This window comes from Dermacentor albipictus, chromosome 1, assembly GCF_038994185.2.
Source record: "Dermacentor albipictus isolate Rhodes 1998 colony chromosome 1, USDA_Dalb.pri_finalv2, whole genome shotgun sequence".
In the NCBI taxonomy this organism is placed as follows: Eukaryota; Metazoa; Arthropoda; class Arachnida; order Ixodida; family Ixodidae; genus Dermacentor; species Dermacentor albipictus.
In genome coordinates, this window is record NC_091821.1 from 28,044,863 (window position 1) to 28,116,951 (window position 72,089).

Genomic DNA, 72,089 nt, shown 5'->3' on the forward strand with positions numbered 1-72,089 from the left:
AGGAGGAGGAAATAAAGAGAGAAGGCAGGGATGTTGTCGAGAAATGCGTCCGGTTGGCTACCCTACTCTAAGGGACGGCAAAGAGGGAATCGAAAGAGGAGATAGGGAGAGGGAGGGGGAGGAAAGCCGCGGTGAGCTGGCGCACGCACGCTGTTGTGACTTCGGGGTGGAGGACGAAAGGCGGACTCGTTCCGCAGACGAAGAAGAAACAAGAGAGCGTAAATTTTATTTTCAAATCAATAAGATTTGAGTACGGCGTTTTTTTAGTGGGTCTGGGCACCCGCCGCGGACGCGGTTCCGAGACCTTGTCTCGATGCGGCTTCCTCGAACTTGATACAATATTTACAGATAGTGGATGATAGCGTACAGGTAGCAGTAAGAGCGCGTCAGACCGACTGGGCGGCTAGAAGCGACTCTCTCTCCTCACAATGGGCCGATTCTCCCTTAAATCCCTTCGGCGGCCCCTCGTTGGCAGGAGCAGAGGGATGACGTCGCCCTCGTCGATTCCTTGATTCGTCGCGGAGATGGCTGGGCGCCGCGGATATGGCTGGGCGCTTCTTGAAGTCGCCTCCCGTGTCGAATACTTGATTCGTCGCGGAGAAGTGGGAGCTCCCGTCGCCTCGTGGTAGCCACATGGTGCATGTAGTATGACAGCTCCCGTCGCCTCGTGGTTGTCACGTGGTACTCGTAGTATGGCACAACAGCGCGGAAGGTCTGAGCAAGTCAAAGGCCTTCACATAGGCTATGGAATCGCCCTCAAGAAAGACAAAAGTGCCTTCACAGCTTTGTGGGCCGGCGAGTGATGGGGACGGTCTTCAAGTAACACTTGCATGAACAGCGTTATAATCATTTATACTTTCGTTTAATACTATTTTTGGTTCTGATAATGGGGGGGGGGGGCGCTGCATATATCAAGGGCAATGTTCGTTATATATTGCTATAATGAGCGCGGCAAAAGATGATAGAGGAACAAAGAGACACGCAACACGAGCGATAAAGTAATGTAATACCAACAAGCCCCCCCCCCCCCCCCCCATCTATCCTATTTCATTACATATATATTTAAGAAGGAGGAATGTAGCAAACTGACCTTTATTTCTAATGGAATTGATATCTTCTACCTAGATAATAAATGTGTAGCTGAAGGTTCACATTGTTTGCAACATTGCCTTTGGAAGCGTTTTTACTCTTGAAAAAACCTGCAGTGTTTCCTCCAGCGGAGACTTTATTCATGACGTGCGAAGTCGACGTGAATTATACTTGTCTCAACATTATTGCTTTTCTTTTCGAGTAGGCTTATGAGATAACTGTTTAATTATTTATACCACTTATCAGTGATGGAAACATCGGCACTTACATACCCAGGTCACGAAACTCACTCAGACTCACCAAAATGAGAGCCAGCCAGGCACACTCTGACTCAGAGTAAGTAGCGGAGAAGCGAAGAAAGCCTCACTCGGACTCAAACTCGTAAAAATCAGATCCAGCGAGACTCGCCCATCGAGGTGACTCGGTGACTTTGGCATTGTGCTTCTGGAACGAGGTCGCGGTTTCGTTTCCGGCAGCGGTATGCAAAAACGCTTGTGTGTATTGCTTTGGGTGCCCAATAAGGACCCTCAGATGGTCAAAATAGATACCGGCATAGCGCGCTTCAAAGTCAGAACGTGGTTTTGGCACGTAAAAACCCAGAATTCATTCTTTTTTCAATGCAGCCGGACTTACTTGGACTCATACTAACCAACAGATCGGACCAAACCAGGCTCACTCGAACTCAAGGGTTCACGGACTGAGACTTAAAGTCGGACTCACGCAATCACAGTCTCTCATACTCAAGGGCAGCTGGACTGACAATGACGTTTGCATTGGACGTAGCATAGGGAAAGGCGGTGACGTACGTCTGCAGTATGCTTTCCATAGTTTTCTCTTCTTTTTTTTTTGTCAGGCTCCTTCGACAAAGAGCCATATATGCGCGGTCAGCCCGATCACCAGCAATTCAAAAGAAATGAATGAGAGCTTGCTATGAACTATGAATATGCGCACCGTGGCGTGGTGCCCATGCCTCAGTGCCTTAACTGCGTGTCGATGCTGCTGATTTGCCGCTCAGAGAGACGTTCGATGGCAGATGGCTCTATACATAAAGTGATTGCAGTTATACGAGCAGGCTTGATACGAAAATTCGTGCAACGACCACAAGCCCCGAAGTATATGTCACCTTATAGTTACCACAGAAAGCCAAGACGCGGCCATTGCAGTGGTGGACACGTATAAGAGCATGCAGGCGAAAAGGACGACGTCATGAAACAGTCGTATATTTGCATCAGACTTCAAGTCTGTGATAAAAGGCACGGAAAGTAAACTTTTTCCCTATTACCACCTTATCTGCCTTTGATTGTTATGAGCAGTTGCCGCAGCATCGGAATATTGGCAAAAGCGAGAAACAAAGAACCTGCGTCGCTTTGTTTTTACTGCGGCTGCAGGCGTCACAGTGTCTGTGCCCGGGCATGAACACCGGCGACAAAACCGACACAGCGCACGTCGTTTCTCGGTACTTTGCCAGGGCATGTCCGACGCTGAGAAGCAAGCTTATTTTTCTCCGTATATGCAGCAGATGCAACATGTAAGCTCAATTGGTGCTACTAAAATAGGTGGTTTTGCATCGCTTAATTTGGTCACACTAAAGTTTCTAATGGGCACTCTGAATGCTGGAAACCATACTTTCACAAACGGAGGTAATAACTGTTCTTGGAAATCCAGCGTCCACTAAACGATTAGTCTGAATTAAAGGCTGGCTTTGACATATGTGAACAACGATTACCATATTGCTGCGTTCAGTGCAGTAGTTGCTATTGCCCTCTTTATAATTTTACATTGGCCAGAATTATAGCTCAGGATTGGTTTCACAGGTCTATAGGTCCATACTACCCGCAAGGATAACGTTCACCAAAGGTTAGACGAATGTCAAGGTACTGCAGTTGCTTACTTTTTGCAACTTCGAACGTGAAGGCCAGGCCCATACCGCATCCTTTAAAAACATTTAACGTACTGTCCACAGCCGCAGAACGAACATCACCATAGAGAAGAACCAAGAAGTCATCAATGCGTAACGTAAAACGCCACAGGAAAGCTCTCCGAGGTGACGCTGTATAGTTGTCTGTTAAGAAATCGCCGAACAATCTAACTGCAACCCACGAACCTATACAAATACATACCTGATTTTTGTACAAAAACATTACAATGCCATGAAACGAACGTAGAACCCAAATAAAAAGACAACAGTTCCAGAAAAGCTTCTACAGAAATACCGCGCCAATCTATGAAGGCTTGTTCGATATTGTAATAAATTATGCACTCTTTTATACACTTCATAACCTGAGCATACGGTAGAAGATAGTGCAGGTTTTCTATGTCTATGCTGAAGGCACTGTCAATGTTCGTCAGTTTACTTTCCAAGTATTTGCAAACCGAATTAAAATTTGCGACTCAGAATGGATCAGCAATTAGGCGCTCAAGGTTTTTCTGCAGACACCTCGACACATTGAACTGCCAGCTTACCTTTTCAGACATTATGGCCCGGAATGGCATTTAGAACGGTCCGAAGTTGGGCATGTTCGTCACTGATGTTGTGACGTCCTACGATGATGAGGAGGCATGAAGCAACGACAAAACGCATAATTCGGTTCTTTAAAGTTAGTTTTGCCGCAATACAGTCAAGTTATGCGGAGAAGCATATTAAGAAATGAAATAGCCACTGTCACGGGGCATAGTATGCGTTCCTTAATTATGCACGCATGCGCCCGCCACCTCCTGTCACAGTACCAGCACCGACGCGTCTAATAGTCGTACTGTCAGCCATTCAAAGCTGTTTCTGACTTTTGCTGCGGCGATTTAAGCCCCTCGTTTTGGGACTATAAGTGTGGTTCTGGCTGTAAAAAAGTAATACTTTGTTTATAGCCACTTCACGGAGGTACTCCGTATGAAGAAATCGTAGGCGTCACTGCTGCAATTCGTTTCTTTTACCCTATCGGAGCCACCCAAGTGATGCATGGACAGGGCTTGTGCCATGCTCCCTGACCGTGATTCCTATCTATTCGCGCCCTCCTAAGAGACACGGGCACGGCCCCAGTACAGTTACTAGACGTCTCGGTGCTCGCACTAAGACAGGAGGTGGCTAGGGCGCTCGTGAATAAATAAGGAACGCATACAATGTCCCTCAACAGTGACCCCTTTTCATTTTTGAAGTTCTCCACTGCAACACATTCCGTATGCTTCACCGCATAGCACAACTGTATTGCGGCGAGGGTTAATCTACAGAAACAAATTATGCAATAAGTCTATCCTTGCCGAAGCAGGAGCGTTGCGTTTAATACAGCAACTTTAGTTTTTTTTTTTTTTGCGTTTCTGTTCAGTTTCGAAGGCACTACATACTAAAGTCGGAGCGTGCGTACACTGTGATGAGGGCGCAGTTCGCTAGCCCCATTCGAGTACCCCAAGGATCATTCTCACAGCAAGAATCATTCGTCAATTCGCATTCCAAACATTGGTCAGCAATAAAAAGCTTGACCTTATTCATATTGCGGCGAATTACGACGAATACAAGTGACAACTGGCTGGGGGTAAATTGTCGTCTGCTGAAGTGCGAATTCGGCGCGTATCTCGCAGAGTGCGCTAGAGACAAAGCACCTTTCAGAGTCGCCAGTTGCTAAATGTCCATGCACTTAGCAGAACGCGAAACTAGGGCAGCGTTTTGCATAATTTCTGCTTCGGTGCCAAAGCGGCTCAGCTGGAGATGCCAAAACTTCCGAGTATTTCTGAGAAGTTCTGAGCACCAGGTTTTCCACAACGTTTGTTCTGCATAACCTCCGAGATTGCAATGCTGATAGCCTACGAGCGTGCCACACCAGAAGTAAAAGTCTAGTTCATTCCACTTAAATAAAGTTAGGTTGCAAGAACATTTTTAGTCGAGAGCGAACTCTACATTCGTTTGTATCAGAACAAAAATACATTTAAAAAAAATCACAAAAAAAATTATGACGTCATAGCGGCCATTTGTGAACGTTGTTTGTTATGATTAATTTTATTTTTAAATAATTTATTATTATTGCTGTTTCATGTAATCTACCTTAAATTTATTTATATGCTGCTTATGATGAAGGAAGTTGATAGTTACCGTACATTTTTGGCTTGACTTCGGTCCTTCGGTCATCTCTTGGCAACTGTGACAACCGGTGAAAACGATTCATTCGCGAGCGTGTGCACGGTTGCAGCATTTTGTGTTGTTACGACTGTCAGTATGGTTCGAAAACTTAAGTATCACGAGCAGAAGCTCTTAAAGAAAGTTGACTTTATATCGTGGGAAGTCGACAACAACCTCCATGAAGTAAAGATAATGAGGAAGTACTATGTCCAGAAGCGCGAAGATTACACAAAGTAAGTTTTGCCTGCCTGTTAATCGTGGCGGCGACCTCCGCGGGTTCAAGCATGGTGCATTCGCGCGCTGCACATGGTCCTATGCCACTTACTCTTCGTGTAATATTTGTGCAGGTACAATAAGCTGTCACGGGCTATACGGGATCTGGCGCGGAAGATCAAGGAGCTGGATCCGAAGGACCCATTTCGTGCAAAGGCAACCACCGACTTGCTGAACAAGCTGTAAGTTGTCAGCATCTTCCTGTTTCTCTGGTATTGCCGGTCTCACATGCCAGCAATTGCGCCGATCTATGGGGCTCGTGTGATGTTGAAACGTTCAAGGATATAAAGACAAGTAGCCTTGCTGCTGGTCTATACAGATTGCCTGAGCAACAGTGACCTGAATATGACACCCCACTTTCGTTTGTTCTCGCCTTCAAGGCTTCAGAAAGCAGTGGTATTTTGTTAACAACGCCGATCCGATGGTAAGCTGGTAGTGTTAGTTTCTGCTGCTGTGTTGTGTGAAGCCAGCGCTATACCAAATTGAAGTGCATAGCTCCAACAGTCTAGCTGCAAAGTTATTTACGGACTGCGTTGTCTGGGGCCGCCATCCGTATAATACTTTCTGTAGCATCGCAATTATATATTTTGCAGAAGTTGCAGAGTTCTTAAATTGTGACATGCACTACTAAATGACAAAAAAAAAAGTAGACATGTCACAGAAACAATAACACTAGCACCAGAGTCGCAGGTCATGCTTACAAGTAATTATGATGAATTCCTTATTAGGTTCTGAAATTTGAAAAATAATGGCAATTTCTATAGCGTTTCACCAGTATCTTCTCCACTACTTGCAACATCAGATAAGACCACTGTTGTTGATGTTACGCTGTACTTTGTTCAACTTGGCTAAGGGTGTTTTATCCCCATCTAGTCATTGGTATTTTAAGGAGAGAGAGGAAAAAGTGTAAATGAAAGGCAGGGAGGTTATTAAGGACTAAGCTCAGTTGGCTACCCTGCACTGAGGAAAGGGGGAAAGGTAAGTAATAGATTAAGATAAGAAGAGAAAGTCCACTTTTGATATCGCCAATGTAGTGACAGTTCTCTGCTCTATATCACAGATGGTCACTCAATCCAGTAGCCTTCAGAAATCGCAGCAGTGCTTTTGTGGCCTTTTGTAGCTTTGATATATGAGGCCATGGTCCCACGATCTTGTACAGTGGGAAAGGTTTTCCATCTGGCTAATTTAAAGATATGCGCAGGCCATGCCTTCCATTTTCAAAGGATGGGCAGTAGCACAAATGTTTCATAGTCGTCTCAACACCACAGGCATTGACGCTATCAGCCATTACAATAAAAAATAAATAAGCACTGGTGAATGCAACACCCAGGCATAACCAACACAGCTCTGTTTCGTCACTTCGGGAAAGACCAAGTAACAGCTGCAGTTGCATAAAAGGGCCAAGAGAAAGCAACCATTTGTGAGTAAATTCAGATGTGTGCGATTTCTGCAATTTGTCATACGGTATGCTAGCTTGCTTAAGGGCAGGGCTGCATCAGTCCTCGATAAGGGTATAGAAACCAGGTTCATTCCTTCACGTGCTTTCCTAGCAGCTTCATTGGCAAGGTCGTTGCTGTAGGTACTGCAGTGACCCAGCAGCCACTAAAACAATGTTGTGTCCTTTCACGATCACACGGTGGTGCGTTTGTCGTATCTGCAACGTGAGTTGTTCGCAGAAGAAACGACGAAGAGTTGACAAAAGACATTCTGGACCACCTTTGAGTTGCAGAATATTGCCCACCGATTAGCCGGTTGGCGGTTAATATAATCAACAGCGCCTTGGAGGGAAACAATTTCTGAGCAGGATGATGTTGTGAAGTGAGAAATCTTGTAGCTGATGCTGATTGATTGTGATAGGATAACCACTGCACTAGTGGAGCTTGTCTTAGTGGAAGAACCATCCATGTATATGTGGACTCGGTCAAACTGGAAAGAATGTAAACAACCTAGAATTGCATGCTTCAAGAAGAGCGTAGGTAGATCAGTCTTCTTTCTGGTTCCTGGCGTAGAAAGGCGCACTTCAGGTTGTCACATCTTGAGAAGGGTCACATTTTCGTCCTTCGTTTCCATTTTTTGTCCTTCATCTCCACTGGGCTCAAATCCCGATGCCGCCAGGAAGCCACTGTTTTGTTCAAATTGTTAGAGATGTACCATGGCCCATCGATTGATTGTTTATAAAGGTGTTTCATCTCAAAAGAGGGCCCCATAGACCTTTGCTAAGGTCTCTGGGCGCCCCTTGTCCCACTACAGTTTTTGTGAAATAGACGAGCATCTGCCACTTCTGTGGGAGGCAAACATGTGCTGCTTCCAGGTACCTACCGGTAAAATAGGTACAAGCACGCTCCCGGCTTGGTGCGCGGCAACTGCGGGAGTTCCAGATGCTTGGAAGTAAACCCACCTCATGGCAAGTTGGCGGCGTAGGACTACCAGACTCCTTTTTGAGAATTGTGTAGTGTTTTGTTTGTCTTGATTCTCGCACAATGAAGATAGCGGTCTGTATGACTCTCTCCCAAGCAACGCACCCCTGGAAAGCCGGACGCCTGGCCGGGGGGGGGTTGCTTGTACTTGTCTTGCAAACCAGTGGGTGACCGGCAATGGGGATCGAACCATGCACCTCCTGCAGCCAAGCTAGATGTCCAATCCATAGGGCCACGACTTGGCCACTCTCCAGGAATAGTCGTCTTGAAGAAAAGAAACGACATCATAAAGTGGCTAGTATTAGCAGGGTTATTTGTGCAACAATAGTGCCTTGCTCTCTCAAGTCCTTTGTGATCTGCAGAGCCTAGCAATATGTGCTATTAGCCACCACGATGGCTTTTTTGTTCTTTTTCTTTTTTCTTTTCACAATACTGCCGGCTTCCATTTGGAAGCCCAGACAGGAGTGGTACAAACGTCGCGTGATTTCGAACTCTTCTTCCTCAAGGGGACAAAAAGACATTCTAATAGGCAAGACAAACATATTCTAATACACAAGTACAATTAAATACGATGACACCATCACATTTGCTGCCAATAGGAAAGGCGTGATAAAAGAGACATCAGAATGTGTAGCACAAGCAAAAGGAAGCAATGAATGTATGACATCACAAGTACGTCTGTACTGCAGATAAGAAGGAATCAGGAGTGGTTGAATTGACCACACTTTGATATGATGTTGTGCTGCTAATTGCAAGATCAAATCGCGGCCCTGGCGTTTGCATTTCCATGGGAGCAAAATGCAAAAACGCCTGTGTCCCATGCATTGGGGGCACATTATGTATCCTCTAGTGGTCAAAATTAATCCAGAGTGCCTCATAATGGCGTGCCTCATAATAAAATCATGGTTTTGGCACATAAAACCCCAGAATTCAATATGTGCTATCTACCATAGATTCACCACACAAATGTATACCAATATTTTTTTTACCTTGGTTGTACTTATGCCATGCCACTTTGGGTTTGAGTGAATTCTTGGGTTCTACATCCCGAAGTCACAATTTGATTTTGATGCATACCATAGTGGGGGACTGTGGAATAATTTTGGCCACCAGGGGATATTTAATGAGCCCTCAATGCACAGGACACTGGCATTTTTGCATTTTTTACCCAACGAAATGCAACCGCCATTCCTGGGATTTTATCCCGCGATCTTGTGCTTAGCAGCACAACACCATAGCCGCTGCGCCACCACGGCGGGTACTTAAGGTTTTTTCGTCCTAATGTCTTTATTCATGGTGTCACCACTTTCCACTTTGTCCTGCATGTTTGTGTAATTAATAATAATAATATTTGGGGTTTTACGTGCCAAAACCACTTTCTGATTATGAGGCACACCGTAGTGGAGGACTCCGGAAATCTTGACCACCTGGGGTTCTTTAACGTGCACCTAAATCTAAGCACACGGGTGTTTTCGCATTTCGCCCCCATCGAAATGCGGCCGCCGTGGCCGGGATTCGATCCCGCGACCTCGTGCTCGGCAGCCCAACACCATAGCCACTGAGCAACCACGGCGGGTATGTTTGTGTAATTGATTTGTAAGATCATACAACTCGTTGAATGTAAGAAGGCTTTCATATCCTGCACACACACAGTCGTCTTTCAGATTGTAGTGCCATTAAAGATAAAAAATGGCAGCACCCATGGCGTCAGCCTCAATGCTTTATATGGATTTTCTGCACATAATGAGCTTGCTGCATGCAAAAAGGAAAAAAAGAGCTGACTTTTATTTGCGAGCTGTGCACACAGTGTACTAGAGAATGATTGGCAAAATGATTTACAGCTCAATGTCTTTATGCAATATGCTCAAGAGCATTTTCAAAAGCATCAATGAGAGCCAACAGCAGTTGCTAGCACTGCCTTCACTAACACTTAGAGACCTGGTGAGGGTTGCTTGCAGTCAGGCACTCTATTTATGTGCCTATAGTAGCCCTCTCCTGAGGTTCCTACAGTTTGACCATTGTGTCTGTTGCTGTCCTTGACACTGAAAATCAGTTTTGCCTTTGCAATTGTGCCAGTGTCTCTGTAACGAGGTAGAAGGCATTAGGCTGCAATTTCCCCACGAGTATCACATGCGCTTCACCATGCATCCTGGCTTCTTGTATGGCCTGAATAACAGCTCGATGTACAGGGTCCACCTCATTGTTGCACATAGACTTTGTAGAAAACCAAGCCCTTCACAGGAGTAGGATCTTGAGCCACTCTTGCTTGCTTTTAAAATTGCCTACCTACATTTTATCACACTTTGCGCATCTTTGGAAAACACCACCACATGTGTTTATCGAAGGGTTGGGTGCTTTCTATGCCCAAATGCTAACTCCATTGCCTCCAGGTAGGTACAAGACTGACGAGGAAGATGTGATGGGTCTTATTGCAGTTCTACAGAAGGTGGTCATCAGAAACATACATTCTTTCTTGCAAATTTTACATTGCGGGCACTTCACAACACACAACCTTTAACTCTTCGTGCTGTGCCGCTGCAAAAATAGTCAACTTGATCAGCAGTTTTTGACATGCTGCCATACAACTATTTTGAAGCTTTTTGATGACCCCCACCACCTACTGTAGATATTTGGAGACTGATGTCTCTCTTTTAGGTGCATTTGTTGATGTGCTATCCTTTAGAAGAGTAGTTCTGAGGAATAAAGTATTTTCTCAGAAGTGTCATCAGACAGCGCGTGTTTCACTTTACAAAACAAATGGTTCAGGTAGTATTCTGTGAACATAGATATTTAATTGCATAAACAGCGAGGACTGTAGCTTATGCCAGACCGCCTGATTTTCTGCTCTAATTGCTGCACCTGACTGCCGACGTCTCAAACTGTGGCACTGTATCCAGTCCGTACACGACCACACAGTGGACATTTCATACACATTTCATGGCTGACATCCATTTCGTGCCCTTACTCTGTTTTGCTCAAGGTACTCTGAGTAGATCTTACAGAAGGGCCAACACAAAAGAGCATGTGACAAGTATTGGGTTGAACATACATTACGTCACCCAGAACCTAGAAGTGATAAGTTAGTACATAGTACATGTCTTCTCTATCCCTAATATGCTGTTCAGACTGCACACTCATTGATGTAAAATATACATTGGCAAACTGTTGGAATATAAGTCAGCCCCCAGTTTGTATAACAATGAAGATAAGTTTTTAGATATATTCTGTAACAGATAATGCACTTTTTTACGTAATAGTTCTGCGGAAACCCGCGAGGTGGAGAGAGGTAATTGACAAAGGGGAAATGAGACACCCACCCAAACGTAGCTAAGTGCTACAGAGGAAACCCATACGGGTTCCTCAAAAGAAAAGCTTCGCAGTTGAAGAAAAATTTCTCCTGGTCCGGGACTCGAACCCGGGACCACCGCCTTTCCAAGCAGCTGCTCTACCATCTGAGCTAGCCAGGCAACTAGCAGATGGCAGGTGAATTTATCAGCAACTCAGAAGCAAAGACCGGAGTTTTTTTATGTAATAGTTCTGCGTGAACCCGCAAGGTGGAGAGAGGTAATTGATGAATGGGAAATGAGACATCCACCCAAATGTAGCTGTTTTCTCTTTTCTTCATTTTTCTTTAAGAAGGACGAATTTCAAGAGTGGAAAGGCATCACAAAGTTGGAACAAAATAAGTTCTACAAATATTTGCATTGTGATGGCATTGAAGAGATGGAAAGCTTGTTTGAATGGTGTAAGACTCGCAGCAAAAAGTTCCGTTAGAATATCTTCAGTAGCCATATTTGTAGAGCAGCCACAAGCAGAAGCAGTGAAAGAAATTTTGGTGCGGCTGGTTAATTCTTTAAGAGCAGAAGATATGTGCCTAAAGTCGGAGTCATTGGAAGATGTTTTGGTTTCTGCACAAAAATATGTAGACCTATATCAGTGCATTTTTCTTTTGAATAAAGTTTTCGCACAATAGTTGGCATTAGGGATGCAGAACTTACGGAAATGTTGAGTAGGAGGGAAAAAACTTTTTTTTTGTTCTTTAGGAAATCTTGAGAAAAATTGGAACTTCAGTAAAAATAGCTCATGTTTATTATTCCAGCAATAAAAAATAATTATCTTTAAATACATGAGATAGTTACATAGAGAACAAGAAGAAAATGGAATGTATACCTTGTTCTCTACTATGAAACATTGCTAATCTATTAACTTGGAGAAAGGTCACTCGGTGTCCGAGTCGCTCTCGCTGGACACACTTGCATTAGAATCGATTGCGGCTGCTTCCTCACTCATATTGTACATGTACGAGTTTTCCAGCACATTTACTTGGGAGTCTGTTGCAAAGCTTATTACGAACATTTCCAGACGAAGACCAGTTTCGTTCATGACTGGCAGATGGCAAAGGTATCTGCAGCAGCCTAGAAGCTATAGGTGTCAGCAGCTGATGCAAAGGGCTTGAGTGGATGCTTCCACGTGCTTTGCGTAGTACCAGACGCCAGTCCTGGACCAAAATCCAAAGGGAATCCCGTGTTCCTGTAATTGTTTCAAATTGGCACATTTTTAAAACCTAAACTGAACGAATATGATGAAGCCACTTAATCATTGTGCTGCTGCCTTCCCGTTATCGTCATCGCTTTCGAATCTTGTGCTGCACTTTATTTCTAACTTCATCTAAACACTTCATAGATTTTTTTTTTTTTTTTTTTTTTTTCCTTACTCACCGTGGTTGCTCAGTGGCTATGGTGTTGGGCTGCTGAGCATGGGTGGGAGGTCGCGGGATCGAGTCCCGGTCACAGTGGGCGCATTTCGGTGGGGGCGAAATGCGAAAACACCCGTGGTACCTAGATCTAAGTGCACATTAAAGAACCCCAGGTGGTCAAAATTTCCGGAGTCCTCCACTATGGCGTGACTCATAATCAGAAAGTGGTTTTGGCACGTGAAACCCGATAATTTAATTTTTTTCTTCTTCTTCTTTTCTCTCTCTCTCTCTCTCTCTCTCTCTTTTCTTTTTTTTTCTTTTTTTTTTTTTTGCCAGCCCCTACATCTTTAGTTGGCTGTAGCATGTAGGTGCTAACATGTATCTTTGAAAATGTAGGGTGCTAAAATGTTTACTCAAAAGTGGAGAGAGCCTGAATTTACTTATGCTACAAAATACAGATACTTGAACTGTTCAGTTGGCATCATTAAAATGAAGCTAAATGAAGCAATAATAGTTGATTGTTTCATGTGACACTATTATTGCACATGAGCGTTACCCTTGCATGTCATCAATTCATATTTAATTGAGCTAGAAGAGCTTCCAGCAGCAATGTTTTAAGGAATTGTGAAAGCCAATAGCTACTTTGAATTTCCATTCCCACCTAATTTAATAGCCCAAGTTCTAGCATTGTGCATTGCAGTGGTTCTTTTTTAGTTTTAAAAGTGAAATGAAATGGCTAGTGATGTGTACTAGAGTTGTCACCTATACCTTTGCTATAATTGCTGTACCACTATTTGGCAAATGTACTATGGATGTTTGTATCGCAATGGAAGACACAAGCATAATGAACAGAGGATGTAATTTTAAAGGGAAGCTATCTTTGTCTCTTTCTCTTACTTTCCCACTGCTGCTGCTGCTGTGGCTGCTGCTATCTGGCGCAAGCACCATATCGGGGGGGTAGGGGGGGTCAGAGTGTGTATACATGACAGGAGTGAGGCAGAGAGGAAAGGCCACACGAGAAAGAGAAACTCCTTTGGACCCCACCGCCTTGAATCTCTACAATGCCCTCTGGAGCTCCCGGGGCATCACCACTTTAGCCTCTTGACAGCTGTAATCATCCGTGACCACCCTCAAAAGCATTGCAGAAATGGCAGCACTTCCCTTTCTATTAACATGGGAGTCCAGAGGGAGACCTAGATAGAACTGTAGAGAGGAGGGAGAAGGGGAAGTTCCCATACAGGGTGGGGGAGGTGAAGTGAGAAGGCAAGGAAACCCTACTACTATAGACACGACAGCAGTTGCAGGGAAACTGGATAAACTTATGTTCAAGGTCCGGTACAGTACGTTTCTGCTATTACTGAAAAATGAGCACCATGCTAATATGTCAAGCAGACAAATTACGCAGGGCGTGCAGAAGCAGAGCTGCATTAATTAAAGTGCACCGCGACACTACAGAAGTGGTCAACCGTCAAATCAACACTTCTGTGCCCACTGCAGTAGCTTTGCGGATATGGTATTGCTAGAGGCCGTGGATTTTTCCCAACTGTGGCAGATGCATTTCAACAGGGTGAAATAGAAAACGCATGCTGACTTAGATTTTGGGACACGTTAATGTACACCACAGTGTCAAAATTAATTCGGAGTCCGCCACTACAGTGTGCCTCATAATCTAATTGGGGTTTTGGCACATATAGCCCCATAATCCAATTCAAGTTTAATACTTCTGCCACGATGTGATGTGCCATGTGATGCGATGACAATGTTCAACCCTCTCAGAGGTTATGAAATATGGCGCACAACAATGCCTCAAGCAAGCACTTCTCCCTGTACGTTCTGCGTGCTATGCAGACAAACAGCAGTGGTGCACACGAGGTAATGTTTAACATCAACTCGCCACTCTCGTGTTAGACTAAGCATTGAAGAAATTAAGCTTTGCTGTGAATATCGCCACTATTTATCATCGATCAAAGCAACCAGCACAGAAAGCTTTGCTTACATCGATTTCCAAAGTGCGTGGGATCTGCATATATACTTTATTTTCTTTCTTTTTATCTGTATATTTGTCAAACTACTGCAGTAGAAAGCCTGATGCCAAAATGTGTCTCTAACAAATATACTGTGTATGGCGGGTACCTTCACAATGACCAAGAACTGGACCACACTTCGTCTAGGCTCCAGGATTAATGGGCTGAACCAGGCCAAGTCGCGCCAGCCACCAATTTTTCGGGGCGTGTGAGAAAAGAATGGCTTGTTCTGTGCACTAGTCTAAAAATACTCTCATTCTGCCTTTATATATATGTTTTTATTTCACTACAGGCATGATAAGCACATTGATGTCGCCGCTTGAGACTTGCCGAGTCACATTTATCTTAGCTAAGTCTCTGGAGTCATTTAAGCTCCGACCTAAAGTTTTCTTAAGGTACGTTGATAATTGATTCTGTGTCATAGACAAGGACATACGTTTCCTTGATTGCCTAAATAGCATTGAACCTTCCATCAAGTTCACCAGGGAAGAATAGAAGGATAGGTGCATCCTCTTTGACGCACTTGTGATGCATGCTCCCACAGGCCTCTCCTTCAGCCCCTACCGAAAGTCATCCCATTCTGGTTGGTACTTGGACTTCGAGTCAGTTCACCCGATGTCTCACCAATGCTCAGTGGTTCGTTCACTAGTTGAATGGGCACAACACACTTGCGCCATTGGACATCAGACCACCTGTGCTTAGTACCATGGAAGCAGACCTGACAAAGAATGGGTACCCCAAGCATTTTATTTGAACTACAACCAAGCTTGGGAAGACTAATCAGCTAACAGCCAAGCAAGGGATGAATGCTCCAGCATGAAGACAGAAGCACGCCGTGGTCTCATATATGTCGTGCAAGTGAAGCCCTTGCCCTTGTTTTTAGGCAGCACAGTGAACAGATTGTGCATGTCCTAGCAAGCAAGCTGAAATGTGACCTGATGAACATGAAAGATCCGAAGCTTCCTCGGCATCGTCTGGGATGTTTCTTGCACTGATTGCAAATTGGTATAATGATGATGAAAACTTTAACTTTGGGGAAGGGAGTAAAGGGCAGAAGCCCTTAGTCCAGGGCCTCTATGATGTCTTCGGGGATGGCCTAGGCCCGGTGGATGATCGCCCGCCATGCCTCAGGAGTCCTACCGTGAAGAGTCATCTCCCACTGCTCCATGGTGAGGATGGATATGGGTGGGTAGGAAGAGAAGATGGGGGTGGAACATAAATTGGTATATGTATCAGTGAGAGCAGAATATTTTGCAGGCGTCTCAAGCAGCGCAAAAATGATGTAGCCAAAGGTCACGCACTGACGAATGCTGTCGCCGAGCATGCCCAGAAAGCAGATCACAAGATAAATGGGGACAATGCGTGTATCGTTGCCACGTAGAAGCACCTGACGACAAGGCTTAATCTTGAATCTGTATTGATTCAAACCAGAAGTAATACACTGAGCAGGTCATCTGGCACACTCAGGGACATGTGCTCCCAAACTTTTCATTTTTATTTTAATTATATTCAGTGTCCTGTTTCTTTCCTAATGAGATCAAGTAAAATGTTTGGCTGGTAAGTCATGTCTCCTGCTCAGATTGCTGGCAGCCTACGTTCTGTCAAACGATCAGAGCGATGAACTGAACTCTCCTCAAGTAAACTACTACATTTTTGTATTAATCCAATTAAATCTAGAAAACGCTTGCTAGCAAAGAAATGGACAATTCAAACTTATCCAAAAGAATCAAAATTTTGAGGCTCACAGTTGTGTTCAAGTGACTGTGCAATGACTACATTTGCAGAAAAAGGTGAAAAGATGAAAGCGGTCTTTGTGACAGCGAACTCCTGACACAAACTGCTTATCAGGGTGACGTTCCAAAGGAAAATCAAAATTTACTGCTCATAATAATTAAGGGACGAGAAGCTGAGCCTTTTTTTGTGCGATGTGTATCATCACATTGTTGCATGCTGCTAAATTGATGCAGTGACACACCTGCGACACCTTTATGCATGTGTTGACTGCAGGCTTAACATTGTAAATGAAAAGAAGTGGTGTGAAGTCATTAAGAGCTTCTGAGAGTACTACAATGCTGCCGCAGAAAAGTGGAGCTGTGCCGTGTAGCAAAGTATTCCTCGTGACTTGTAGCATACCAGCAAATCATTCTGGTAACACATTGAGATTGTGAATCTAAACATGGAGATAGAACTGCCAGCAGCATTTGACACATTAATTCAGCTGTTTACTGCAGGTTTATTGCTGAAGCGTGACACTGCCTTGCTGGCAAAGTAATGTCACCAGGCGTACGCCATTGAAGAAATTGTTAAGTCCCTAGTTTTCTGGAGGATACGTTGTCAAGACTGTCCTGTCTTTTCATGCACTAAGCCACACTTACTCGCTACTGTATTCAGTGCAAACATTGAAAAAGCATTCCCATTGTTTTGCTCCATAAATCGAAGAGCATGTGCTGTAATAACGGATTCCAACATTGGTAAACATGTATTTATGAACTGAACTCTCTTCAAGTAAACTACTACATTGCCGTGTAGCATTTATAGATTGCAGTAAATTGTGAAGGCAATAAACCCTTGTGGTATTGCTCTTTATTTTTCCTTTTTGCATAATGGGTTTGCTTTAGCGATGGATACAAAACTAAAAAGGTGGATAATGCTAGAAAGGCCAAAAAGCATTGTGAATATCATTGCACCATGAAAGAAAGCTTTCAGAAACTCTGATTTTTGCTATTTTTGTCTATCTGGTGCTACTGTAACTGAACAGCTTTATGTCAATTATGCTTGGAAATGCTTGCACCTTTGTCTTAAACATTGGCCATAAATGAAAGGGAATTGAACTCCCCCTTTTATGATAGCCAGTCCTTGAGGGTTTTTTTTTTTTTTTCCAATGTGGTTTCCTTCCACAGCTCATATGCATGCAGCTGCAGCTCTGTCCCACTTCCATAAGCACTGCATGATACAGTTACATACACACAATATCAGAATGATAGAAGCAGGCATGGTTTTGTCCCCTAAACAAGAAATGATATCTTCAAATTGGCATAGAAATTCAGGCAGAGATTACCTCAGTTGACTTACTGTGGTCAAACATACTAGTGAAACAGGTTTAGATGTGTACCCTTTGTGTATGCCTTAACTGCGTACAAGTGCATTCGACTTTTTGACAAGTTATTTTTTTGCTAGCTTTGGGGGCTTTTGCACCTTAACCCCTTAAGCATTTTGGACCAGCCTAGCTCGTCCACCACAATCTTCCCATTTTCTATATGATTTGGATGCACGGAGGGCGTCCACTTAGTTTTTCTTATAGTGCATAAATGGCTGCACAGTATCAGCACTGCATGTGCTCCTTGTGTTTTACTACATAGATGACAGCACTTTTTAAGGGCTCAAAGGCTGCATTTGTTTGGCCTTCTTGTTCTACTACATAGATGGCAGCACTTTGTTGGCACTCAAATGCCACATTTTTGAAATTGCACTCTTTGGGCATGTTTTAGCAAGAGGCTTTGAAGGATGGTAACAGCACTGTGGCAAAGCTCCGTGCCCTTCCATGCTTTATGAAATTTCACACACTTCGTGACCTGCCTTAGCAGCGGCAACATGGGTGAAATACTTTCTTTGGTCTCGAACATTCCATCTCAGAATAGTTGATTTTGAAGCATTGTAAAATAAACCATTTTCCTCATTAAAGATTATACCGTTTATGGCAATGACAAATACATATGTATTGCTTAGCAAAGAGATAAAATAAGGTTTGCATGTGTAATGTAAGAAGCAAATTATTTAATAATGCTCTTGAAGTGCTTTGGAAAAAGGGAAATTTGAACGTAATTATGCCATAAAGAAAAGCAAAATAAGCTCACTTTTGGCCAGAGTAATAAAGTGCTTAAAAGGTTAACTTTCTGTGCAATTAGAGCGCTACAAAGAGCTTTTGCTGAAAAGTGCATTGCTTTGCTCCACATGTTAGGGTATCATCAGCTACACACTGTGTAGAGCCAGTTATTGACCACCTGGCATTTCAGCTTGCATGTTTCTTACGTGCTTCTTCCCCTTTTCCCCTTTTAACTCACTTAAGGATTGTTAAGTAATAAAGTGCTTAAAAGGTTAACTTTCTATGCAATTAGAGCGCAAAGAGTTTTTGCTGAAAAGTGCATTGCATTGCTCCACGTGTTAGGGTATCATCAGCTACACACTGCGTAGAGCCAATTATTGACCACCTGGCATTTCAGCTTGCATGTCTCTTACGTGCTTCTTCCCCTTTTCCCCTTCTAACTCACTTGAGGATTGTTGTCTCCATTCTCTTGCTGTGCGACTTTTCTCGGAACACTTGTGTTAGAGGCTGTGTCTCATGTTCCCTCCTGCTGCTTCTCCTGAATGCTGCTGTGATTAGGAATAAAGGATAGACTAGTTGGCATGACATTTTATCTAGCTGCTTCAATCAGAATTTGAGTGATATGTGCTAATGAGCTGTTTACTTAAACGGATTGACAATCGGCCAGAATTTATTGTGAGACATTGATGGAAGTGAAATGACCATTTTTATAGTGATAGAATCCAGCATGCTGTTCACGATTTAACTAGGAATTATAATTTTAAATTGGCAAAGAAAGTCTCAAAAACCAGGAAGTGGCAAGGCCTGGTAGTGAAATCTTGGTACTTCAGATGTAGTCTGTGAGATTACTGTATGTAAGTCGGCTGTTATTAAATACAATATTATTATTGCTTAATATTGCAGTTGCTATATTGTTTTGACACTTGCGCACACATGGTTATGGCAACACACTGAACTGCGTATCACATGTAAAAGCGTTGTTTCATTTTCGATCCGATTGGTTTTGTTTTGACTGGTTAAATACCAAAGCATTTGGACAGGAAACCATGAAAACACGTAGCTAATATCGCAGAAATAGTTTAACCATTCGGAAAACATTAATCGCAGGAACATCGACTTGATAAACAAAATGATATTGTCTCACAGTTATGGCCACACTTGTAGTCTGCCTCCCTCCAATGCCGGCATATAATCGCTATCGCACTCACGTATGACTGTTTTGGGCATGCTTCCAGTCAACGACTACATCCTCAGTGCAGATCGAAAAATTCTAATAAAAAATGTTCCACAGCGTTTTCTGTGTTACCACTTCATGATTAGACACTGTACAACTTGAATTCTACAGCATTAATGAGAGGGTAGCAGTAGTCGTAATAAAGCTGAATAGGAGGTACGGAATAAAGGTAGTGCAAACCTATGCTTCAACCTCCAGTCACGGTGATAAAGAAATAGAACAATTGTATGAAGATGTTGAATCAGCGATGCGAAAAGTGGAAACTCAGTGTACAGTAGTCATGGGCGACTTCAATGCAAAAGTGGGGAAAAAGCAGGCTGGTGAACAAGCAATTGACAACTACGGCACCGATTCTAGGAACGCTAGAGGAGAGATGTTGGTAGAATTCGCAGAAAGGAAGAAGGCTGCAGATAATGAACACCTTCTTCAGGAAACATAGCAACAGAAAGTGGACCTGCAAAAGCCCTAATGGTGAAACAAGAAATTAGATTTCATACTTTTTGCTGATTCCAGCATAGTGAAGGATGTTTAAGTGTTAGGTAGAGTAAAGTGCAGTGATCACAGGTTGCTGAGGTCTAGGATTCACCTCAATTTGAAGAGAGAAAGGGTAAAATTGATCAAGGAACAGGCCAACCTTTATGCAGTAAGGGTAAAAGCAGACCAATTCAGGTTGGCACTTGTAAACAAGTATGCAGCCTTAGAACACAGCGATGTAGATGACATAAGGCAATGAATGAAACCATAACTAGGCTGGCTTCAGAAGCAGCAATTGAAGTGGGTGGTAAGGCACCAAGGCAACCAGTAGGTAAGCTCTCCCAAGTAACAAAGCACCTAATAAAGAAACGACAAAGAATGAAAGGGTCCAACTCAAGAGACCAGGTAGAATTCGCGGAACTGTCAAAACTGATTAATAAGGTGAAAATAAGTGATATTCAAAGCTATAACGTGAGAAAGACTGAAGAAGCCATCAAAAATGGACGCAGCCTGAAATCAGTGAGAAGGAAACTTGGCATAGGACAAACCAAGATGTGTGCACTGAAAGATAAGCAGGGTAATATCATCAGCAATCTCGAAGATATAGTAAAAGCAGCGGAAGAGTTCTATACTGACTTGTACAGTACCCAGAGGAGTCTGGATGCCTCAATTAGAAAGAGTAATGAACAGGATACAGAAACTTGTCCTATAACTAGCGATGAGGTGAGAAGGGCCTTGCAAGACATGAAACAAGGAAGAGCGGTAGGAAAAGATGGAATAACAGTTGATCTAATCAAAGATTGGGGAGACATAATGCTTGGAAAACTGGCGGCTCTTTATACGAAGTGTCTGTCGACTGCAAGCGTCCCAGAAAAATGGAAGAATGCAAACATTATACTAATCCACAAAAAGAGAGACGTTAAAGAATTGAAAAAAATAGGCCCATTAGCTTACTCCCAGTATTTATTATATAATATGTTTGCCAAAATGATCTCCAATAGAATAAAGGTAACTGTGGACTTTAGTCAACGAAGGAAACAGGCTGGTTTCAGGAAGGGATACTCTACAATGTATCACATCCATGTCATTAATCAGGTAATCGAAAAATCTGCAGAGTACAATCAGCCTTTCTGTGTGGCTTTCATAGATTACGAAAAGGCATTTGATTCAGTCAAGATACCAGGAGTCATAGACGCATTGCGCTAGCAAGGAGTACAGAACGCTTACATAAATATCTTGGAAAGTATCTTCAGAAATTCCACAGCTACCTTAATTCTCCACGAGAAGTGGGAAGATACTTATAAAGAAAGGGGTCAGACAGGGAGTCACAATCTCGCCAATGCTACTCACTGCGTGCTTAGAAGTATTCAAGCTATTAAACTGGTAAGGCTTAGGAGTAAGGATCAACGGCGAGTATCTCGGCAACCTTCGATTTTCAGATGACATTGTCCTGTTCAGCAACACTGGGGACGAGTTACAACAAATGATTGAGCACCTTAACAGAGAGAGTGTAAAAGTGGGGGTTGAAGATTAATATGCAGAAGACAAAGATAATGATGAATAGCCGGGCAAGGGAATAAGAGTTCAGGATCGCCAGTCAGCCTTTAGAGTCTGTGAAGGAGTATGTTTACCTAGGTCAATTACTCACAGGGGACCCTGATCATAAGAAGGAAATTTACAGAAGAATAAAAATCGGCTGGCGCTCATTCGGCAGACATTGTCAGATCCTGACTGGAAGCTTACCATTATTATTAAAAAGAAAGGTGTGCAATCAATGCATTCTACTGGTGCTGACATATGGGGCGAAAACATGGAGTCTGACAAAGGGCTCAAAAACAAGATAAGGACCGTGCAAAGAGCGATGGAATGAAGAATGTTAAGCATAACGTTGAGAGACAGGAAGAGAGCAAACAGGGATAACCAATATTCTAATTGACATTAAGAGAAATGGAGCTGAGTAGGTCATCTAATGCGTAGGGTAGATAACCGGTGGACCATTAGGGTTACAGAATGGGTGCTAAGAGAAGGGAAGCGCAGTCGAGGATGGCAGAAGACTAGGTGGGGTGATCAAATTAAGAAATTTACAGGTGCTAGCAGGAATCAGTTGGCGCAGGACATGGGTAATTTGAGATCGCATATTATTATTATTATAATTATTATTATTATTAGACACTCTGACCAGTAAGTTTTCCATTGCATTAAAAAAAAATGTGCCATGCAAATTGGTTGTCAATCCCTTTAACTAAACTTGACTAAAGTGGCTTTTAATTGCTCTGTTTGGAGGACATGTTGCAGCTGTGGCATTGAAGTCGGTCATTGCTGGAGTGATATCCACTAGCCATAAATCCCCTAATTTTGGAAACCTAATTCCACTAAGCAGAAATCCTGAGACAAGCACCTGTTTGAGATATCCATCCATGAAACATGCAGTAAAATGAATTGGTGTCCCATGCAACGATTTCTTAAAAGCCTTCCTTGTGCACTGAGAGACAAAATATCTAGGGTGTCTAGTTCATATTGTGATGCAATTTTGAAACGGACATCTTGAAACTGGTGCTACACTCCATCTCACAAGTCGTTTGCAACACTGTTGAAGCTGCAAGACTCGGCCAGTAAGAAATCCGAATGCTTCTCTAGATACGTTCATCCAGGCCGCGTCATCTACTCACTACTGTAATTCGTGGTATACGACACGCATGGCAGAAGGATCCTAACATGCCACATATTGCAGTAACATATCATGTGTGTACAAAAAAAAAAAAAAACTCACACCGCAAATAATCGGACAGTTACACTCGGAACTGTATTCCACTGTGCATAGATATTACCTGTGTATGCCTCTTACCTTTGGCAGTGTGCAAACAACTTGGGAGGTGGAATATAGTCTCAGGATATCTACTCGATGGACATTCTTTCAGTAGTGACTGGCTTCAATTGTATGATTCCATTATGAGCCCTGAAGTTGCGACATAATTAGAATGTCAATTAGGAATGTTGTTCAAGCTATGCTGAACAAAAATCGCTCCTTGGTATCAGCTGCTTATGATGTGTTGCCAAAAAGTAAGGTTGGATTCATCTTTTGTTTTATCTGAGCTGAAACAGGGGATTCACAAAAGCTCACATCACTTTATTTTTATGTCTATTCATGTATGTGTCTTTCACATTGCTACGCGGTCTTTCTGAACTATTTTTGAAAAGGCAAAATTCATGTCTTACACAAACCACTGTACACATACAGAGAATAAACATGCACACACATAGGCCCACAACATTTTACTATTTAATGATGTTATCGAGTGTGTAATTTGTGCAACAACCAGTTTGTCCAATATAACTGTGGCCAAATGACGGGAAAATAGTGCACCACTCCTTCAACACCATCAGCCAACCTGTTTGCAGGTTTTCTCACAGCCACAATTTGTTTGAATGTTTGGAATCATAAGCTTGCACAGTTTTGAAAGTTTCTTTTTAATGAATAAAGGAATGCACACTTTTGCACACTCAGCTATCTTTCTTAAAATTGTGGGTGACAGTGTACACAAGGAAGGACTCTTGCTCAGCTCCCAATGGACACATCCCTTGAAGCGGTGTGTCTATGTGACCTTTGTGTGGTGTGGCATCGTTTTGCAAACTATAATTGGCTTCATCTATTAGCACAGCTTAGGGATATTGGTCACATGTTCAAGCGGGATTTTCACAACTTACAGTTGCAAAAATGCTCTTCGGTTGGCTGCATTTAACAGAATGCTTTGCAGGTATGACGTGCTCTCACCGTTCACTTAGTTGCTTGTACATTATAAATAATATATCTTGAAATTGGGACTATTGTTGCTAGTAGAACGTTTCTGCAAGGCACTTCTGGCAGCTAAAGACAGAATTAGCAAAATACAGATTTGCTGCAGTCTTGTGAGTTCAAAATGTCTTGAGCTGTTTTTCTGAGACACATATTCATCCTATTTCCATGAATCCATGTCAAGTTGGCAAATTGACTGTAATTACTCTGACTTTGAGTCATGCACTTCGTGTTTCATAACAGTTTTGCGGGTAAATTTACGTATCGCACCTTGAGTTTCTGCATGGCCAGTATCTTTCTAATGCTTCTCATGTGAACATATATACTTGTGAGGATTTGTAATGCAAAAGTGGGGGAGGAAATTATTAAAAATTAGCAACTTCACGCATATCCAGGCCTCTAGATGATTCGTAATGTACAATTTGCTGACAATTGAGACTGTTATCATGCATGTTTGACGGAAATGATATTGGGGAAAAAATGTTTTGGACAAAATGCCTTGTCGTTTCTGCCTACCCTATGCGCTGGGCTCAGCAGTTAAATGTCAGACTTATGGAAGGAAACCAACCCTACGTTTTAAGTGGTGTTCTGCAGGCAGACTTCCCCACGTGAATGCAGTGCAAGGTGTTGCAGCACGGTGACATCTGCTATAGGGATGGCGAGGTTACCGAGGGCGTTATTTCTCTTTTCGGCTGTGTTGTTCAACGACGGCGAGAAGCAGCAGAAAATTATGCAGATCCCACGCACTGTGGGATTTGATGTAGGCGAAGCTTTCTGTGCTGTTTGCTTTGATTGACGATAATTAGCTGTGATGTTGATGGTGAATGTTTCATTTCTTCAACGTTTTGTCCAACACAAGAGTGGTGAGTTGATCTTAAACGTTACCTTGCGTGCACCACTGCTGTTTGTCTGCGTAGTACACAAAACACAAAGGGAGAGGTGTTTGCTGGAGGCGTTGTGCGCCATATTTCATAATCTGTGAGAGGGTTGAGCGTTGTCATTGCCTCACATGGCACATCACATCGTGGCAAAAGCATTAAACTTGAATGGGATTATGGGGCTGTACATGCCAAAACCACAATCGGATTATGAGGCAGGCCGTAGTGGCACACTCTGGGTTCATTTTGGCACCATGGTGTTATTTTACATGTCCCTAAATGAAAGCACATGAGCGTTTTTTATTTCGCCCCCACCGAAATGCGGCTGCCTCGGTCAAATCCGTGACCTCTAGCAATGCCATAGCCGCAAAGCTATCGCGGCGGGCACAGAAGTGTTGATTTGACGTGCGACCGCTTCCATTGTGCCGCCTAGACCCTGCAGCGCACTTTAATTTATGCGGCTCGGCTTCTGCACGCCCTGCGTAAGTTGTCCGCCAAACATGTTTGCATGGTTTTATTTTTCAGCAATAGTAGAAACGCACCGTAACATACCTTGAACTTAAGTTTATCCAGCGTTTCCTTGCCTTCTCACGTCACCTTTTCCTTATCCCTCCCCCCTTTGTATTTGTATGGGAACTGCGAGCGAAGAGTGGCAAGGCTGTTATTCACTCGTTTCGTGACTGCGTCGGTTCTACCCATTCCCTGCCCCCTCTCCCCCTCCTCTCTTCCATTCTGTCTAGCTTCCCTCTGGACTTGCACGTTGGTATAGTAGGATACAACTTAAAAAAGCAGCAGTTGGCAACCAAGGCACATGGACCACGCGGTGCTGTGTTATTCCGCTAGCCAATCACAGAAGCAAACAAAGTCGTTGTCATTCGACGTTTTCAAATGGCGTCGTGCTTGATACCTCCGCAGCGCCTGCTGTTCTTGAAGAGTCTTTTCATTGGCGGAAGCGATTATTTGCGCAACAGACATCAACGAAGTATATGGAGCTTGATCATTTCACCCTTCATAAGTCCTCGGTACAGTTCAGGTCATTGCTGAGCCTGTTTTCCTCGTGAAGCTTCACTGCCAACTGAAGTGAAACTTGACAGGTTTGAAGTACGAACTATTTGCAGCCTTGTGGAGGAACAGTGGCTGGTGGTTATGAGAGCGTGGGCGGGGCCTCACTGCAGACTTAAGTTGTGTCCGACTATAGAAAGGTAAGCGCTTTCGGGGGCTCACGGGTAATTACAGCTGTGAAGAGGCCAATGTGGCGACAACCCGGGAGCTCAAGAGGGCATTGTGCACATTCGACGTGGTTCAGTTTAAACGAGTTCTTTGCGCTTCTTTTCTTCTCTGCCACGCTCCTTCCATGTATATACGTGCTCTGAACCACCCTCCGACTCAGTGTGCCGGACAGCAGCAGCAGCAACAGTAGGAAAGTCGAAGGAAAAGGCAAAGAAAGCATTTCTAAGCCTTCGGTTGTCGTTGCCACCCACTAATTGCCGTGTTGTTGTGTGCGTGTTTTTCTTTTCTTTTTTAAGTCAGCTTCTGCATTATGGTTGTAGACCTGCCATGTATTTGCAACTACTGTGTGTATCCGCAGCAAACGTGCGCACAAGGGGAGGAAAAAAAGAACAGTCCAGTTGTCTGCTTGCTACTAGTTCATGGAAAGCACAGAACTACAAAAAGAAAATGAAAAGGGGGAGAAAGAAAACAGACAACAAGGAAAACACCAGATTAATGAAAATTAAATTTCTTCTGATGTTGTAATTGCCTGTGTCAGCCACCGAGATAACAGTTGCACTTCCAGAGTAGCAGCAGATGAGCGGGTGGTGTGGTTCTCTCTATTGATTTGGTGTCACATTTGCGTCTCGTTAGTGTTAGGGGTATGCATTACTGGTCTCATGTCTCACGATTGCTGTTACGGGGATTCTGATCACTAGCGACCTGTCACGTAGTCGAGTGATAGATGGCTCGTTGTGTTGTCATTGCATAAGAAAGCCCCTTTATAAAATGTAAAACTCGGTCCAGCGCAGCATTTAGAATCAAGCAGCCTGATGCGCCAACCAAACGCCGAGCTACTCCTGCACTTCGCAGTTTGTGCGAAGTTTGTAGTGCACGTGGCACAGACGGCAGGAAAGGTGTTGGCGACTGTTACAGAGGCGACAGCCAGCAGTGTGCTCACGCAGGAAGCGTTTCTCTCAAAGAAAAGAAAAAGAAAGATGGAGAGGCGGCCACACCGAACGCATTCCAAACCAGCCATTGACATCCGAGACCCACTAGGGGAACAGAAATTTTGAAAGCACTTAAATAAATTTTTAAGGCATACCTAAAGCACTTCGCCGCCCAGTACATCTCGTTCACGCCCACGGGTGAAGAGCAGATTGTTTGTTTGTTTGTTTGTTTGTTTGTTTGTTTGTTTCACAACAAGGGCTCATGCCCACACGGGCAAATAAAATATTAGAGGGGGGGAAGAAAGAAAATGTAAAAATGAGAAGAAAGCTTTTATGTACTTTGGGATAAAATAACTTAAAATCATCAATTCATATAAAAGAATCAATAGACAATTGTTGCAAATGTAGTAGTGTCCCAAATAAAGTTATCAATTGTTATAAAGGTGTCCCTGTGGCTGAGTTCCAGCGAAGACACCTCAAGGGAGAGAATGGCTGGTGAAGTTAGTTGCAGCCTTCAAGTTGGTGAAATGGAACTTTTTTGAAAATCGGCAGCACGATAGAAAAAAAATATCCTCTATAGATAACACTGAGGGGCCAAAGCTAACCAGACCTGTGCAACCAAAAATTGATTGGCGGAATATGGCAGTGTAGTTTTGCAAAATAAACTTCAAACTATCATTAGGGACACCAATTATTATCTCAGGCGAACACAGATGATGAAAGGCAGGAAACCACGTGAGAGTGGATTTTGCCGAATATTGATATGTGGAGAAATTTCTTTACCTGGCAGCGGTTACATAAGCCGGAGTCGGCAGAACAGATGTAACAGGACCATCAAGGGATACTCGGCCGCGTGCATCGGCTGTTTATTCTTGTACACGCTCGCAATTTTATATGCGTCAAAAAGCGAGATAGAAGCAAACAAAACTTTTCACTCCGTCTGTCGGTTTTCGCTTTCTTCCCTGATACAGTATTAACTGACTCATGCAGCTGCCGAATTTATTCGCAAAAGTGGTAGTACACCTATGCTGTACACGGATTGTCCAAGATGGGCTGGTGTTGTCTTGGGCGCTATAACTTTTGAACTTTCTTCAGTGGTTCTTGACCTTTCGTGTGATTCTTTTCGTCATGTTCCTTCCGTTTGAGTACAGCCCCGCCCCCACCGCTGGAAGTGCAGAGGCCGTGCCGTCTCGATTATTTACACTCGCGAAAACGGTAGCTTGCGTGGCGCGCGCCCATGGCGACGACATTGCGGTCCCGGTTGGGTGTTTCGCCGACGTTTTGTCTCGCGTCACCTTTTGGCGCCGGTTCGCGGAGCGCGCGCCAGTTTCCCACCGGCAGCGTGCGCATCTGGACGGGCGCCGGCGGTCGAACAACACCACTTCATTACACCGGCCGGGGATATGGAGAGGGTCCGCGCCCGGCGCGCAGGTGCACGGGGCCGTGCCATATGTCAGCGGAGCGCGCGCGCGCCCCATTTGGTCCTGTTGCCTCTGCGGGGCCGGCTTTCATTGATCAGCGCGCTTCGCGGCCGGTGCAGGCTGTTCTCACGCTCCCGGGTTTATTTTTGTCTGCTGCGGGCTGCCCTCGATCCTTCGGCGCGGGGCTGGTTGCGCCGGGAACGTAAGCTGAAAAAAAGAAGGGGGGTGGGGGGGCGTGGAAAATGTTGCATAAAGCCAGCGCTAACTAACCGTGTGTTGAAATCACGCTCTCGAGCGCGCTGTGGACCCCTTTCCACTAGGTACCAAGACCGGCGTGGTTGGGGGGTAAGCGATATAGCGCGTGGACTCCGGGATTAGTGGGCGGTGCGGTTTCGAGAGTCTCCCAAATCTGTCGCCGAAGTTGTTGAACTGTGGCTGCCGCGCGGGAGCGTTTGCGTTGAGCGACGTTTGTCCCACTACCGAGCTTTTGGGCATATGGCGGGCACTCTGCAGATGGCCGTGTTTGGTTACCGCAGAGGTGGAGCCGCGCTGCTCCGCCGAGGTTGTGGTCGCGCCTTTAAATCCTCCTGGCCGCAGCGGACACGTTTCCCACGCGGGAAACTTGGAAGACCCAGCCGCGTGTGTTCTGTATACTCATCGCACCGATGAACGCCGGTCGGTCGTAATGGATCTGCGAACTCCGCCACGGTTATTCTGGGCACATCTCGACGCACTTTTCGGTGTCGATTACTTTCTTGAGCCTAGTAACGCCGTGATCGGCTGGCAACTTCTTGAGTAAACTTACTTGTCCGTTACCCCCCCCCCCCTCCCTTTTTGTAACATTGTGCTGCTTTCGTTCATATTCTGCTCGTAATGTCTCGCTGTATTTAGAACTGAATGACGCAGTATGCGACATGAAAGGCTGAGCATGCGTTTAGACAAAGCTGCCTATGATCGGCGACGCACACGCAATTATCAGTTTATCTTGCTTTTATTTCACTTCACTTTATTACCTTAAAGAACCCCGCTCGGAGTATTATGCAAGAGTGGTTAGGTAACATACAAGCGGCAAGCCTCCAGAAATTCGGAATGACATGTGATGGCGGCAGCATCGTACGGAAAGTTGTTCGAGTCTTCAGCTGTCCGAGGAAAAAAATGAAGCCTGAAACGTGACGGTTCGGGTGCGAGGGCGAGCAACCTTTAGTCAGTGGCCGTTGCTCTGGGATGTGCGTGAATGCGGCATAATGTAAGGTGGTCAATTGAGCGAGCTGTAAAAGAATTTGTATTAAAGGGAGAGCGTCGCAATGCGACGATGGAAAACAAGCGTTGTCAAGCCGGATTATGTTATTGAAGACAAGGTCTTTGGAGAAATCAGATCGATCAAGGTTTCGTGGGATCTGGTTATCTGGCCACTTTCGTCTCGTAAAATTAAATGATTTGAGGCTTTCTGGTGCGCATAGGACGTCGAAAAAAGATGTCGAAATGAAGCTTGGAGCGAAAAAGACGCACCAAGTCAGCGTACAGCTATTTATGGACCAGCAATAGTACGTAATTAGTGCAAAAAGGCCGATATGAAACCCACATGTGCTCGTTCAAACTGCGCACGCCTAAAACCGAAAGTGTGGCTTTACGAAAAATGTGGGCCGATCTCGGAGTTCTGAACGCAGTGCGGTCTAAACAGAAAACCGCATGGGGCACTAATGCGCTCAAGAAGACCTTGTCTTCCTTCGATGTCACCCGCCGTGGTTGCTTAGTGGCTTTGATGTTGCACTGCTAAGCACGAAGTCGCGGGATCAAGTCCCGGTCACGGCGGCCGCTTTTCGATGAGGGCGAAATGCAAAAACACCCGTTTACTTTTAGATTCAGGTGCATGTTAAAGAACCGCTGTTGGTCAGAATTAATCGGAGTCCCGACTACGGCGTGCCTCGTAATCAAATCGTGGTTTTGGCACGTCAAACCCCATAATTCTTTCTTCTTCGATGTCAACCCCTGTTGTGTCGCATTTTTATCGTTAAGGATGAACTACATGGTATTCTAACTGAGGCGAACAATGGAATTAGGATTATTGAAGAACGTTTATTAACGATGAAATGCTGATGTCATACGAAAGCGAAGAATGGATTAGTCTAGTCGCACGATTGCGTACCGATTCTAGTGCATTGATGGCGAGGGTTCCAGATAACAGCGGCGTATTCAAGTTGCAGTCTCACAAATAATTCGTACGCGTGTAATTTGACGTTTTGTGGATCATGACGAAGGTGACGTTTCATGTACCCAAGGTCTTACTTGCTCATGAAATTACGTTACTATTACTATAGTCGAAGGGTGTGAGGGATGACATGGAAACTTTAGTATTCTTGAGTGTTCCGATGACAGCGTCAAAAGTAATTGAGTCGTGGTGTGGCAGCACGACGCTGTAAGAAATTATAGTTTGTGATTATCATCGCTGGGATTCACCTGCTCGCGCGAGTGCTCATTACCGTGCCGACGTTTGTCTGGACTCTTTGGATTCATCGATTAGTTTTCGCTTTAATCGCGGGTTAACACCTCGAGCGCTTTGCGTGGCGTTTCGTTTTATTGTGTTCTTTGGGCGGGTCGGTCTTTGTACGTTCGCTTTTATTGTCTTGTATTTGAGAAGAAACTTGAGCCGCACGCAGTTCTCGGCCTGTCTATGCGTGTGTGCGTGCGGGCTAACTTGATTGTTCACTTGTGTCACGAAGACCTCGCGTAGCCTAAAGTCGGCTTTCCAGCACTTCGCTGAGGGTCGCGGAAAAGCCGACCCGAGAACTGTCGTTCTGAGGCCAACCTGCATGGACGCCCAGTCAGGTGCCCAAAGACGGTATTTCGCCGAGAAGAGTATTTAGCGGTGTTGTATACACTTGTCGAGTGTAACTGTTGTCTTCACGGAGTTACGCCAGCTTCTGTGCACCGCGTAGCTCCCGCTGCTTTCGAAACTCGGAAAGGTCTGACGGGAAGTAGCCAAAGCATTATTGTTGTAGGAGCCTTATGGTCACTACAGAATCTTTAAGCGCCAGCGCAAATGTTCAGCGACAAAAGTAGCAGCATTTGCTGCTGTCTCCCTTTCTATTCGTGAATTTGTGGAACAAGGTGGTGGCGGGGTCGGTTGTGTTGCAGCGCGTCTGATAACTTCACTACGAAAGCCTATCTTCGAACTTGGGACTACAACGCCGCATTTCTTTTTCTCTTACTCTTAAATTTTATTTATTTATTTTGGGGAAAGCTTAATTGCTCATATGGTTGACGTTTAAGAGTCGCACAGTCTATAGTTGTCTATGGGAGAGGGCCCAAAGCAGACTTGGATGCAATACGTGCCTTTCCGATTAAGCAGAGGTTGTGAATTACAGAACACTGTAGGTTCTTAAAATCGGAGTACGGTGGAAAAATACCTTACTCAAGCGTGGTTTGTTGTTATGTCTTTTTTTTTAACATGATGGAATCCTTTACTGTTCTTTTCTGTGCCTGCGATACGTGTTTTTTTTTTTCTGGTGTTTCTGCAATTAAGAAGCTGCACGTGCCGGCGTATTTGTTTTTTGGAGGCTCACTCCACTGTGCTCTATAACCGGAAGCTCGCTGTTGCGATGTCTTTCAGCGGTTAGAGAACGGAGTGCTCGAGCTAAAACATTGGCCGGATTTATTGACTTGTCTGCTCCGCTGCCTGTTTATTTAAGCGTTTCATTCTCTTTTTCACTCCTGTTTGCTAGTATGGTAATGCAAACGCAGTAGTCCTAAAGCTGCGTTTCTTTTTTTCGTGCTCCTTTAGGCACAGCCTGGGCGTCATTTCCATCAAGGAAAACCTGGAGATATGCGACAGAGTGACCGCTTCATCATTCTGCAGGTACGTTGTGCAATATATCTATTTTTTCATGTGCGGGCGCTGTGCCGGCCCCGCTTGCACGAGCAGTTAATACAATATTATTAATTTATAGCATACCGTTAACGATACCGCCCGCCACTGGCTGCGCGCGCTCAGGGCGCATGCGCAGTTAAGAGGAAGCAGTAAAGGGTAGCGCTATAAAATATGCTAGTGATCATTTCAACGCCTGCAGTGAGACCCGTGGCGATAGTTCTGAGATGCGGCGGGGTGAGGGAGTCTGGTTGCTTCTGTAGTAGTAGGAGCCCTAACGGAGAGAGAGAGAGGAAAGAAGAGTGCGTGCACCTTTTTTGAAGACGTCAGAGCATGCCATTATTAGGCACCTATTCCACATGTGAAACTATTTTTTACACGTCACTGCGTCACATTTAAGACGCCTCAAAATTAAACACCGCCGGGAGTTCTCGCGCTCACGAAACGCTGCTGAAGTATAGGAAGCCTTCAAAAGCTCTCCCTCACTCTCTCACTCAGTTTTCTTTTTTTTTTAATAGGATAGTTGTAATTCCAAAACGTTGGCACTCTGCCAGTGGCTTTAGCAATCGAGGTTTGGTGATTGGCCATATTAATCCTCAGTTGGCTCCGGAATTTAGTGGTGTTGTCAGGCGCGCCCCGTCACGACTTTCGCATTGCAAATTAAATTAAATCAATAAATCAGACCCGCCGTGTTTGATTAGTGATCGTGGCGTTGCGTTGCTAAACACGAGGTTGCGGGATCAAATCCCGGCAACGGTGGCCATATTTTGATCTGGGCGAAATGCGAAAGCGCCCTTGTGCCGTGCATTGGGTGCACGTTAAAGAACTCCAGGTCGTCTGAAATATCCGGAATTCCCCACAACGGCATGCCTCATAATCAGGTCGTGGTTTTGGCAGGTAAAACTCCAGAATGTAAATAAATAATACAGCCATATTGAGCGTAGTGCACGCTACAAACCGTGCATTCTGGAGAGGAAAGAGAGACGCGCGCTGCTGGTCGAACGTGTTCATGATGGCTACCTTCCACAAAAAAAAAAAAGTATTCCCACGGTGTTAAAATGCAGACCTGTTCTTAGCATACTTCTGTGTGAATAGTGGTAAGTCTGGTTTGTTTCTTTCTTTTTTTCTAATCGTCTCTATATATAGTATGCTATCATTTTGTTTTGTGTTCTGATTTGCTGTACCTGTCTGAAGGGCAGCACGAAGAGTATCCCCCCCCCTCCAATATATAGCAGGATACAACCTAAAAAGCAGCAGTTGGCAACCAAGGCACACGGACTGCGCAGGATTGTGTTACTTCACCAGCCAATCACAGAAGCAGACACAATCGTCGTCATGCGACCTTTTCAAAATGGCGTCGTACGTGATACCTCCGGAGCGTCTGCTGTTCTTGAGTCTTTTCATCGGCGGAAGCGATGAGGTGTGCAATAAACATAGGCAAAGTGTATAGAGTTTTTCAGTGCCACCAACGCATGATTTCAGCAGGCGGGCTCCACTGCATAGCGAGACTCCCTCTCCACCCGCGCCGTACGGCCTTCGCAAACGAAATTCCTTCCCTGCGTTCTCCCATACCGGACCTCGAGGATCGCGTGACGCATACGTCACAGGCCCCGCCTTCATTTTATTTCTCGTTTTTTTTCGTCGCTACGCACTTCCGCTGGCGGCGTCGCGCGCGAGCTGTTGTCTCGTTCTCGTAGCGCACGATTTTGCGCGCTCTGCACTAGGAAACATGACTGGCGCTATAATTCAGTACTACACGAATACTGAGTCAAACAGGGATAGCCGACGTTCTATAGATAGTTCAGGTAAAGATGAAAAAATGGGGGCGGGGCAGGCCGTGTAATGCGTAGGATGGATAACCGGTGGACCATTAGAGTTACAGAATGAGTACCAAAGGAAGGGAATCGCAGTCGAGTTGGTGGGGCGACGAAATTAGTAAATATTCAGGTGCAAGTTGGAATCATCTAGCGCAAGACAGGGGTAATTGGAGATCGCAGGGAAGATGCCTTCGTGTTGCAGTGGGCATAAGAATAGGCTGATGATATGCGGGGTGCCCCCAACTAGCATGCAGCAAGGTTTTAAAATATGCAAATGCTGCGTAGCTGCACAGAACCAAGGTAATAGAAAGGTTTAGCTTGTCTGGTATTCGGGTAAACGGGTGGAGGCGTAAACGTAAGTGGTCTGCATGGGGCAGCCACCTGGTGGCGCAGAGCTCAGAGACAAAAACTGCTAATATTGCATTAACCAAGCGTATTCTACTTCGCTGCTGGTGTAAATTTTCGGCACTGGCGTAATCGTGTGCTGCGTGTAAACACGCAGCAAAGTAAAATACATTTGGTTACTACAATATTAGCTGATTTTGTCTGTTTGAGCTCTGCGCCACTAGGTGGCAATTTTGCGTGTATTCGCGGCTGCTTTCACGCTCGTAAAAACAATTTTATGTAGAGCACGTATTGAGCAATAGAAAACTGTAGCGGGAGCTTTTCATCTTGCTCTGCAATTTTCTCATTGACGCTTTTCATCTAATTATAATATTCGAGAAGTTTATTAATTAATTTCAAGAACCCCAGGTAGTCAAAATTTCCGGAGTCCTCCACTACGGCGTGCCTCACAATCAGAAAGCGGTTTTGGCACGTTAAACCCCATAATTTTTAAGTTAATTAATTAAGGCTTATTATGTAATTAGGCAGAATTAAAAAAATTATCTTTCTCCAACCGACGGCAAACAACATTGCCTTGGTTCTGTCCAGCTACGTGGCATTTGTATACTTTTAAATATTGGCGCATGATAGTTGAGACACCCTATATATATATACCGGGTGTTTCAGTGATCACTTTCAAATTTTATTTAGGACAAGTCTAATCCATGAGCTGGTCTACTCGAAGAAGCGGACATTACTTGCACAAGAAATTGAATTGAATCATCGTATAATTAACAAAAATAATTAAATTTTAACTCATTACTTTGTGGCACATATTGCAAATTACGAATTCTAGCCGGGGAGTTCGCAAGGCAGATCAACTTGGAACGAATTCTCACGATGACACCAGTTTTGAGATATTAATTCCCCATCTTTGCGAAGTTATGCATTGACCTTCCAGTTACTTTTGTGCTTTAATGCTGAAAGTGACGTTTTGTTAAGAAATTAAGTGGAACGACAATGCATTTTTACCGCAAGTTTGATGGCGCATATCTCGTAAATGATGTCATCCACACAATTCTTTTCAAGTGGATATGCCTTGCAGTCTCACCCGCTAGAATTTGTAAATTGCAATATGTGCCATAATGCAATTAGTGATTGTTTGTTAATTAGTCGAATTTGCATTCTAACTTTTTGTGGAATTAATGTCCGCCTCTTCGAGTAGAACAACTCAAGGACTAGAATTGTACTATTTGCAAGTGGCAATTAAAAAAATTGAAAGTGTTCGCTGAAACCCCCTGATATATATCCTAACTGGTTACAGACGGTAGGTCTATTTCTTGTTTGTTTTCCACGGCAGTATACGTATCTACCAAACATCATATAGCGCTGCGCTTATGGACGCGGCTTCGTAGCGAAGGAACGCATATAGTGCTATTTCGTGGTGGGCAACGTACTCGCGCACTTTGCTCGCGTGGCCGAGACCACCCCGCGCGCGAAGAGAGGCTGTCCAGAGCGGCATTAGCATGATAACTTTTTAACAGTTGACGACCCTGTTGTTTTGATCCTCTGATGTGTGCGAACTGTTGCAGGAGAAGGCTCCCTGTCATCATGGTGCGAAACCAGATGGCGCAGCGCGTCAAGATGGCTACGCAGTTCGTCGAGCAAGGGCGTATCCTTTACACCTGACTTATGCCTGCCTGTTGTGCCGGCGTGGCGCGAGCGGTAACGGGGTGAGGAGGTAGCGATGGCTTTGCGCGGCGAGATGAGGACGGTAGCGGCCCTCAAGAGAACTGTTGTGAAATTGGCGCGAACACTACGTTGAACTGCGACGCAGAACGCCTGATTAAACGGCCACAGAGGCGCAACACTAAGCTCTGGTGGTATATCTTTTTCTTCTCCTCCTCTTATGATTGGATTTGCATTTATTTTGCTGAAAATCGTCGATCATTGGCGGAGAAAGCGAAAGGTGAAATTTCTTTGAATTTCGCTCCCTAACCTACGCTCGTGTTAGTATGGACGAACGCCAACCTGTTAACGATCTTGCGAATCTCCTTTCGTTAAAGGGCCACTACAAGAGGAATGTTAAACTCAGCTTAATAGGCACACCGTGGCACACGCTGCCCATCCGCAAGAGCGAACCGAACACAGCGATTCATTGAGTTCGTTTGGCGTTCTTCTAGTGCTGCGGTGCCGCTGTGAGGAGAGTTGGCCCGAGCAGCAGCAGGGGCGACGGGTGTATGTGCACCGTCGTCTAAGTAACCCCTGCTTATATAGTATACAGCGAAGGCCAGCTGAATCGCCGCACGCCGATGTTCTTTTGTCGAAGCTTCCCTTGATGACGTGTCAGATGTTCGCATCGGACCTGACGTCGTCACTGATCCTGCGTTCCTGGTGTCCAGGCAGCTGGAGGACTTCGTCACATGGACCGATTCGTCGGCCATCAAGAAGCACGTTGCCGAATACAACGACATGGTGTGTACCTCTGAAAGCAAACTATGCCGTCCGTCCCGCTATCGCCGACGTCGGCCGCTCAGAGGGACGGATAACAAGATGTGGATGGGATCGGAGGAAAGGAATCACTAAAAAATACGGCCCGTATTAGTATGGATTCCTTTCCTCTGATCTCGTTAATTTCTTATCATCCGTCCGGCTGAGTGGCCGATGTCGGCGATAGCGGGGACGCTGCTTCGCGCGAGCAAATGACGAAGGAAAAAGATAAAAATTTCTTACATAATACGGACCCTGGTGTTGTTATTAAATGTTGTGCGAAGCCAGAATCCACCGCTTCCCAAGCCAGTTACAGGTTAATTAGTCGCGTCGTCTTTTCGAACTTTTCACCATGACACCATTCACGATTGCCGTGGAGACTTAGCTGTCGACAGGGTGATCCACGTCCGCCTGCGTCGTTGAAAGCGATATATTGGCAACCACTGGTGGAGTCGCGTTGCGGTGTTCATTCTCACAAACGCTACAAAGTTGTAAATCGATCAGGCATCGTGACCCGGATACTTTTTGACAAAAGGTGTACACGGATCAGAAGGAAAACCGGTTTCTCCTAGTGTCTTTTCAGAAACGGTTCGTTTTTTGAACCATTTGCCGCGGTCCCGCCATCGCGTACAGGAGCTGTGCACGCTTGCAGGCTCCGCAATCGGGGAGTAGAGAAGTACTCGTCCGAGCCAACCCTTTCTGTGGCCGAGGCGCAAATGGAGGCCCAGCCGCACCAACAAGTGGACTCTGTTATTGGCGACTCTTTCAGGAGATGTCGGCACAGGCGGCTTCGCTGCAAAGTGGTGGTCTCGGCGCGCATGCGCTCCCCTCTTGCGGGCATCGATCTGTCCCACTATCAGACATAACTCGCTCTTTTCTGTTTTTTTCAGTCCCTCTTGTTTTCTTTTGCCCCGTCCCGATGCATTCTAGCGGTGCCGTCGTGCTGCCATTGTCGTGATTGCGTTCCGTAAGGCCTCGGAGGAAAGAAATATTGACGAAATAACCCTGTGGTTTATTCCGCAGCCGGTGCCGAAGGCTCGTGATTGCAATCGGGACGGAGAGGCGAAGCGGTCCAGCCGACCATCATCGACTGGCCGTAGACAGACGCGCGTGTCTTGCAGGGGTGCTTGGTCGAAACGCGTTACCGACATTTCTGTACAAACCGTCGTGTTTGTCCGCGCGGTATTTTTGCACGTTTTTCTGTTGTCGCCGCTAGTGTGTATGCCGTCTCTTGGCCATGAGTTTCGCTTCGTGTGACGGCTGGCGCAGCTTTATTATTTTAATTGCTACTACTACTATTAGCTCGTCCAGTTAGTTAAAAATTCTAGGTTGTAATTTTTTTTTTTAACATTTCTGTCGGTCTCATAAAAACAGTGTTGAATATACGCGTCACTTCGGAACAGCTTTTGAGTACACTGGATCGATCGGCTATATATAAAGAACTGGTTCGCAGTACCACGGGGGTTCTTTGCGCTTTTGCTTGTGTATACCGAAATTCTCCCGCGCGGTAGCCCAGTGGCTATGACGTTGCGCTGCAGAGCTGTATGTCGATTTGAAAATTATAACAGCGCTAACACATGCAACCACAAAGGAACGAGGACGAAACAAGCGCTTGTGTCTCGTCCTTGTTCCTTTGTGGTTGCATGTGTTAGCGCTATTACAATGTTCAAATCAAGTATGCACCAACTCGCCCAAAAAGAAATTTTAATAAAGAGCTCTTGGTCATGGGTTCAACCCCAGGCCGCGGCGGCCGCATTTGTAGATGCCAAAGCGCTTGTTTGCTTGTATTTAAGTGCACGTTCAAAAACCTCAATTGGACAAAATTAATCCGGAGTACCTCACCATGCACGCCGTGCCCCATAATCAGATCGTGGGTTTGGCGCGTAAAACCCCAAAATTTATTTTTTATACCGATTTTTTTTCTTTCTCTTTTATAGTGTGCCGCGGCCCGTGGATGCATTTAGTGCACTGCGTCATGTCCAGTGCAATGCATCTCTGCATCAAGTGCACCTTTTTCTCTCCGTTCTTTCATTTCGTCCCGTGGCCCTGTTTACCTTGGGTTGGGTCTAGTAACGTTGGGTTGGGTAGCAAACTGGACGTGCGTTTGGTTAATCTTCGTGTCTCTCCTTCGCTTCCCTCTGTCTTTGTGTGTGGTATTTTCCGTGTCGGTGCGTCGGCAGCTTATTTTGAGGAGGGTATTGACCTCGAGTTAATTTACTTTATCTTTCTTTTCAGAGGGACGACTACGACCTCCTTTAGTGACCGGCTGAGCCTGCATGGTTCCACTGTAAATATGCGAACGAAGACAAAGCCCCCATTGGCAATAAAGGCAGCAAGTTTTGCTGGTAATGTGCTCGTAGCGGCACTAGCGGTACCAGCGCAGCAATTAAACCTGCTCTTGCCTACAGTATCTGGAGCGCCAGCGTATGTGAACATATGGATTTGTGCGCCTTCGAGGCGTCCTCGCATCCACCAAACTTTACTTGTGCCAAACACTACTAAGTTGTGGGAAATCATAATAATAATAAAAAAGACTCATTCACTTTCTGTTTTCTTCCGAGACTCGTGATCATGATCGCACCGCATGTGTGATCCACATACGATCTGTTGATTGTATATTGAAGGTGGTGATTTTCCGCGATCCGAGGACACCTGGTCCCAGCCGTCTGAAGTCGCTGTAGTTTGTGGTCAGTATATACGCTTGCAATGCGGCCCAAATGAGCGCCTGAACACGCCGCACTTACGCCAACACTATGGCGTTCTGCTACTGGGCACGAGGTCGCGGGTGCGACTCCCAGTCATCGGCAGCCGCATTTCAGTCGATGGGGTCTAAATGCGGAAAGAGTCGTGTGCGTATACGTTTAGGCGCACGTTAAAGAACTCCAGGTGTTCATACAGTCTGCGGCTCCGAGGAGAACACAGACCACCTATTGTGCCACTGTCATCGATTCGACATACAAACACAATGAATGTCTAAACGCATTGAGGAGACTAGATGATCGTCCATGAGCATACAGATACTAATGAAACACCGCCGTCACCGATCAACGGCCCACAAGGCAGTGAAATCACCTTTATGCTTTTTTTGTAAATGACTGGATGTTGCCAACGCCTTTGACTGCGTGGTGCTGTCCGCGCACACGCACACACTCGCCGCATTCTCTTTCTCCCATCTTTATATTCCCCTTTTCCCTTCCCCCAGCTTCAGGTAGCCAACCAGATGCTTTTCTGGTTAACATCCCTGCCTTCTCTCTCTCTCTCTCTCTAAACCCTATGAATCAATCAGATGAGCGTCGTGAGGGACTAGTTGCGCTTGGTGCATTCAAGTTTATTCGTCTGCAGAATTAGCCGATTTTCATCAGAAGCAAGGTTCTGATTCTTGTGAAGCCGACATATCGTTATGTATAGCACAACGCCAAGCGATGTAAGTGTCGCATGTGGAGTAGTTATATCTCCAGTATTCTGCTTACGGTTGCCTGAAGCGCCACCATGCGATGTGTGCGATACGGGGCCGCGCTACGTGTTAGTGCCGTGCAGGCAAGGTTATTTTCCGGGGCTGCGCACTGGCTTTGGCACTTTGAACTACATAATTTTTTTTCGACGCGTGGTGAGATATTCCTTTCTTGAAGCTTTCAAGTGGTATCTTTCGATCTTAGAGCTTTCCGGACTATATAGTTTAAAACGTTCCGAGTCTTAATTAGCTAGAATATACTGCTGAACGAGTTCATCGGATAGTAATGCCATACTTCCAGTGTGAAATACGGGACAAACTGATATAGCGCTCTTTATTGTCTGCAACATCTGTTTGCGCCCAAATTTGCCCACAGAATAGCACTATACTTCAATGTCGTGTCACTCATTTCAGTGCACACTCTGCAAACTTGAAGAGGTCGCGCAGAGTTGAACGATAATGCTTGAGTATGGACAGATCATTGGCGTAATCGGCAAAACAAATTAAGGGGTCTCCTGTGCATGATTGCACGAGAATGCATGCACGATTCGTGTGCCGATCTTTAAAGCGACTGGAAATGGCGACGAATTCCTTCCTGTATCCATCGGGGCTCTCGCTCGCTGATGGCGGTGACCTTGACAGAACTTCATTTTGCGAGCGCCCGCTCTTTAGATGCTGTGTAGCCACACCCTCACGAAAGAAGGTATATTCCACTGGTACGCGTACCCGCCTTGGTTGGTTAGGTTAGGTTAGGTTAGGTTAGGTTAGGTGTTAGGCGGCTAAGCGCGAGGTCGCGGGATCGAATTCCGGCCACGGCAGCCGCATCTCGATGGGCACGAAAACACCTGTGTACTTGGATTTAAGTGCCCGTTAAATGAACCCCAGGTGGTCCAAATTATTCGAAAGAGCAGCACATGCTGTCGCCCGAGAGCATACCAGCCGGGATTTCCTGCTGCATGGTCTCCGGAAAGCGACCAGGGTGGAGGACATTCCCATCAATTACGCCGTAATATTGCAACATTACCGACTGGAAAGAAGACAATGTCCTCTACCACATCCAAAATTAAGCAAGGAAGAAGCCACCGCCCTCCGCAGACTACAAACGAATACTTATGTCCATGGAATTATGCACCGAATGCACCCCACCGAATTCTCATGCCTATGCCGATATTGTGAGGTACGGGACACCCTCCAAAACATGGTGTTGGTGTGCCCACACCGCGAGAACAACAGTCAAGATGATGTCCCAGAACCGCTACAAGCGATCGAAGAAACGTGGGAGGCAATGTTAAAGGCACAGAACCTGGAAGATCAGCGAAGTCTGGTGGACCGGGCCCGGGCTGCGGCATTAGCCAACGGCTTTCTGGACTAAGAGAGCTGCCCACCTACACTGTAAACGAAAATAAACCCAGCTGAGAGTTTTTAAGAGGTGATGTGCCCTAAAACCTCCCCTCCTCAAATATTTACTCCGATGTATGGGAGCAAAACAGCGCCATTCCCTCGTTTCACTCCGCTGGCTAGCTGCCGGAGTATTAAGGCGACATGACGCGATTTTACTCCGCTTAAAAATTTTGTTCTCCCGTGAAACTCCGACAGGGAGTTTTGAAAAACTCCCCTCCGCCGATACAGGTTAGTCACGTGGCGCTTCCCATGAGGCTGTGCGCCTCGCCAGCGACCGGGCGCGTTCGGCGGAGCGGGCAGTGCTCATGGCTGACGGTTTGTTTACGTCTGTGAAGTGTCGTTCCGTGACAGCGTTTCGTCAATTTGTTTCCCGTATCTCCTTCCAGAAAGTGTTAAAGGCATGCCTGAAGCTCACTGTATCTCAGCTTCAAGTACATTAGCTGTGATCACTTTGCTGCCAACGATGATTGCAAGAACCACGTTTTCAAGTGCGGAAAAAGGCTTAGGTATACCTCGAAGCTGCTCACTGGCTCGTGATGTCGGCTCACGTTCTGGCTGTGTTTCCGTGCTGCGTCACCCTGTCTTGTGTTCTTCAGTACGTGAAATGCCACTTCTATGTCGTTTTGAGTACATGCTGACAACGTCCGGTGTAATGTTTGTAAGGACCGCGTAGCAATGGCAACAGCAGCCACTGTTCGAGCGACGACATCCGTGCTAGTCGCGCATGAATGGCGTAACCCAAGTTCGTTGCGGTGCTGTGTTGCCAGTGAGAAAGACCGGAGTGCAAGCAACTGTTTTTATTTATCTGTGAACGGATATCCTCGCCCGAAGAAAAACGGTAGGACATAAGTATATATGTGTGCTTAAAATAAAGCTTCTTATTGAGCGATGTGAATCGAATTGTTATCGCGCATATAGGTTTTGGTCACGTCGTTGCTTCCAATATTGCATTAACATTACGCTCTATCCGAGACACTGATTTAGACGCATGCCTGCTGGCTACGAGTTTAGAGGTTCACTCGACAGATCAGCGATGTAGCTCCTTTTTGCAACCGAGACAGATTGCTTGTACTCAGAGCAAGTAGTGCGGTGTATAAAATGTATGTCTGCGCATTTTTCGGTGTTACGTCGGCTGCTGCGGGTCATGCTCACACGTAATAATTTCTTGCTACGCTACCACTATATCGAAAAAATGTAATTTTGCTATGCAGCACATGCACTTACATTTTTCTAGCTTACTGTAACTAACGCACTACTTTTTGGCCGCGAACGCCGGCAGTGTGCGAAGTCGCTTCAGCACTCACAGAATGGCATAGTTTTGAAAAATAACGCCATTAACTTTTTTTCTCTCCCTATTTTGAATTAACAGTTTTGTGTTGATTAAGGTATTCTGTTAGTTTCAAAGAGGCAGATCTCGTATGAACGAGCATGTGAGTCATAATTCTGAAAACAGCACAGCTGCTCCCTTGGCGGTTTCGAGGCACACAGTATCGTGGCTATATATACTGGCACCGTTGCCTCTTGAGTATCGCGTGTACGTGGGATGTCTTTCAAATTTCTGCGTTGGGCGTTTCTGGAATGTTTATGTATGTCATGATATATATGCTTTCATTGACTTGTTTCATCGAATTTGACGCGGTCTCGTGTGCATATTTCGAAATTTGACCAGCAGCCTCTGCATGTAAACATGTTCGCGCAAACTGACGCGATGCCTCTTTTTATACTCCCGTTGCACCTCGAAAAAACTCCGTCAATTGCAAAGCAAAAAATAAAAAAAAGACAGAAAAAAACCTCCCATAATTCCACGCAAAAATGCCGCTCGTACGGAGTAAAAATTCTACTCCGATCATACGGAGCATAATAAACTCCGAACCGGGGGGTCGCTAGAGGACAAGCAGTATACTCCCACCTCGGAGTTATTTCCGTTTACAGTGTAGGGCGAAGAAAGAACACTTTCTCGCTGTTTCACACAATAAACGTTATTCCTCCTCCTCCCTACCCCCAGCGACAGCGTACCTCATAATGAAATCGTGGTTTTGGCACGTAACATCCCATATTTACTGGGTTTTTTTTCACTGACACGCGAGTCCCGAAACTTAATTCCTATGTTTTTAAATACACTATGAGAGTGACCGACACGCCTAATTGATGCGCCGTTTTCGGGGAAGCAGAGTTCCGTGTGAGTCATTTTCGCACTCGCGCGCTGTTCGCACTTTTATGCCCGCTGAACTCTCATGTTTCAGTGCGACTTTTGTGCGCCGAGTTTTAGCTGCTGTCGGCCCTGGCGGGCAAAAGTACAGAGTCTGGCGGTGAAAAAAAAAAAAAGGAAAAACGATGTAAAGGTCTGCGCTCTCGCGTCGGCGGCTGCATATGCACCGGCTCTGCGTTCGCCGGCAGTCTCCCGAGGTTGGGCTTTAACCTCGCTGCCAACAAAGGCCGGCGACCGTCGCTCCGCCGTACAGGAAAGAGCTGTCAGGGTGCGGCAATGAGAGCAGTGACACTTAACAGTTCTGCGACAGGCGGTACTTTCTCATACTGCTAGCGTCTCCTGAAACAAAAAACATTTCGATGCCATGAGCGAAACACCGCCGAACGCATTTCGCTTCGTTATTGAAACAAGGGCGGGAAAACGGTCCACGCTGCCGCCGGAGCACGGCAAGGACCCGCTTGCAGTGTACAGCTGCGCCAATTACGCCAAATTGCGCCGAGAGTGACCCCTTGCGTCATCCTGCGCGAAAACGGCATTTTAGCGAAAAATTGCGCCGAGCCTGCGCCAAAGCAAGCATACGAGCGAAACACTCCTTCCTTCCATGCTTCGCAGCTAGCAAAACTGAGATCAAAGCCAACAGCACGCCATGGTCATCATCGTAGAAGCAAGCGGAGACCCGTCGGAGTAAATGCGAGTCATCCGGTTCGTCATATTCCCGCTTTTTTTTTTTCTTTTCTGACAGACGTACAATGTAATGCCGATGTACCTACCGTCTTGCTGGCGCTTAATTTCGTGTTCATCGATCCGGCGTGATGCCGCGGAGTTTGCCGAAGGAGGATGTCACATTCTAGCAGTAAAGGTTAGTTTTTACGTTGTTTATGGGAGATAACAGGGCTTGTAAAAGCCGCTGTGATCAGAATCGCAGGTGGGGCATAGTTTGGTATTAGCGAGCACATGTCGGCTTCCGCATATCTGAGTTAGTGAATAGATTATGGTATGTAATAGTACCACCAGTTTTATTACTCGCGTGGATATGGGCCAGGCTTTTAATTTTGGCATTATATAAAAGCGTTCAGCGTGAACACACGGGAACCGTTGAGAAAGAAAACGGAAAAAGAACCGTGCGAATATTCGTCACTATAACTTATGTGCGTTCTAGTCACGTTTCATGTGTATTCTCGAGTTTATTTCCCATGACCAGATATTGCGACCGATTTTAGCAACGTCATTTCGCACTTGCGACGTGAGCGCCCCGAAATTCGTGACCCGTCTGGGTAGCCTATAGAATGGCTACAGTGTTGCGCTGCAGAGCTCAAGATGGCGGGTTTGGTTGCGTCTGCGGCGGCCGCATGTTTATGAGAGAGAGATGAAAAAACGCTTTTAATGCGAACATTGCAAAGGCGGAAAACTAAAATTCGCACAACTTTACGTTGTACCGTGCTTTATTGAATCAAATGAAAAAAAAAAGCGAGAGTCTGTAACACCGCTTATTGCTTTGGATAGCCACAAGTTTACGAGGACTGAGGTCGAAAGTGGTGCACGGCGAGAGCCGCCCCTTCAACGTGTGCTGCCACGTTTGTTGACGCAAAACTGTGTCGAGCTTGAGTCGCTGCGCTATGTCGACGAAATAGCGTCGCCGACGCAAGCACAAAATCCTCTTTCCGTCTCGCGCAGGCGCAGTTGTGCTGGCGTTATTTCTTTGTTCGAGAACTCCCTAATGTCGATGGCATGACATGTGTATTGCATGATGTTCAGTGCCGTGACTGTCGCACTGTGTTACATCCTCGGTTAATGAACCCGCGTTTGTTAACGATCTGTCTGTGGTGCCTACTCCGCGCCCTATCGGAGAGTCGACGAACCCGCCCGCAGCGCCCATTGTGCGTCGCGGTGTGAAGGAACATCGCGTCCTTTCGTGTCTGCACTCGCAATGTAAGCCTCGCGCAAACCCGTCTGCACAACATATCGACTATATCGGTTAAAATTTGCATCGTATATGGTAAGCATACGTGTGTTTGATTATGCGCCAAAAGTGCTTGCAAAAGAAACCCGTCTGCACAACATATCGACTATATCGGTTAAAATTTGCATCGTATATGGTAAGCATACGTGTGTTTGACCATGCGCCAAAAGTGCTTGCTGCTGCGCCAAATCGGCTTTTTGTCTGCGCTAGGACTTGCGCCATAATGTGGAATTGCTGTTCAACCACTGAGCTCGGAGATGTGGTTCTTTTGTTTAAACAGCGCTAGGCAAAGGACAGGGTACATACTCTGCTCTCGCGATGTTTTACCGTGAATGACAAGGCAGCGAACTTAAATGCCAGAAAGAGAGAAAAAAATTCTGGCGCGTTTTGAAGTTAAATGCCGCTGACGTCTCAACGCTCTGCGCGACAGTGCTATCAGCTCTAATAACCCTACATGTAGGGTTTCTTTCGGAGAAGTTTCTCATTTCTTCAATAAAAGGTAAAATGGGGGCTTTTTAGAACGCGACCCAGCGCACTTACTCTGCTGTATACCAGCATCTCTATCACACTGCCAAGACACCACAGTGAAGTCGGAACGACTGTATCCAATATGGACTCTGCTTTCCTTAATAACAGTGTGCCGTTGTGCCTACCATAGCGGCGTCATACATTCACCATTTCACTTCACATTTTCAATTAGAAACTGGGGCGCCGGCGCAGTTTATATACAGGGTGCGGCATGTATTTTTTTTTTTTAGAACACACATTTCGTAACCCCCATCCTCTAGGTACACAATAGCTGCAAATACTTTTTTGCTGCAGGTAACCGTGGCAGAACTTCAGCAAACTCAGCAAATGAAGAGGCATGCAGTTATCGTGTCCTTGGCTGCAGGATACCCTGATTCAGAGATCGCAACATTCTTGAAGGTTGCCCGATCATTCGTGTTCAAAGTTCGGAAAGAACTGGAGGCTTTTAGGGGTGATGTGGACGCTGTTTCACAAAGGAAACGACATTGTCAGCGTTCTGACACTCTTAGGACACCAACATTCATTAGTCGCGTCCGAAGTATCATTGATGAAGACCCTGTCTAGTCGATAAGAGCCCTCGCCAAGAAGGCGGAGGTTGACGAGGCCACTGTCAGACGTGTGGTTCATGAGGACCTTCGCTAAATGTCTTATGCTATGCGGAGAGGACAGCTCTTGTCTGAGAAAACCAAGGATAACCGCCTGACCAGAGCTAAGCGTCTCCTGACCAAACTGAAACACCCAGAGGAGCCTGGAATGTTGTGGTTTTCTCCGTTGAAAAAAACTTCGTCCAGGACCAGAAGTTGAACTGCAAAAATGATCGGTGGCTGTGCAAAGGCTCCGAGGATGTTCCAACTGTCATGCGCGCACAATTTCCGGCATCAGTGATGGTCCTGGGTGCCGTGAGCAGTGAATGAGACGTGATGCCAAGAGGTGTCAAGAGTTAACGCTGTTGCTTACACTGAGGTATTGAACACCGTTATGAAGCCCTGGATTGCTGCTGTAGCACGTGAGAGGCCATATGTTTTCAGCAAGACTCTGCACCATCCCACACAGCCCATACCACGCAAGAATGGATGGCCGAAAACCTCCATGACCACGTTCCCCCAAACATGTGGCCTCCCAGCTGCCCAGATCTCAACCCAGTGGACTACTACATTTGGGGCGTAGTTGAGAGAGCGTCCATTAGGCGCCCGCACAACACCCTTGAGGTTCTCAGGGGAGCTATTGTTGATGCAATGGCGAATGTTCCTAAGACACACCTCATAAAAGCCTGCAGTCGGTTTCGGCAGCGTGTGGAGTCTGTGATTACTGCTCTGGACGGTTTTATTGAATGATGACATTCGTTGCATGCATTGCCACCTGTACACAATGTTAAATAGTCAAATTATCTGTATCCAGTACCTGTGTCTGTTTGCGTGTGGGCGTAACTTTGTTTTCGAATACCTGCCGCACCCGGTATAGGCGCTGGATGTGCGACCCATGTGGAAAACGCCCGTCGCGCACCAGATGCACGAGTTGCATAGTAATATATTATCACCGGAAGCAAGGATGTCGCAATGTGATAAGCATATGTGACGATCATATTTGATTCGCTTTTAGGTTCAATCTGAGCCTTTCGAACGTATTAAGAGATGATATGCCGCGACAGTGAGCCGTTAAAGAAAGAAGAAGAAAAAAATAGCGAGAAAGTCACGCTATTATCAGCGAGTCGACAAGTGTAGCTTCCACTGTCGATCGTGGTGCCAATAAAAGCTGCTAAGTCACTATTCTTCGTGAGCAGCTACTTTGACTGGTATAGCAAAAAAAAAGAAAAAGATGAACGTGTATTGTGCTGTTCGGCCGTGGAAAAAAGAATGACGTGCAACGTCCAACAAATTAAGGTGTCCCACTGTTTCCACTTCGTTTATATTCGCAAATATCATATGCGAATTGGCATGAGTAGCGCGAACATTGCTCACACGTCATGTCAGAACGTACGAACCGCTATTCTTAAATTTGAAAACAGCGTACGTTATCTATTTGACGCATTTTACAAATAATGTACGAAGTTTGCACATTGTCCTCGGCGGTAGAACGCCATAGCTACTGAGCCGCCGTGAAGAATTGCTCTTGGCAATGATTATCAAATTTTTTATTCACGACAACGAAGGCAGAATTGCTACTTCAGGCCTTCTTATGCGATTGCACATTAAGTGAGTAGCTGCATGACAAACAGCGTGAAACCTCTTGCTAAGGCTCTTCTAATTTGCGGGTTGCGCGATACCGCTTGCTCATAAGGCTGTCAAAAAAAAAAAAACGGTTTTACATGCCAAACCCACAAGGCTCTCAAGAATGTTATATCCGTTGCTGAAGACGAAAGAAGAATGGAAAAAGAAAAAGGAGTTTGAAGCGATATAATGCGGAGATAACCGCAGCAGACCAGCGTTTTTGCAAAAACAAATAGTGTTGGACGCACTCAAGTTCGCAATGAATACCTACGTTGAATAAAGTCTAGCTTTCACAGCTCCGTTTCATTTCCTCCATGGTCGAGCCCGGAACAGTTCAGCGTCATCTGTCGCTTCCTGCGTAAATGATATAAGAAGGGCTTTCGAATGAAATTACTTCGCTATGCAATGTCACTCCCCCCCCATAATAACTCGTGACCGTGTCCAGCGGGCTCAGGCGCGTGGTCGCTTACAAAAAAAAAAAAGGAAAGTGCGATGATCCGCGTCAACCGAGCGAAGCGTACAGAATAGGAACCGAGCTTGGCTTTCCGCCCCTCTCGCGACAGGCGGATGTCGTGCGTGTAGGCACCGCGTGGCGCAAGAAAACACTATACATGACCGTACCCTCACCCCCTGCCGAGCCGCGCTCGGGTCTGCTGCTGCTGCTGCCGCCTCTTGTCGCCCTTCTGTCTTGCGACACCGAACGCGCGCCGAGGTTCAACTCGCGCGACATCCACATGCCGGTGGTCGCTGTCGGACGGGGTGACGTGGCATGCGCGACTCGCTTACTCGCCGATGCGCGCTCGGTCGCACCCTTTGTGTTCTACACAGGCAGCCAGTTGCCATCCACACAGCTGTCAGTTGACACCACCTGTAACCGTTTCTCCGGTTTCGGCCGTCTCCTCTTCGCGGAAGCGCTTCCGCATTCTTCTTGCGTAATTGAACTGCAGTGGGTCAAAGGAAATGAAGAGAGAAAGAGAGAGAGACGAAAAAAACCGGAAATAACTGTGGGTTCAAGTTTATTGTTTCATTACAGGTGCATATATACAGAAGATATTATGCAGAAAGAGGTCCCACAGTTATGAACTGCGACGGGACATCTTGTTCTTAGTTACATAATAATATATTACTAAAAAGGCGACAATTGCGGTTATGAGTAAACAAAGAAGAAATTACACAAATTCTACCGTGTTAAAACATTAAAATCTGTGCCAACGTATCAGAACATAAGAATGTACATAATAAGTAACAAATATATACATAGAAAAACAGATTCAATTTACAAGGTAGCAATATAAGCTATCAGGGAACGTTGGTATGATGATAATGTAGGTGAAGATTTCACATGAGCCGGTAAGTTATTCCACATTTTCACACTGGCGTTGACGTATCATACGCGGATACGTGAAACCCTCAATGACAGCAGCAAACGGCTGCGCACGTGCAGTCGTGCTCTTTCCGGAATGGGTCGACCATCGCCGACCTCTGAAATTTCGTATGGTCAAACACCGTCCGTCACCGCTCGTCAAGTAATGAAGGAAAACAATTCGGGCATTCAAGTGACCTCTTGATCCAGGGACAGGCGGGCTCCGCCGGCTATTGGCTATGAGCTCATCGGCGACAGCATGTGGTCGGACCATCCATGATGCTTGCGAAACGCGCTTCAGGGAAGGACGCCGAGCCGATACCAAGAAGTATACATAGAAGAACGTTTGTGATGACGACAACCAGAGTTCCCGTTTAACATCGGCAAAGGAAGGCGATGACGGGCGTTAAGGATTGCGTCCGGCTGAGGCAGAATGGTGGAACACTCAAATGCTCACACCTATTTCCGAATACGGAAGAGGCGGTCTTACTTTTTTATTGCCCCCGCACTGCGACGCATATGTTTTCCTTTGTTCTCACTCCTTTTTTTTTATGTCTCGTTCTTGGCGTGTGTATCGTTTAGCGAACTATGTGATCGCGTTCCGGGCTTCAGGATAATATTGAATAACGACATATGTATACAGGTAGGATGTTTTTAATTTTTTGATCGCTAATGGTCATGGCCCACGGCTACCTGGAATAAGGAGGCCGCCCACCTAGAGCGCAGAATGCGCTTGCTCGTGATAAACGTTTGTCCTGTCTCGTACAACAATTCTATTTCTTGAGATGGATTACTCTAAAAGGGGCGGACATTATTTGCGCCAGAAATCGAAATGCATTATATAGACCAATTACCTAAATATTGGGGATTTTAATTTTAAACTAATTTACAGCGCCTATTGAAGTTGTTCAGCTGGTGAGTTCACAAGTCATATTACAACGAATTCTGTGTATGACACGTGTTTCGAGATATGCGTTCTCAAAGTGTACTACGAAATGAATTGGTGTTCCTATTATTTTTTAGCTTCAATGCATAAAAAGGCATTTTGTTAAAAAAAAGTAAACGTAACAATTGGGAATTTTTATCGCAAGTTTGACCACGCTTATCTCAAAACTGGTGCTAGTTTCAAAATGTGTTCTTACAGATGTGAATGTGTCTTGCGAGATCACTGGCTTCAATTCGTAAATTGCGTGATGTGCGCTGATGTAACTAGTTAAATTGCTGATTAAAGAAATTGGTAACTATTAAATTATGTATTTTGATTTCCTTGGGAGTAATGTCCACCTCATTAGGAAATAAAATCAGCGAGCAGATTTCTGCTATATGCCGCAGGCATTTTTTTTTTAATCCAGTTAACTTTTAAAAATTTGGAGGACGCTTAAGCTTCTTCGCCTTTAACACGCGATAACATTCAAAGATCCCTGACTGCTTCTCACGCTTCCCGGCAACTGGAGCGTATGTAACCATACCGGGAAACGCTTGCTGCGAACGCTGTGCACGAGCTTTGTAGTGGAACCACGGCCTCTTGCGCGGGCCGCGATGCGGCGGAGGCGGGCGCCAGCTTGAGTTACTGCAAGGAACCGGGCGCGCATTTGCTCTTGCTAGTAGGCACAGCGGGGCGTGGCACTTGCGGAGACGCCGGACGTTTGCGCGCATGCGCGAGTAAGAGTGGGTGTGAGAGAGGAAATTTGGGAGCTTTTGCTCCTTGAATACACGACTCTGCCTAGGCACTACGGAGGAGTTTCTTAGCGCGTGTTGTATGCGTTTGCCTCGAGCTCCACCACTGGAAAAGCTGGCGCCACCGTCGGCGTGACGTGCTAGGAGGGATCACGTGGACATAGCGGCCGCGTCGGCTGCTTGAGGAGCGCCGAAGCGAGCTGAAAACGAGTTTAAATTCCCTCGTACGCTGCGGTAAGAAGCACATTTTAAAAAAGCATCGCATATGGTCATGTTTGTGTTATGAATTAATGCATGCACTGGATTACAAAAAAGGAGCAGCGGGAAATTGCACGCTGAGAACACCGATAAACATACAGTGTGACGCAAATCGAGAAATAATATTGAAAGGCCAAAGAATTTAGAAGAAAAAAAAAGATTGAATTGTCGCGACGGCACATCACAGTCCCCGTAGGCGTCGAAGTCTCTACAATGAAGTTATTTTTGAACAGCTCTGATAGCACCCACGCAACAATGGTTGCTTGTATAATGTCAAATGCTCATATTCTGCGGCCTAAAGCGCATGGCACGGTGCGAAAACGCGCGCGCGGAGAAAGCGAAACAGTGCGCGGACAAGCATCGAGACGCGCCGGTCGCTGGGAATCTGCGCGATCGCTGCATTGAGGCTTCGTTCTATTACGCTCCATTTAGTTATACAAACACTATAAGAACATACTTCACATAGCTTGCTCTCAGCGTTTACCTACCTTTCACGCAAGAAGCCGGTTCGGGAGACTCCATCGCGGCGACCGCGCGCAGTGGAGTTCACTGTACGTATTCGGTAAAGAGATAGCGTCCGTAAAGGATTGTGTGCTTTCAGTTTGCCCAAGATTATTATTTAGACAGTAAAGGCTTCTCTCGTTTCGAAAGTACTTACAGAAATGTCCGGGAGAGCTCGCGCGTGGTGTTTTCAGTGAGCGCTGACAGCAAAACCTATGAGGAGCGCCCCGCGTGATCCCTCATACTACGCCGGCGAGGCGCTTCCGCTAGATGGCGACTCCGTAACTCCTCGCCGCCAATAGGCGTGCCGGCAGAAGTCGCGGGGCGCGGTAGTGCTGAACTAGGCGTCGCAAGTTGGCGGCTGGACGTAATCATATATATTCAGTCGTGTTTCTTACTAATTGAACGAACGTGTCATTATTTCGCATTATTGGCGGCGCCTCGAGGACACCAAAGCTAGAACCAGGACTGGTCCGTGAGTTGGGGCTCGCCGAGGCCTGCGCGTGCCAGGGGTGTATAAGCGCGGACAGCCAATTTTTTTATGCGAACAGTCTCACCGTGAGACTCGTTTTCATAACCGGGCCTCCCTCGGAGGAGTAACCTGCTTATATGTTTACCCGCCGTGGTTGCTCAGTGGCTATGGTGTTGGGCTGCTGAGTACGAGGTCGCGGGATCGAATCCCGGCCACGGTGGCCGCATTTCGATGGGGGCGAAATGCGAAAACACCCGTTAAAGGTGCACGTTAAAGAACCCCAGGTGGTCGAAATTTCCGGAGTCCTCCACTATATACGGCGTGCCTCATAATCAGAAAGTGGTTTTGGCACGTAAAAACCCCATAATAAATATAATGCTTATATGTTTCACTTCTTTTCGAGCTCAGCGAACGCCGTACCGCGCACACAACTTGAAAAGCAGAAGCTAAACTGACCACCGGTGTCGCCCCCGGCACGAACCTTTAGAGTTTTTGGCCGTGGAGAGACCGTTTAGTCAATGACTGTTCGAGCCACTCGCCAAAGGAGGGCTGTTTCTGCAGCCTGCACTGTGACGGCGGTGGTTACACAAAGCTTCAAAAGGCCAGCCGCTAAAAAGAAGAAAGAACAAAAAAGCAAGAAGGACGAAGAGACACATGCACTTTGAAATGTGCTGAGCTGCTTTAGAGCTGTACATGTCACAGCCATTATTGCCATTTAAGCGAGTTTTCAGCTACATCTAGCGGATTTCAGGCTTGCGAAAAGGCCCATATACTATATGTGATGGTGGATTTCTAATTATTTTTGACTGATAGCGACGCTGACTGCGCAATGCAAAAAAAAAAAATTCCTAGCAGATCCGAATAATCGCTAGCAGATGGTTGAACCTTTAGCGGGATATAGATGTTCCTAGCGGGTATTGTCGCCTATGTTTCGCCCAGTCGATACGCTTTATCAGTTTTATTCAGTCGCAGCTATTGTAGTATAGGCGATGCTATCTTGGCCTAAGATTGGCCTATCTTATCAGACCGTTCCGATTCACGCGGCAGTTTTGAGAACTGTCACGATAACCATCAGCCGATGTAGAGGATGCGATAACGCCCCTATAGAGGAACCGAATGTAAACCGAGGCGCCACTCGATTCGATTACCGGCGCGACTGGCGAAGGCATATATCTCGTTATCAGTTCCGCCTATGTGTTTTGATTAGAAGGCACACGTTTGTTCATAGAAAAAATTTGATCTCGAGTCGCTCAACTGCTCAATCGCCTGCGCAGCCTGGAAACGACATGACAATATTATACTGAGTGACTATATATATATATATATATATATATATATATATATATAAGCAATGCAGCAGAGTTTATTGCAATAGAGAACTCTTGGAGAGAAAGTTGTAGCGGAAGCTGCTGAATTCAGTCTCCTGGATAGCAAAACGCGTTTTCAAGCCCATAACAGGCACGAGACCAATTTTAATACTGCAAGGAGTGGACAAAAAGATATAGATTGCAATAAACATCACCGCTCATCTATCTGCGCTGGCAGATTAAAAAACAAAGGGGAAGGAGGGAAATAAGCGCACGTATATTCCTAAAGTGCTGCCGTTATCATCGACATAACCGCAGGAAACTACAGGGTGATCATTTTTAAGTTTTCCGTAATTAAAGAAAAAATATCCTGTGGCGGATAGCATAATTCTTGTCCCTTACATGGATTGCTACAATGGAGGGGCGGGCATTACAAGCGCGAGAAATCTGAAAACCTATTGAACGAATTAACAAAATTCATTAATTAACGAATTACTTTACGGCACATATTACAATTTACGAATTGTCTCCGGTGAGCTTGCAAGACGTATCCACTTGAAAGGAATGTCCAGGATGGCACCAATTTCGATATATTTCCCAAAGTGTGGTACGAAATTCATAGGCGATCCGGGTATACTTTTGTGCTTCAATGCATAAAAGCGTTTTGTAAAAAAAAGTCGCACTTTCTCACGAAAGGCGAAGCATCGATTGCGATAGCAAATTAGTGGACAGCTATACGAAGTAAGCATAGTAGTTTTACCGGCCGTATAAACTTGTAAGCATAGACATATTAACTGAATTAACCAGCATGGTGCCACGCGCGCACAAGCAAACATGAACACATCTCACTCGATGACCGCGGAATTTCGCTGTCAGAACGCTGGAGTGACGAAGCCTGGCAGTAGCAGCGAGCGAAGTGGCCTTCACGCTACCTCTCGCATCAAGGCTAACCAAGCCGCGAAAATGCAGCGCACGACGAACTCAGTCCCCGTCGCAGATGGCTCTCAAGATGCAGCGGCCTGGGCCGACAGGCGCGGCCACCCGGCCCGCCCGGAGAGCGCCGCCACCCCTTCCTCCCCTCCCCCTGGAGCTTCGCGCGCGACGGAAGACGGCGCGCAGCCTTCCGGCGTTCCTCCCTTGCGTGCGGAGTTCATAACTCAAAGGACCGCTCAGTGACGTTCAATTAGACATTGATGCTTTCGCATTCACAACTCATAAGAAGTGCGTAGGTATCCTCGGATTTTGTGTGTGTTTGTGTGTTTGTTTGTCTGTTTGTTTGTTTTACTCATGTAATGCGTAACGCTTAGGCGTATTTATTTTAATTTGTAGAATTCATTTTTTTTTCTTGTAACCACGCACCAGCATCGAAGATCTGTCAAGGACGTGCGCTGTACACGTGGGTCACCGTGCGGTAGCTGTGCCCCCACGAGTCGTGGAGGTCCTATAGGCGAACCATTAGCATTGCAATGTGAGCCTCCCGTCGCGGTTAGCGCGAGGCCATCGCGCTACATGCACTTGGCGCGTGGCGCGTCCTGGCATGCACGCGTCGCCCCACTTGTTGCATGACGCGCACGTATACACGCTGAGCACGGGGAAGTGCGCATGGTTACACGTGCTCTACGTGAAGCTTATGCGCCCTTCTGAGGACGCCTGTCGTATGTATACAGTGAAGTTTCTGTCCAGAATCGCGTTCTCCATTTTCTTTATTTCTTCTTCAGCCGGCACCGCACTAACGACAATGGCATGCACCGCGACGGTGAGCGAAGAAAATGCTCGGCACCATATCGAATGTGGCCGGCCGTTATTCCGCACGCGTAATGTAAAGAAATCCGTGTGCATCGACGGAAAACTCAAACTTTTTGGTACGAAGAACGAGCTTATATTGCGAAATCCGACAACTGAAGCGCGGGAATTCGGCCGTGAAACCAAGGTTGTAGTAAACTTAGAAACCATTTACACCGGAAGGGTTGGTTTCAGATGTCTATGCACCACGCCCTTACACGCAACTAATAACAAAACAAGGGATTATACTTTTAAAAATCACCTGGCCTATACATGTTATTTGCGCCTATGAGAAATTGAATCGGAGAGGTTGTCGTAAGAGCTCCTACGAGATATATTGAAGCAAACTTTCCAAGATATAAGGTGTTCTAAAACGAATTTACACTTCTGTTTCGTGCATGCGAGGAGAGAAGATGCTTCACTCTCAACAAAAATACGTTCATGTATGTTCCAGCGCTTGAAAAGTAAAAAGAAAGCGATAGTGTCATCTTTACTGCAAGATTACTTTGAAAATCTCTGAAACACTATTGCGCGCACTTGTTTGAGTGTTGGATCCAGGAGGACACCCTTAAGGCACCCCTAGGGAGTTTTAAGGGTGCTGAAGGGTGCGCTTTCGAATTGGCGCTCCTATATCGCAGGTGCATGTGTAATTGTACCTTAGTGCGTAGGCAAGAGAGACAAGTCGTAGTGCGTTTCTGTGAGTGAAAAGGGACACTTTTCAACTCATGATAATTTGTGGCCTGTTGCGCGCGCACCCCGGGTTAAAAACACGTCGGCGCGTCGGACCTTAGCGGATTGGGTGCGCACTATATATATATATATATATATATATATATGAAACCCCGTTATCGCGCGCTGCAGTCTGTTTTATAGCCGACTATATATGATATAGACGTCCGCTATACCCTAAGGTCAGAATAACCACGCACCAAATGCCCAAAAACCTCTAATGGCAGTGTCCCACTGACTCAGTTCTTGTGCAGTGAATACCTATGCCAGTGCCGGGAACTGTACAGCTACATGCACGGAATAGAAAAGTGTCTATATTGCGGCGAGTATATAGCGTCTGCGAAACCAGTGTATACGTTGACACGCAAGAATGTTGGCACGGAAACACGTGCCCGTGCTTGCTCATTTGAATATACATGCATATGAGCACTCGTGCCCATGCCTTGCCGCCGTTAGTTTCACACTATACAAGCTAGCCGAATCAGTCGGCTGTCCCATAGTTTCTTGTCCGGGGCCCATCGTGGCTCACGAGTTCGAGGCAAAGGTTGAAGCACTGTGTTGCTAGGCGACACGGATTAGGGAGAGGAAATACTGAGTTGTTGTTGTTGTTGTTGTTGTTGTTGTTGTTGTTGTTGTTGTTGTTGTTGTTGTTGTTGTTGTTGTTGTTGTTGTTGTTGTTGTTGTTGTTGTTGTTCGCTGAAAAATGTTCAGTGAGATGAAAAGAAGGATCAGTGATGTTAGAGTTTTCTATCAGAATGTTCGTGCATTACGCACAAAGGTGAACGAATTTCGCTACGACGTCACTTCATCTTGCTTCCCCATCATTGCCTTAATAGAGGCCTAGTTGTGCACTGAAATACTATCTAGTTCATACTTACCGCCCACTTATCAATTTTTCCGACGAGACCGCGATCTTCCTTCACCGAAATCAAAGGACGGTGGGGTCCTGATTGCGATCAATCAATCATTCGAATCCGTTCGGCGCCCTGATTTAGAATGTGCAACGCAATGTGTCTAGCAGAGATTTTTAGTGCTGGTAGTATAAGACTATTAGTAGGGAGTTTCTTTGTTGCGCCTGATATGAATATTGAGATCTACGTGACTGTTCTAGCCACTATTGAAAATGTTATGTCGGCCCCCCATGCTGACCATAAAACACCCATAATTGGTGATTTTTAATACTCCTGGAATTTTCTGGCAAACTGGTGAAATTTCAACCCATTCTTTTTACTTATGTGCCAAGTCCAACTCGTTACTTGATTTTATCTCTTTTACATCTCTGTGACAATTGAATGACATCCTGAACTCACGTGACAATGTATTAGACCTATGCGTTAGTAACTCAGAAGCTGTGAATGTGTCCTGTGGCGACTTTCCCCTTGTCAAGCAAGATAAATATCATCCCCCGCTTGATATTTCATTACAATTCGCAATAAATGATACATCAACAACCCCGGTCTTTTAATTTCTCAATCGGAGATTACGGTGGTCTTTTCCACTATCGTAATAATGCGGACTCGATTTTAGTAGTAAAACTAAGAGATGGTAATGACCAAGTCATGGCATTCACGAATATTCTTCACGTTGGAATGAAGAACTTTATACCACCTAAAGGTGCTTAACCGCTTTAAATTTCCCCACTAGTTTTCTGTTGAACAGAAAACAGCTTAAAGCTTAAAGACCGCGTGCTCACAGGAAGGCACAGCGTACAAATCAGGAACACTGGCACATGGATTTTAAGCTGTACAGGGCACTCTCTAAACGTCTTTATAGGCGTGATCATTCCCACTATATAGCACATGTGGACTTCTAAAAATTAAGAATGTTTCTGGAGGCACGTCCGTCTGATAATAGCGTGACTTTCAGCCGTCCTTTTTTTTTTTTCATTCTTTAACGGCTCGCTGTCGCGGCATATCATCTCTTAATACGTTCAAAAGGCTCAGATTGGACCTAAAAGTGAATCAAATATTGTCACAGTCAGTAATGTGGGAAGAAGAGGACGATGATGGTGGCCTTGGAGACGACGAACAAACCTCAAACCTCACGAAATATGAAAAATACCACGTGACTGTGCTCCCACCTTCATCCATAAAGCAGCGCCCTCAAATAAGCTGATTAAAAGCAACTGCATTGCCTGTCGCTATTCCTTCCTCTCTATGTCACACTTATTATCCGTCTCTCAAGGCCGACTGATCACATCGATAACAAAAGCCCCTTGATAACGCGGCCGAAGCGCCGCTCTGACCACGCACGAAACCCGAAAATCAATGTAATAGGCATAGCATGTTTCAAAATCCCGGCTTTGCTCGCACCGCATCGACAGAGTGCGCGCGCATCTATTTTTCGTGCCAGAAACTTGCTTTGGACCAAAGCCATATTAAAGTTACGGTCTTAGTTTCCATGAGAGTGTAAACGTGCTGCAAAAACATATTCGTGGCATAAAATAAAAGCGAAATAAACAGACTGGGAAGCGACCCACTTGTTGAGGAAAGCCAACACCGATGCGTTCAAGAAAGTAAATGAACGCTTCTAAATGAGCCCAATTGGCAATCCGGACGCCTGCACACAAAAAAATAGTAATAAATAAATAATAAACAAATAAATACATCAGATTTCAGTGCGCTCTTATTGTGTATTAATACGTAAGCGCCGTTGAACACCAGCTGCCGCCTAGGGGACGTGTTCGAATAGGTCTCCTTCTGCAGCTACGCAGAACTGAGGCCGCATTATCACATCTTCAGTGCTTGGCTTTCTTGATGACCGACGCTCGAATTCTGCGGCATACATCAGTTATCCAAGTTGTCTTGAGCTGATCTGACGTCCGTCTCGATCATGTAAGCATGATCATTCACATAACCCCAAAGAAAGAAATCGAATGGAGAGAGGCCTAGCCGGCCAAATTACAGGCCCGTGTCTTCCAATCTATTGCGCATGAAAAGCCGCATCCAGCCAGTTTCGTGCTCGGCTGCTGCTGTGTGCTGGGTCTCATTCTTGCTGATACCACAGAAGTGGAAGACGTGACAGCGGGACTTCACTGACAAACTCATCCACCACTCCTTCAAGGATTGCTTCCACGTAACGCTGTCCAGTCAGTGTGTGATAGAAGAAAATGGGACTGATTATAGCACCGGCGTAAATTCCGCACGCCACTTTAAACGACCACTGGTACTGGTGCCAATTGCGCTTTACCCAGTGTGCGTTGCAGTCGCTCCGATATTGTGCATTATTTGCAAATTTACCCGAGCGTTTCTGTGAAAATTGGCTTCATCTGTGCACATGATGTTGCTCAAAAAGTTCGGTGACTCATCGGCTTTTGTGAGGACCCAATTCGAGAAATCTAGACGATTCTACAGGTCCGTATCCTCCAAGCATTGGTGTAGGTTAAGGTCGTATGGGTGAGAGGCCGAGTCATTTAGAATCCTCCGAACTGATGACTCGGAAATTGGTACCTGAGCGGCCACGTCCCGCACGCTTGCATGACGGTTTGAGGCCATAAATGTTAGAACATTCTTGCGTAGGCTATATATGGACTCAAAGATGGAGTCCTCCGCCGCTGCTTGTGGAAGCTGCCGGCTTGTCTCAGGTTTTCATAATTTCGGATTATATTCGACGCGTTTGGTCTACCACCACACACTTCCATGACCTATAGTATATATTTGCGGCCTGAATTCCTCTTGTCATTTGCAGCTCCCAAGGCAAGGATCATTTTACCTTCTGCTCATTAGAGAAACGCATGGCGACTGGTACGAAACAAAACACACCTTTAAACATTTGCACTGACGTTGTTAATTCGCTTTTGTGGTGATAGGTTTTGTAACCAAAAAAAAAAAAACATCTGTGCACTTTACGTTAAGACAACAGCTATCACAGCTTGTTTCCTACTAAAACCAAACGCGACGTGTTACTTCGGCCGAGGCGCGGCAGATAAGGCACTCGCTCGATCACGATATGGGTAGCCGATTCGTCTGTCTGTTCATCTATCTCTCGTACTCAGAAAACTCCTCCAGAGCAACCCCATGCGAACGCACAAAAAAAAAGAAGCGAAAGAGAGGCACGTGTTCTTCTTCTGTGTACTTATTCTCTGACGTGTACTTTTTCTCTTACGTCCGTGTTTTTCTTTTTATTTTTTGCGCAATAATACTTGAGTAGAGGCGCGCGATTGGCTGCGCCAGTAGTGACGTCGTTGCTTTCCGTCGCAGCCGAGCGGGCGCGCAGCAGTTTCTCTCCGGCTCTCCGGCTCCAAAATGGGTAGGCCACGCATCATACCTACTCCTGAGGATCAGGCAGCTTTAGATCAGAAACGCCGCGAGCAGAACCGGGAACGAGCTCGTCTACGCCGTGCCGATGATGCAGCCCGGGCACAAGAACAGGCTCGTGCAGCCGAGCGCAAGCACCAATTACGTACCGAGGATCCGGCAGCCTACCAAGCCGTCGTTTAATGAACCGTCGGGATTAACCCAGTGATAAACACTGGGTCCGCACGTTTAAGCTTAGCTGGTTAGCCTTCTGTACGGAGTCCCTGGGCGGTGATGTCTTATTGAAGAGGTCCGAGGCGAGCCGGGGCAGGAACCTACTTACCTATAGACCTACCGCAAAGTGCGTGGAATGAGGCAAAGAATGCGCTTTGGATTAAAATTTATATTAAATGGATGAAACCCCGCATCCTGCAGGAAGCCCCGTGATGCTCCGTAAAGAAAGTCATATTCAATCCACTTGCTGAAGTCAGCATGCCGGTCATTGCACGCAGGCGAGCGTTCAGGGCGGCGGACAAGTTAAATGCGGAAAACCAGTGCATGCAGAACAATTGCTCACGATAAGTACAGTATATACGCAACTTTTGCATCACAGTAAGCAAGAACACGTCAACAGTCGGTGTTTGTGAGGCGAACATGAACTACCGACGCAGTATTTGATTTACGTTTCCTTACAGGGGTTACACGCATGTGCAAGGGTATTTTTATCATGGTATTTATACACCGTCTTTCGCAGAGGGAGTCATTCCGGCTATACAGGTGGATTACCCTAGAATGCATACATGCGTGACAAAGAGCGATCACAAATCGCAATTTCCCACTAATCAACTCTTTGGTTAATCACATTAGAGCACACGTTATATAACTGATGAATTCATGCCAGGAAGCACGAAAATTGTGTTTCAGAAACTTTCCTAAACGGTCCAAAGAGCGTTCCTTCCACGTGCGCTGGCTTTGCCGTATATAAGTGGCGTTGGTTAGCACTCCCAAAGCTAATCTTGAACGCAAGCACCCAAGCACCCAAGTGGACGATAGGAGAAGAAGAACAACTTTATTTAATCATAAATGTGAGTGGTCTATATGAGTGGAGACCCTATTCCAGGACCCCACTGGCTTCTGCGGTTCGCCGGGCCTGCTCTAGGGTCGCCAGCTGGCTTCCCAAGTCCAGTTCGGTGAGGATGGACGATGCGGTAGCTTAATCCTCCTGCTGCGGCAAGATATCTTTTTGTCCACTTTAATTTCTTATTACCTGATTATTTCTACATTTCAGTTAAAGATAACAATTAACTTCCCCTATGCTTGCTCTGGCTTCATTGCCTGTCACTTCGTTCGTATGGTTATGACGAACAAAAAAGTCGAGCCTCTCGGATATCCCCTTATTCTTCTTGTTTACGTGACCATTTACCAGAAGTTATGAGTCTGTGGTTTCAAAGTATACATGTCCCCTAAATGTATTAGGAAATACATTGGCGTTCCCAAAACAAAGATTATTTCCATTACGGATGGTTATCAGGGCAGGGGATAATGGAACGATTCCATTCCAACTATTTAATTTTCGCGCCTCTTCGGCAGGGGTGGCGCCCGATCATTTTCTGCTGGGGAGCAGACATGATTCTCCATTTCCGTCGGGGGTTCAGGAGGGCATTACATCTCTCTTTCTCTCCCGCACACGCACACACGCACGCTCGCTCGCTCACTCACTCACTCACTGCTTTAGAGCCGCGCCTACTCTTCATTGGTCCGAGCGGCACTCCGCCTACGTTGTCACCAGGATCGGCTGGTCGTGAGCGGTGAATATTAATAATTAGTGAAAGGAATGGCTATGTGATATAGCGGCCCAGCTTGCACAATTTCCTTTTTAATCTGCATCTGTAATTCGAGCTAAAGCGTTTCTCCTTTTCCTCCTGCAACACTTCGAAGCAGTGAAGGTGAAGCAAGCGAATTAGTGAACTGAAGCCGAAGACGAGAGTTGGTTGGAGCGCTGGGGATGCAACAGGTGGCGCATTTGTTGAAAATTGAAAGCACGAAAACACGCGATCGAGAGCACAAAAGCGCGATTGCGATTCCTGGGTGCGGACACCGCGTCCAGGAACCTTCCCTTCCCGCTCTGCGGGCCGCGGTTGGAAGTGTCGGCCTGAAGATGCTACGATGCCGTCAGTATGCGTTTCCTTTTTCCCGTTCCTTTCTTTTTCCCCTTAATAAATAACATTTTCCTCTCTCTAGTCGTCCTGGAGTCCCTCAACAAAGTAGTAACTGGCGTTGGTTGGTTTATCTTGCAGATCTGGCACAGCTTCGCTTCCCGGAACCAATACAAGGAAGTGATCAGCGTGGTCGAGGTCAAGTTATGGATAGAGTGTCATTTAGGATGGCAACACCCCTGCGGCAAAACAGACCCTGCTGGACTATACACGGCGTCTATCATATGTCCCCCTATGTTGATTTTGAGATGTGAAACTCATTAAACCACATCAATCAGTGTGTGTGTGTGTGTGTGTGTGTGTGTGTGTGTGTGTGTGTGTGTGTGTGTGTGTGTGTGTGTGTGTGTGTGTGTGCGTGCGTGCGTGCGTGCGTGCGTGCGTGCGTGCGTGCGTGCGTGCGTGCGTGCGTGCGTGCGTGCGTACGTGCGTGTACATATTTAAGAAACTCGTTTCGTTTAAAGAATGATAGAATATTGTGCAGAGCAGAATACGGGAGAACCACCACAAAATGGGCGTACAAATAGCTGCGATCGGCGAGTTGCGGCAGATCTCGCCGGCGCCTCTGCGTCCGCTGCAAATACCGACCTGCAGAATCACATGCTACCCTACTACCGCTCTGCTAACACCCACTTCACACGCTACAATGCTATCTTCGCCGTTATCACTTTCGCCGCATCGCGCGATTTGCTTCTTTCTTTTGAGTGGCTGGAAACGCTTGCATGTGCCAGCCTGTGCACGGTTCGTGCTCTGCAGCTCCCTTCGGCTAGCGTCGCGCGAGACCGTGAACTGCGCGCGCTGCTTTGTCGCGTTCCGAGGGCCTCCCGTTGCGCGCAACGCCTCTCATCCTGCGCCCGCTGGCGCGCTTCCCCGGCGGGAGCACCGCCCCCGGTGTGTGACACGCGGCGGCCTCTGCGACGCGGTGCCGCTTCCGGCGCGCTCACCTCTTTCCTGCGGAAGCGAGCCAAAATTATTCCCCCATTATGATGCGGTCTCCTGGGCGCCCAGCGTCGAACGCGCCCGAAAGAAGAGTCCCGAAGGGGGAGGGGAGGTGCACGGCGGTGGTGAGGTAGACTCCGCGACGGCATGTTCGCCGTGCAGCACAACCCTGACCCGTTTCGTTGTCTCGCCTCCCAGCGGTTTTTTGTCGCGCATTCTTCGGCACGGGATGCCGAGCGGTGATCGGGGGCTTGCTGGCATGCGCTGTAGTGTGAAATATAGTGAACTAGAATAATTACATTATTCTAGTACACTATAATGTGACATTTCATCCACCCAAACTGGCAAAGCGCCATTGTTACTGCTTAGCTGTTGTCGATATTTCTCCCCCCCCCCCTTTCTTTTTCTTTTTTACTCTTTCCCTCCGTTTACAATGCGTTCCTCCACTGTAAAAAATAAGTTCTATGTAGCGTGGTTATCGGTACTTGTGTGGTCTGCGGTTACCACATCGCCACATTTGACCTCTTTCGTACTCCCTAAGAACTGAATGCATTCATGAGGGGAGTGTAAGTTACTCTCATAAGGGAGTAAACAATGTAACAGATATTTGCTGTAGAATGATGGGAAAATAAACAACAGAAAATATTAGTGAAACTACACAGAAAGTACTTAAAAGGAAGAGGTCTGGACACCGATACACAGAAAGTACTTCACTAAAATTGCCTTACTTTTTGCAGATTTTTTTTTAAACAAAAATATTACAGTGCGTGTAAAGATCCGGAATGTGAGCTCTGCGTGCGAATGTCTTTGCCAGCTTCATATAGCCATGCATGCTTAGGCCGGCTACAAATTCAGCTTTCTCGCTAGCATTTGTGTTTAGAAAAGTTCTGTGAGCTATTCCATCTCCTTCGCAGATGCCATCCGCAGCTGAATATGCAGCCTTCAATTGCTGAGAGCTATAAGGGTGTGCAAATATTCGAAACTTTCGAATAACGAATCGAATATCGCCCTATTCAATTCGATCCTCTAATCTTATAGTCACTGTTCGCAAATTCATTTTTTAAATAGTTTTCACATACAACTGTGCATGATCAAGCATAAAACTTAAGCGAAAAATGCGACAACTTTCATCGCTGCCATAACGGACAAAATATGCACGGGAAGTTGCGTACAGGAGAGCGCGCTGCGTCACTCATGGAGCCATACAGTAAACTACGATTAAGAACGGATACTGACATACTGCTTGAGTACTACTAATGGACGCTGCACCTGTGCCTTCGGATTAATTCTGAATACGCTTCGTCGCAATGTATATTAGTACCGTCGGCCGCGGACGTCCAAATTAGAGAAGAAAATCAAAACTTTTTTTTTTTTTTGCTCTGCTGTCGGCCGCAGACGACACGTGTTTCTGATTCAGCCTCGACGGTATACACAAATGCTAACTGCCCCTCTGTTAAGGTCATATGATGTATGCCCGCCTATGTTGCGAAAAGTTCTCAATGTGTGAAGAAACTGCTTATTTGCCCCTAATACTCAATTTCTGCTTTCAATAAAACCATGATTCATAATGTACAGTGTAGTGACCAAGGGCATGGCCGGGGTTAGAAACAGCAGGCACGCCCCCCCCCCCCCCCCCCGAAAAAAAAAAAGGAATTCTGCGCACCAGGGATGCCTGCCATAAAATGACGTGTGACAAAACCCGCTTACTTGCGATACTTCTGCAAGGCTAGAAAACAGTTTTGCTCACAGACGCCAAGTGGACTGTGTACTTTTGGCACAGAGTGGATACTATAAATGCCAGTCGAGGGTACGCGCGTGCATATCGCGTTGAGTCCTGCGTCGTTCGTATACAATGAGCGCGCTGCCGCGCTCAGTTCCACTCAGTTTAAAGGTTACCGATACGGGTGTTTATGCTCATGTTGTTTATGCCGACCGACCCCGTCGTTGCTTTCTCAACTAGGCTAACGACCTGCAACGAAATGGGCCTCTGCGCGCGCAGGGGAACAGCGTCGCTTTCGCCGCTGTGTAGTCCTCGCAGGTGGATGGGAGCTACTACGCGCCCCCCTTTCCATGCGAGGCTGGAGATCGGTGACGTTGCAGTTGGCCTTCCGCCTCTGAGGTGCCGCCGCGTTCGTTTACCGGCGTAGCGGCAGGGCGTCGGCGCAAGAAGCGCAGCTCGCACGCCTCCACTGCACTGAGACGCCCGTAGCGAAGTCAGCTGCGTGCGAGACTTGAAAGGTCTCCAATGCATAGAAGGGAACAGCAGGTGCCTGCAATGCGCTCGGAGCCTGCAGCTTGAAGGCTGTCGCGCTGACGCTGTTGCGAACGCGTATACAATGTATATCGAACATCTTTGCAACATGTGCCACGCACATAAGCTATATATATAGACGCCACTTGTGTTATTGCTGTCTGAAACAGCGCTTTTCGAGCCACCACTGTTTCAAAACGGGAGCTGCTTGTTTTTCTCCGCCGGTCTTATTATGCACATCTCATCTTGTCTTTCTTTCAAAGCGAAGCTTTTTGAAGCGACGCTTTCTTTGCCTCTTCCCTACACTTTTCTACTACTACTGCTGATGCTGCCGCCCTGCACGCCGTGTCGGAGGGTGGTTGATAACTGTATAATGTACACCCGGCGGCAAAAGTTTACGGACCACGGGATCTCCGAAAACGTTCAATTCCCTAGCAGCCTGATGCAGTAGCCAGTAAAACGGTATACGGCAATGTTGTGAGCACATTCTAGTAGTGGCCTGAAATGCAAATACCAGACTGCGTTGCGAGGTTGCGGAGATATTTAGCTTTTTCTCAGGTCTCATGCCCCGCAATATATTGTCGCCGGGTGCACGTGGTAGGGACACGGGAGAGACGTCTGTGAGCCGTTTCTAGCGATAACTTCGAGGGCGTCGCCACAATGCCCTCTGGAGTTCTCTAGTCGTTGTCACAGTGCCTTCTGGAATTCCCTGGCCATCGACACAATGCCCTATGGACGGCTGGAATTACGCGTTAGCACCCCACAAAATCATTGCAGAAGCTGCAGCGCTTACTTTTGTACTCACATGCAACAACAGCCCAGGCGTGAGATCGTATACGTATGTGGTAGAAAGAGCAGACAGAGAATACCTAAAGCCAGCGCCCTAGCGAAACGGGTGAATAATAGCCACTCTTTACTCGTGGTAGCTTGCATACATGGTATGCATGCATGTATGATCGCAGGATAAAGGGAACGCGCCGTCGAAAGCATGCACCGGTTGGGGTCTCTTCAAAAAAGAAACGCTACTACTATAGCGACAGTTGCGGTCAAACTGTAAACATTTTAGTTCAAGGTATTATATGGCACGCTTCTGCTATTTCTGAAAAATAAACACACCGTGCAAGTTTGTACATGCGGACAAACAACTGACTGCAGGGCGCGCAAGCGCAACGCCGCACTAAAGCACCACAGCGTCAAGACAGCACGCAAGCGGCTGTCCAGCAAACCAACATTTCAGCCACGATGCGACGCGCCCGTGTGAGGGAATGGCAGTACTGACTTTCCCGCAGGCTACGCCGGAACAACGGAGCACAACAACGCCCTGAGCTAACCTGTCTCAGCGTGTCTTTTCTGTACTACGTAGACAAACACACGTGGTGCACGCAAGGTAACATTTAACATCACATCACGACTCTCGTATAGGCCGTCAACATCAGCGCCAAATATCGTCAATGAATGCCAACAGCACATAAATCTTTGCTTACATCGATTCCCACAGTGCGTCGGATCTCCACAATTATTTTTTTTTTACTTTTCCCCTTTCCACAACACACCTGGCTGCTTGTTTTTTTTTTTTTCTCTCTTTCTCTCTCACTGTCTGAGGCTGGCTATACACCACCTGCGAAAAAGTGCTTGCATTTGGGCTGCGCCCATCTCGCAGTGTTAGCCGGACTAAAGTTGGGGACAGCCACGCATCCACCTTCGAGGCCCGTAATCGCAAGCTTACGCAGATCGTACGCTACAGTGCGATTCGTAAGAGCAGGCGCAGTCATGCCGTCGTAGCGGGGTGAATGATAAACAGTTCTTACAAACGGAAAGCTTCGTGAATTCGGCGCCCGATTCCTTGAAATCCTGTTCCATTGTCACACTTTCTCGCCACTGATTTCCGCGGAGGTTTGCCGGTTAATCCTCAGAGAAATGGCGCAGCACACACTGGGTAATCGGGCGAGAATCGAGAAGTAGTATCGGGATCAAGAACATAAAAACAACATTGAGAAATATGTAAGACGTGGCGAAATAAATAACAGAAAATTCTCCAAATGGTGATGATGATGATGCATGATACTTAACCATGACACGTACCCACAGTGGCAGATGGGCCAGGAATCGAGTCGTTTTTGGAAGTTCACAAACAGTAATCACTAAATTAACTATATAAGGATGAAACAAAGAGATAGGATGGCAAAACTGCGAAATGAACAGAGTGTAATTGAGTAGTCATGCCAGATGAATGGACAATTACATTTAAAAGACAAAGACGATTCACTGAACGACTTTGGTTGGTAACAAATTTATTTATAGTCCTGCAGAGCTTTCGCCGACGGGTCCTGAGAACGGTAATATTCTGGAAAAGATACAATAGCGACTATAAAAAAAAATAAAGTTGTAATTAACACGGCAAACGTCTTTTCGCTTGAAGGAGCTCACAAACAGCGTCAACCACACCCCTGCCGCAAAAACCTAGTGCCGACACCTCAAGGGAAAGCTGTATACCTAAAACACTTCAATTCAGACCGAGTTTCCGAAGCAGAGTTTCAAGGCGCCTTTTTTTCTTTAAACAGCAATCAGTCGACAAATTTAAAGATGGCGCTCAATAGACGATATTTCCTCACAGTAACGCCACAGAGTAGAGATGACCGGGCCAGACCTGTATAACTATAGATTTAATGGATGGATACGGCAATGTAACCCAGTAATCGAAACCTCTTTTTTTTTTTTATGGGCACCCCTGATTCTTCCAAATAAAACCGTAAATGTTCAGACAAAAAGTGTTGTTGTCGTTGTTATTGCAAAACAAGCGGGGTACAGCAGACCACCCTATAATCCACCCTATCTCTCTCTGCCACGGCGGCCGCATTTCGATGGGGGCGAAATGCGAAAACACTCGTGTACTTAGATTTAGGTGCACGTTAAAGAACCCCAGGTGGTCAAAATTTCCGGAGTCCTCCACTACGGCGTGCCTCATAATCAGTAAGTGGTTGTGGCACGTAAAACCACATAATTTAATTTAATTTATTTCTCTCTCCGCGCATGTACGCGCAAGTCTCAACGTAATGAGCACGCGCGTGCCTGTTGCAATGCTCTGCGAAGTGTGCGTCTCATGCGCACCGCTTTCGAGCGGCTATCTTTCGGGCCCGTACAGCTGCTATTCCCTTTTCGCTTGCGTTCTCGTCCATTGTGCGCATTGCATTAGCCGCGGAAAACAACCAGGGCTCATTCCAACGAGTATACAACTCAAAACGTAAAAAAATAATACAGAAAGAAAGTGAAAGGGCTACACATAGCTCCTATTATATTGCCACTGCGAATTAGTCACCACGTAATGGAAGTCGAGTGACCAAGGCTAGCAGCCATGTGAGTCACGCCGCTACAGCTGGCGCAGCGCGCGCGGGGCAGTTGGAGATTCTCTCGCGATCGGGAGAACAAAAGCTTGGAGCCGCCGGGCCGCCGAAGCGCTTCCCCTCTCTGGTCGAAGGTCACGCCCTTGTTCGCCCTCGATTTTCACGCGCAGCGACCGCGGGCCGGTGAATTTTTTTGCTTTCCGCCTTTCACTCGATCGCATCTGGCGCGCTGCGGCACCGCCTAGAAAACTCGCTTCGCTCCCTGCACGCGATGGAAAGGCAGAGCCGGTCGTCTTATTTGCCAGCTTCGAATCGCCGACTGTGAGTCCAAAGGCGCATAAAAGGAAGGGGCGGTCCTCGAAGTATCACTCTTTGAAACTTGCGAAAATCTCCTGCCAGCGCTTTTATTGCATGTCCACGGGCGCAAGCGGTGGTCCACGTGGTCTGGGTGCGGCTCCTTGCTTCACTATCTATTTGCGGCCACATTATGTATGTGTGTTTGTCGGTTGTCTTGATTTTATTTTTAGCTTCTTGGGGAAGAAAAGTGAAATGCCAAGAACGGTACTCGCGTGCGGGTGCTGACATGAGCGAATAACTTCAAGCACGGAGGCCTTCCGTTGATAACTTGCCGTTACTTTTGTGTTTCACTGCAAAAAACAGCATTTTTTTAAAGAAGTAACTGGAACGTTAATGCATTTCTACGGACAGTTTGAAAGTTAATATCTAGGAACTGGTGCTGTCCAGAGAATTCGTTCCAAGTGGATACGCCGTGCGAACTCAGCGGCTAAAATTCGCAGATTGAAATGGCGTAATGTAATTATTTAAAAGGTAATTAACGTAATTACGTTATTTCTTCAGTCGAACATTTTGATTTCTCGTAGAACTAATGACCGCCTCATCGAGTAATTTAGATCAAGGGTTAGCATTGTGCTATCTGCCATGGGCAATTTTAAAAGAAATTGGTGCAGCACAAAAAAAAAAAAACTGTATAGCATTACACATGGTCGAATAAGAGTCATTACCGCTCGGCTTTTACTATTACCTCCCTGGTCAGATAGCACCTGCGCATGCGCGACGTGGATTAGCTGACACCTTTTGGTAATGGTAATTAAGCGGTAACGCGCGGTTTAGCGTCATACGCAGGTGGCATCGCGGCCGGAGAAGTAACGCAGTGGTAAAACGGCTGCACTAATGCAAGCATTTCACGGTTATCACCCGCGCAATGTGCTGCAGCTGCGCACACGCTATCTATGGTACAGGTAACGGTATGGGTCGATCGCTACAACAATATATGCTGAACTGTAATCTGATAGAAAATAAGAAAAAGAAAAGAAAATGGTGAACACGAAAACGAGACGACCCGCAGTGGTTGCTCAGTGGCTATGGTGTTCGGCTGCTGAGCACGAGGTCACGGGATCGGATCCCGGCCACGGCGGCCGCAATTCGATGGAGGCGAAAACACCCGTGGTGCTTAGATTGAGGTGCACGTGAAAGGAACCCCAGGTGGTCGAAATTTCCGGAGTACTCCTCTACGGCGTGCCTCATAATCAGAAAGTGGTTTTGGCACGTAAAACCCCGTATTTTTTTTTTTTAACGAGACGAAAAAGACGGCGGGATAGTTTGGAACTATCCAATGAGAATTATTGCGTAAGAAGGACAAATATACCTTCCGGCAAAGCTCCACAAATTGTACATCAGTTAAGCTTCTGAAATCGCACCGCTCAGGAAACTCGACTCTTTAACAGTGAGGCTCGGAGAATTATGTGCCACTGATGTTCTTCTGCCTAATTAATTGGAAAACTTCAGTAATCTCCCTCTCTGTCCTCGCTTTTCCGCTGCCTATAGGACGCTTGCATGTATTATCGAACGCAAGATGACTAGAATTCTAGCCACCCTACAGCTGTGTATCTGTGTACAGTACAGTAACTGCGCACAGTACAGTACACAGTATAGTCACCTGTATACTGTGTACAGTGATTTGGCAGGTGAGCTCCGTCAGTCGTGGAAAGGGAAGCCTTCTGTTCCACGAGGCGATCATGGATACACCTGAAAATTTTGGCCGGTGCTATTTGCTACGTTTGGCTATATTTCCTGTCTGCTTGCTAACATATGTACCAACTGGGGCGGTATATACTCGTATGATCACTTTCGCGTGACGTAGTATACAGGGCGCATTGAATGATTCGAGGGGTTTTGCTCAACCAGCCAATCAGCTCAACCGGTTGTGCTCAACGAGCCCATGAGCGAGCACTGAAAGTAAAATCTCCAAAAGTGATCGTCCGAGAATACGTTCCATGGGCCAGCTCACCACTTCGATATTCGAGTATGTGTTTTGTTTGCTGGATTTATTGTAACGTAAGTTGGTGGTTTTTGTGTTTGCAAG

The 72,089-nt window shown here is 46.1% G+C and overlaps 1 protein-coding gene across 1 annotated transcript; it reads left to right on the forward strand.

Moving 5' to 3' along the window:
- Nucleotides 1-5,203: 5,203 nt before the first annotated feature.
- On the forward strand, nucleotides 5,204-39,429 carry LOC135906046 (U3 small nucleolar ribonucleoprotein protein IMP3). Its single transcript, XM_065437194.1, has 6 exons — nucleotides 5,204-5,427; nucleotides 5,542-5,649; nucleotides 32,168-32,242; nucleotides 35,985-36,064; nucleotides 36,743-36,867; nucleotides 39,118-39,429. Exons 1-6 carry the CDS (start codon nucleotides 5,291-5,293, stop codon nucleotides 39,139-39,141), a joined length of 549 nt encoding a protein of 182 aa, XP_065293266.1. The 5' UTR covers nucleotides 5,204-5,290; the 3' UTR covers nucleotides 39,142-39,429.
- The last annotated feature ends 32,660 nt before the right edge of the window (nucleotides 39,430-72,089 follow it).

Excerpts from the sequence above, each read along its gene's own strand:
- LOC135906046 (XM_065437194.1), top strand. The coding sequence starts at position 5,291 with ATGGTTCGAAAACTTAAGTATCACGAGCAGAAGCTCTTAAAGAAAGTT. Across the intron at positions 5,428-5,541 it reads AAGCGCGAAGATTACACAAA|GTACAATAAGCTGTCACGGG; the intron begins GTAAGTTTTGCC and ends ATATTTGTGCAG. Across the intron at positions 36,065-36,742 it reads GCAGTTCGTCGAGCAAGGGC|ATGTTCGCATCGGACCTGAC; the intron begins GTATCCTTTACA and ends ATGACGTGTCAG.